The 72,089-nt window shown below is 32.3% G+C and overlaps 7 protein-coding genes across 10 annotated transcripts; 2 read left to right on the top strand and 5 right to left on the bottom strand.

Moving 5' to 3' along the window:
* The first annotated feature begins 5,730 nt into the window (after window positions 1-5,730).
* Window positions 5,731-10,303, top strand: LOC107023487 (methylsterol monooxygenase 2-2-like). Its single transcript, XM_015224200.2, has 7 exons — window positions 5,731-5,877; window positions 7,787-7,924; window positions 8,066-8,211; window positions 8,924-9,043; window positions 9,122-9,334; window positions 9,415-9,495; window positions 10,077-10,303. The coding sequence occupies exons 1-7, from the start codon at window positions 5,848-5,850 to the stop codon at window positions 10,144-10,146; spliced, it is 798 nt and encodes a 265-aa protein (XP_015079686.1). The 5' UTR covers window positions 5,731-5,847; the 3' UTR covers window positions 10,147-10,303.
* Window positions 10,304-23,555: 13,252 nt separating this feature from the next.
* LOC107023765 (tropinone reductase homolog At2g29260, chloroplastic-like) lies at window positions 23,556-30,095 on the bottom strand. Of its 2 annotated transcripts, XR_003578955.1 has the most exons (6): window positions 29,819-30,095; window positions 28,017-28,224; window positions 27,055-27,271; window positions 26,855-26,961; window positions 24,595-25,706; window positions 23,935-24,068 (listed from the first exon to the last, which is right to left on the bottom strand). XR_003578955.1 is itself a non-coding variant. In XM_015224561.2 (5 exons), the coding sequence occupies exons 1-5, from the start codon at window positions 30,001-30,003 to the stop codon at window positions 23,880-23,882; spliced, it is 906 nt and encodes a 301-aa protein (XP_015080047.1). In that variant the 5' UTR covers window positions 30,004-30,094; the 3' UTR covers window positions 23,556-23,879. The 2 variants fall into 2 exon arrangements, 1 of the variants encoding a protein (XP_015080047.1); XM_015224561.2 differs by lacking the exon at window positions 24,595-25,706 and having other exon boundaries at window positions 23,556-24,068; window positions 29,819-30,094.
* Window positions 30,096-34,322: 4,227 nt separating this feature from the next.
* Window positions 34,323-38,112, bottom strand: LOC107023168 (protein PLASTID TRANSCRIPTIONALLY ACTIVE 16, chloroplastic). Its single transcript, XM_015223761.2, has 6 exons — window positions 37,799-38,112; window positions 36,931-37,163; window positions 36,168-36,620; window positions 35,916-35,984; window positions 35,598-35,656; window positions 34,323-35,057 (listed from the first exon to the last, which is right to left on the bottom strand). Exons 1-6 carry the CDS (start codon window positions 37,953-37,955, stop codon window positions 34,538-34,540), a joined length of 1,491 nt encoding a protein of 496 aa, XP_015079247.1. The 5' UTR covers window positions 37,956-38,112; the 3' UTR covers window positions 34,323-34,537.
* Window positions 38,113-39,952: 1,840 nt separating this feature from the next.
* On the bottom strand, window positions 39,953-42,687 carry LOC107021934 (pentatricopeptide repeat-containing protein At1g11290, chloroplastic-like). Its single transcript, XM_015222649.2, has one exon. The coding sequence runs from the start codon at window positions 42,115-42,117 to the stop codon at window positions 40,309-40,311; it is 1,809 nt and encodes a 602-aa protein (XP_015078135.2). The 5' UTR covers window positions 42,118-42,687; the 3' UTR covers window positions 39,953-40,308.
* A 348-nt stretch (window positions 42,688-43,035) lies between these two features.
* LOC107021886 (pentatricopeptide repeat-containing protein At5g59600) lies at window positions 43,036-45,532 on the top strand. The gene has a single exon (XM_015222604.2). The coding sequence runs from the start codon at window positions 43,222-43,224 to the stop codon at window positions 44,812-44,814; it is 1,593 nt and encodes a 530-aa protein (XP_015078090.1). The 5' UTR covers window positions 43,036-43,221; the 3' UTR covers window positions 44,815-45,532.
* Window positions 45,533-48,895: 3,363 nt separating this feature from the next.
* Window positions 48,896-50,476, bottom strand: LOC107021734 (transcription factor PCL1-like). The gene is made up of 2 exons (XM_015222440.2): window positions 49,335-50,476; window positions 48,896-49,248 (listed from the first exon to the last, which is right to left on the bottom strand). Exon 1 carries the CDS (start codon window positions 50,272-50,274, stop codon window positions 49,354-49,356), a length of 921 nt encoding a protein of 306 aa, XP_015077926.1. The 5' UTR covers window positions 50,275-50,476; the 3' UTR covers window positions 48,896-49,248; window positions 49,335-49,353.
* A 5,033-nt stretch (window positions 50,477-55,509) lies between these two features.
* LOC107023157 (pumilio homolog 2-like) lies at window positions 55,510-64,368 on the bottom strand. 3 transcript variants are annotated; one of them, XM_027917384.1, is made up of 12 exons: window positions 63,955-64,368; window positions 63,702-63,789; window positions 63,038-63,597; window positions 60,907-61,342; window positions 59,911-60,835; window positions 59,683-59,824; window positions 59,462-59,569; window positions 59,057-59,269; window positions 58,869-58,979; window positions 57,855-58,049; window positions 56,240-56,414; window positions 55,510-55,994 (listed from the first exon to the last, which is right to left on the bottom strand). In XM_027917384.1, exons 3-12 carry the CDS (start codon window positions 63,584-63,586, stop codon window positions 55,957-55,959), a joined length of 2,892 nt encoding a protein of 963 aa, XP_027773185.1. In that variant the 5' UTR covers window positions 63,587-63,597; window positions 63,702-63,789; window positions 63,955-64,368; the 3' UTR covers window positions 55,510-55,956. The 3 variants fall into 3 exon arrangements, with proteins under 3 accessions (XP_027773185.1, XP_027773186.1, XP_015079231.1); XM_027917385.1 differs by lacking the exon at window positions 63,702-63,789; XM_015223745.2 differs by having other exon boundaries at window positions 55,520-55,994; window positions 63,038-64,368.
* Between the last annotated feature and the right edge of the window lie 7,721 nt (window positions 64,369-72,089).

Here is a 72,089-nt window from a genome sequence, read left to right as displayed (position 1 = left end):
AAATGAATCTTCATCGAATTTCACAAACACTCTTTAAATTAATAAATTTTAATTTATCTATTAAATAATACTTCTACATAATAATATTTTATCGTCCCACCTATATTAATTTCATGAAATTTTACTGTATATGTTAAAAAAGAAGGATCTAATTTGACTTTATACATAAGTTTAAACAAATAAAAATGATTTTTTAATCTTATGATTCTAAATTGAAATTATGTCAAATATTGTCACGACGCAAAAATGAACGTGATGACACTGATCTTTTCCTACCAAAACAAGTTAGCTTCAACCTAACGAAAACGAAAAAAAATGTGAAAATATAAAGAAAGAACAAGACAAAGGCGCAAACTTATTCATTCTAAACAATGCCCCCAAAACATGGTTATCATGTGTCTAAGCCACTAATGAAATTTCACAATCCCACAACTTAGGACCTCAATTTTTCAAAAAACTCAGAATCAGAAATCAACAACTCTCTCCGATCAGATTTCACATTTTAAGACTGATGAAATCAATAAGTTCCACTTCAATGCTTGAAAATTCCAAAAGACAACGAAAATCACTTTCTTAACAGGTTAGTCTTTCAAATTCAAAAATTACAATTTCTCAACTCTTGACTCAAAGTTCAAAATCAAACTTTCAAAACTCAAACAGAGAAGAGTCAGGGTCAATCACGAGAGGGTAAAACGGAAAATTTCATTAAAAAAATATAAAATGACTAATCGGATCATTACAAATATACCAAAATATTATTTAATCTTGTGATCTTAAACATGTCACCTAGAAAACTCAAATAAAAGTGTTGTTAAAAAAGGAAAAGGGTTATATTTAAAAAAAAAAAAAAGCAAAATAAGTCATTCTTTTTAAAACGTAGAGAGTATGATTTAAAATTATTATTTGAATTAGTTTATATAACGTTAAAATTTTATTTGAATATGCAATTTAAATTTCTCATAAACGTGAAACTTCATAGTTTATTAAAGGAAAAATGTCAAATATACCCCCGAACTATCGTAAATGGTATGTAGATATCCTCCAACATATTTTTGTGATATTGGTACCCATGCCTTCTAAAAACTAGAGCATATATACCCTCTATAATAACGGACATACACGTGTCATAATATTATCCACAAAATCGACATTTATCAAGTATCAGATTGACTTTGACAGATAAGCTTGCGTCACATGTCCTTAATTAAACTTCCGTTAGAATGAAGTGCATAGATGATCTAGCTTTTAGACTCAAGATTACCAATGTCTGAAGTATGACGAAGGGTATCTACATGTCATTTACAATAGTTTGTGGGTATATTTATCTTTTTTCTTATATTAAAGCTATTAAAACTTCCTTGGCTGTTATTCAATGCTATCAAATGAACAATATATATATATAAATAATGTATAAAAATATATAATTTACATAAATATCATAGTGTTAAGAGCTAATTACATTTCTATTCTTTTTCAAATTACAATTTGATTGTTATTATTTGAGTTTCTCATTCTTAATTCTTTTTTATTTCATTACTTAGTGTAAATTAAGAGAAATAAAAAGAAAGAAGTGTGAATGAAAAAAAATAAGTTAAAACTATTTTTAGCTATATTTAATTTTGTTTTTATATCTGTAATTTTTTTAGGACTTTAACTATTAAAATAATAAATTCAAATTAATTGTTGAATTAAAAAAGTAAAAAAAAATTAACATATGAGAAGGATGAAATGTATTACATGAATTATTTTTTAAATAAAAATTATTTTAAAATTAATCTTACGCTTTCATTAGAGGAAAATGATATATCTGAGTCATTTGTATATAATAGGACTACAAGAAAAGTGTGAATTTTCTGGGGATTAGTATGAAAATTTGCAGGAAAATAAGTTTTCTACGAATTTTCATACTAAGTCCCAAAAAAATCCTCATATAATACACACTTTTCTGACAGTGAATATAAGCCACTTCTAAAACAATAGATATATAAGTGTATATGACAAAGTTGAGGAATATATTAAATGTTCTCCCTATATTTTATTTTCCTTAAACTCAACTTTACAAAATTACAATGAAATATGCCATCGCTTGTCGAATAAATATCATAGTTTTAATTCCATAATTTCAATATTATATTAAATTTAATATTAAACATTTTAATTTAAATATTATAATAAATTAAATTTTAAAAATCTTAATTTAAGTTCCAAATTTGTTCCTGTTCATACATTTGAGTTAAGCCAATAACTTAAAATAAATATAATACTCTCTCTCTGTCCACTTTTATTACGCAAAGGAACCTTATATTCATTCTCACGGTTGTTACGCTATTTTCTTCGAAAGTTAATTTGACTAATTTTTAAAATTAAATTAAAGTACATTAATTCAAAAATTATTATAAATTATAATTTTTTATATATTAATATGATAAAAGTACATCATATTAAATTAATCAAAATTTTAATTTAAATCTAAAAAAATTATAATAATTAAAAGTGGACGGAACGAGTAATATTTTAAGCCACAAATGATTGGGAAAAGACAAACAAAAAATAGCCATTATAATATTTTTGTTGAAAATGACATGTGAGGTGCTGTTATTTACAAACCAAAAAAAAAACGTGTTCTCTAGGCATGCTGAACCCTCTAATTGAATCTGTTTGTCAAAAAAAAATTAAAAAATAGCAGTGGAATTAAAAATTTATTTTTAAAATATAATAAAAATGAATACTATTATGAAGAAGTAAAATATTTAAATTAACACCCTTCACATTTTTAAACTCGAAACAACGGGAAAGGATTTTTTATTTTTTATGATACATTTGAAAACAAATTAATAGAAACAAAATATTTCTGTGGTTCTTGATACACATTTAAAAAATAATTTTAATTTTATATATTATTAAAATTAACCCAATGAAAAAACAAAGTAAGATTGTTTTTGGAGTAATTTATCTTCCATTTTGTTATTTAATGTAATTTTATAATATCATTTCCTTTTATAACTTAGGATTGACTTCTCTATGCCAATAAGACACAATAATTTCTTCTTAATCCTAATAACATTATAAATTTTTTATTCTTAATTATTACAATTATTATATAATTATCATGAATACAATTTATCATTTTTAATTTACTTCTTTACCCCCACCCCTTCTTCTTTCAAGGTTGGAGAATGAGGATCCAAAATGTCAATTTACCAAGTAGATGTTGTAAAAAGATTAATTAATTGTTTATTTGTGGGGACATAATTCAAAATGTCAATTTACCAATATAATTACATTAATTTTTTTAATTATATTATTCGTGAATTTTTTTTATAAATAATAATTGTAAAATAATGTTTTTTTTTATAAATAGAATAAAATAAAAAATTGATAAAAAAAATTTAAAAATTGATAAAATAAATCAATTTTTCCTTTTTTAAAGTCTATACTAATTTAAAATAGAACAACCAAATTAAAAAATAATATATATATATATATATATATATATATATACACAAAATTTTGACATAACAACCAAAAATACTTTGTTATATTTACTTCATTTAAGTATATAACATAATATTTCACTTAACTCCTAATCTATCAACATTTTTATGCATACTCTAAACTCTATATATCAAACTTTATAGTAAATTCACTATGATAATTATATATTTATATTTCTGAATTAAACTAAGAGGGTGTATATAAGTGAAAAAGACAAAATTAGGAAAAAGTCACCATGATATTTTTCTACGAAATTTCTTCACCACAAATTTAGTTTAATATTAGCATATATAGGTGCATTAAAAATTGTGTATTCACGTGTATGTTTCTGCACCTCACTAGTATCATGTGCATAACAAGTTAATTTTTATAAATAAATAAATAAATAAATTTTTTTTTTCATTTCAATTTACATCTAAAATATTTATCCGACAAATCAATAATTTTTAAAAGCTAAAATGGACATCTTAAAATTGTTATTCAATATAAAAATGTATCATATCTTTTTTTAAGCTGACGGAAACTAATAAGATATATAAATTGAAATAGAAAGAAATATCTTTTTTAGATTAAAAAATCTAAATAAGAATATAGTTAATAAATTTTATAAATATGTTTAATAGAAAATATTAATAAATAATTTTTCTATTTAAAAGGCAAACTCAAATATTATTAAAAAATAATCAATCTAATAATGTTTTTTTTACATAAAAGAAGATGAATGATATGAAAAGAACGAAATAACTAAAAAATTATGCTTTAGGAAAAATATTTTAAAGATCACAAAAAAAAAAAATACTAGAGTTGAAATCGTAAAGACTTCATCGTATAAAAAAAAGTATATAAATTGTAATATTATAATTAATTAATAGCAATCTAACTTATGATTTATAAATATTAATTTGTAAGTATTTTATATTATATTAACTACACAAATAAATTTAAAAATACTTTACAAGCTAATTTTTTACTAACATGAATAATTTAGCCAACCATCCTCTTAATTGCAAATCTATCTTATCTTCTCCGATTGATATTATATAATGTTTATAGATTTAAAATAAATTATTATTCACATATAATTAATATTTTTTTTTTGAAATATTTTTATTTAAATCAGTAAAATTTTAAGTAGTAGAAAAATTATATTAAACCTTTTCATATAAAATTTTAGTAGCTTCGAATTTGTTGCATTTTTTGTCTGGTAGCCGGTCAAATTAAATAATTTAAGTTCAGGAGATCCAAAAGTTAATATAATATATCTTGTTGTGATTTAAACTATATATAAAGTTTTTAGTTTTTTTAAAACTTAATCTTATGAAATAATAAATATTTCATTTAAAATAAAATAAAATTTGAACTGATTAAAAAAAATAATGATATAAATTATCAAAGAGAATATATACTCTATTATGTTTCTGCACCTAACTCGTATGACGTGTTACATGCATAGCATATTTATATTAATATATCTAATATCAGTATGACAATATCATTTCAATTTAAATTTTTATAAATTAGATTTTGGGAAGATCTCAAAATAATAATAATAATAATAATTTATAATTGAATATTTTTATAATATTTAATAAAAATCACGTAAATTGGTAAGTCAAAAAGTAGAAGTAATTACTGCTTAATTATGCTTTGCTGCATGAAGGAAGCAGCACTAAAATCGATAAATTTTGAAGCAGATCTATCTTATCAAATTGACTTTTAATAATGTGATACAGTTAGAAGAATTAATTTTATATATTTAGTGTATAGAGACATTAATTATTTTTGTTTTATAAAAACCTATTATTTCAAAATCATTAGGTAAAAATATGTTACATACACAATTAATAAAAACAATTTTTATTACCATGTTTTTATTTAATGTCATACAGACTTTTTAATTAATTTGAATGTGTGTATATATATATATATATATATATATATAAGAAAAAAGTGTTTCGTAATAGATTTTTTAAAAAAATCATATTTCAAATTCCAATCACAGTTTTTTAATTAAAAGTTTAATGAATTTTATCCTATCACAATCCATATTACTAAAATCAGAGTTATGGCAAGTAATTTCTTTTAACTGTGTTTAATATCATAATTAAATAATAGAATATCTAGAGACCATGATCACTATGCATATATTTATATAATTAGATATAATTTATTGAAATGTCATATATTTTCCTTTTTAGTCTTAAAATTTGTAAATATATATGAAATCTAATAATAAAATAATTTTAATGATGAGTTTTTAGACACCTACCACTAAAAACACTATGTATTAATTAGTTCCTATTTTACCCTTATATATACGACTAAATCGATGATTCCCTCACAGTTTCAGCCATGGCTTCCATGATCGAATCTGCTTGGGCGGTAACTATTCTCTTCTCTCTCTACTCATTTTTCAATCTGTTAATTTTTTATTTTTTTTGCATTTTATTCTGAAAATTTCTTATTTCTAACCACAGTATATCCTCTATCTCTGTTTCAAAATGTGATTGTTATGGTTCGTACATTGTGGAATAGTTCGTTTATGTGCAAAAAGAGAGAAATTTTAGCAGCTCAGTTGATTATATGAACTTTTAGTTTGTTGATGAGTGTTCGATTTCTCTATCGGCTATCAGTTTTTCGCCGGAAGGTTATCGGAAAATATTTTTCATCCTCATTTTCTGTTGTCACGGACTGTTATTTTTTCACACACGGGATTATTGTGAATTTTTAGTACAAAAGTTGTTTTTTATTAAAATAATATTTGATAAATTTATATATGTTTATTGAATTTTTTCTAAGATATATATATATAATATATATAATCATACTTTTTGTAATGGATATTTAGAAATATGATTTTTTTTAAAAAAAATCTGAAATATAATTTAAATTTGGAAATGGAAGTGGAAAAAGGATTTTGGGTGTTATTCAAAAGTTGAATTTGCATTTTTTATGACAATAAGAAGTGAAAAAAAAAGTAAAAAATTCTCATCTTTTTTCCGAAATCATTTTTGGGCAACTTTTTCGAATTCTTTTTTCCTTCTTGCATGCATTTGTTGAAGACCGGGGGCGGATCCACCTTGGTCAAAGGGAGTGTCAATCACTATCTCTTCAGAAAATTATATTATAGATAGATGTCATATTTTAATTTAATATATATATATATATTGACACACTTTGATACATGTAAAAAGTCTAATATAGTGATTAAGAGATTGCAAAAATTCTATTCGTCTTCCTTTAACCTTTGACATCCCTTTATGAAGAGTCACACGTCGAATAAAATGAGAGGGATTTTTTTTTGGTACAAGAAATTAGTTATAAGGCTTAACAATCGTCCTCTCTTTCACCTAATTTTTGAAATATAAATTAGATTTAGAACCTAATTTAACCGTATTGGTGGTGCTTATCTCGTGTGAAGCTCGAAATCTGTGTTCTGTGCAAAGAAAAATACTATGAGAAATACGGTGGGTAGAGCTAGGTGTAGGGGTGTGAAGTAATGATACAATCAATGTAGAGTTACTTTCAAATTTCAAAATTTTTTATTTTCCGTGAGAAAAATTTATGAGTTTTAAATTTAAAAAGACGTAACATATTGAGTTCTTCATATAATATTCAGAAATATATTTTTCGAAAATCAAGTTATTTTGTGGTGTATGATTGTTTAAATATGATTTTTTTTGTCTCACTGAAAAGGGGACAATGACAAACTCTTTTTTTTTGGACACAAGTGATTTTCCTTTTTTGACATTATTATGAATCTTCAGAAAATATATCTTTTCCCAAAAACATTTTTCGGTTTACCAAACCCGGTAGTTCTTTTTTCTTGTATGTATTGGTGGTGTTAGCACCAATTTGTGTGAACCTCGATTAATCTGTGGAGGCATAGGCCAGGGGCGTAGCCATGTAGTGGTCGGTTGGATATCCTTCGTCGGAATAAAATACCGTATATACAAGTAAAATAATAGACAAAATATTAAACAACATGTTTTGAATACCCTTAATATAACAAGCTATTGTAACCTAATGGTTTCACCTCCTTGGAAAGCGATAGTGCTTGTGTGTTTGAATTTCACTAGTTCTACTTTTGAAAAGAGCTTTTATTGTGCTATTTCTGAACACCTTTTATGAAATTTCTGGCTCCACCACTGACATAGCGAATACGGTAAACCAATAAAGTATTGGATATGTTTGAGACTTGCATGACAAAAAACACATCCTATAGTGCATTCCTTGTTATTTAGAGAGTAATGAGGTTCTAGTTCTTTTTTTAATGGCCTTTTTTTTTCAGTTTCTTCTTGCAAATTTTAGTGATTTCCAATTGACTTCTCTTGGAGGTTTCATTGTTCATGAGAGCGCCTTCTTCTTGTCTGGAATCCCTTTCATCCTTTTCGAAAAGGCAGGGTGGTTTGGCAAGTACAAAATTCAGGTAATGGAATGATGTTTCTTGATCCCAAACATCAACAACATTCGACTTAAGACTAGTACTAGTACACGAGTACGTAGTTCATTCCTATTATTATTCACATGAATTTTCATTTTGTTGCATTCTCAACCTATTTGTGTGCAGAAAAAGACCAACACCCCGGAAGCTCAGCAGAAATGTATTACTCGTCTGCTGATATTTCATTTTTGTGTTAATCTTCCAATCCTGATTGTTACGTATCCGCTCTTTAAATTCATGGGGATGCGATCTACTCTTCCATTGCCGTCCTGGTATTTTCTGCTTCTCTGTATGCTAAGCTTTAGTTCTGTGATGGCATACCTTTTTCTGATCTTCGTTTCTTTAGTTTTGCTTTCTACTTCTTTAACGATTCTCTTTTTAGAATCCAATGCCTGATAACAAGATGATAAAACCATTTTGTTAGCCTGATGCATTGCATGTTTAGGCTATGGTTATCAAAATACGATAACTGAATGGGAGAAGTAGTACAACAATGTTGAGGTATACGTACGATGTGAAATACAAGTTATATGTACAGTTGTTAGACTGACAACGTTATACAGAAGTGAATGTTGTGTACCTCTATGGTCCAACATATTCGATAGAAGGTGCACGTAGCCTCACATAGAGAATAAGTTTTCTTCGACTCATGTCCTTACATGGACATCGAGATCAGATCACTGGTATATAGATGGGCGAAATCATGGTGGTTGAACAGGACAAGGTAGATCTAAAATCATACGGAAGGAAGTTGTCTTGAAAGACCTATCATCCCTTTAGATTTCATGCAAACTTTGAGAAACATATGAAACAAACAACGGAAAAGAAAATACCTGTACTGGTGATACCAATTAATTGATAAATGAGGATTCATGCAATCGACTCCAACTAACTTGGAATTGAGGCGTAGTAGTTGTATAATTTCGCAAGTATCTTTTCTGCTTATTGATCAGAGTCAATTGCAAATACTTCTTTTCTCTGCAGGAAAGTGGTTTCAACCCAAGTTTTATTCTATTTCATCTTGGAGGATTTCGTATTTTACTGGGGACACAGAGTTTTACATACGAAATGGCTCTACAAGCACGTCCACAGTGTCCATCATGAGTATGTGAACTACTTAAATTCTTCGAGTTTCACTTTTTCTCCCATGAAATTCACAACTTTCTGCTTTTGTTACACTAGGTACGCGACACCATTTGGTTTGACATCTGAGTATGCTCACCCTGCTGAAATTCTCTTCCTTGGATTTGCTACGGTCATTGGTCCTGCAATCACCGGGCCACATTTGATAACATTATATCTATGGATCTCTCTTAGGATCCTCGAGACAGTCGAGGCACATTCTGGATACCATTTCCCCTGGAGCCCATCAAACTTCTTGCCATTATATGGAGGGTCTGTACATAGCTTTACGTATTCATCTGTTTTACACGTCGTGAATGATGTTCTTATAGTTGCTAGTGTTTTGTTCCCAGGTCTGATTTTCATGATTACCATCATCGACTGCTCTACACAAAGTCTGGAAACTACTCATCGACTTTCGTTTACATGGACTGGTAAGGCTTCCATACATTGCCTTTTACATTAGTACTCTAGTGTACAGAAAACTCTCTACATATTCAAAGCTACTAGGTTCGGCTGATCCTGTGGCTAACACTCTAGCTCCGCCCCTAGTTCCAAAAACTATACATCTCCCTGCTTATGCTCAAGACAACTTGGTCTTTTGCAGGATTTCTCTAAGCAATTCTTGATCGTTGTTGTTGTTGTTGTTCTGCTTCCCAACTAATATTGACTATGGGAGTTCAAAAGTTTTAGTATATATTTATCTTCAGAAGATTCTTTTTACCTTCACTACTAGAAAATATAGAATTAGTGACGGAAATTGTCGATAATCCCTAATTAATCTGTAGCTAAAAAGCTCGATAACTAATCATAGCTTAATAGGATTAGCATACAGTTTGCTGTTTAGCTATGAAATTTTGTCCATCACTAATTCCTTATATTCTAGCAATGCTGTATACGTACTATTACTTTCTGTATACACTATATAATTTTTTGACAAAATGTGTTCGAGTGACCACTCTTGGATCGATGTGTCGCTACGCCGCTAAGACCTTTATCTCTCTTTTTTATTTAGGTTATTTGGTACTGATAAGGGTTACAGAAAGTTGAAGATGCTGAAGGAGCAAGAGGGCAAAGCAATGTAAACAAGATGGGAAAGTAGAGGGGGAATAAAATTACATGTTTGTTTGAGTGTATAAGAAATAGTACTGAACAGATTTTATTAGTAATGATTGAGATTAATAATGTAAGGATTAGTTATGTTGGCATTATTAATGCAAGAATTAATTATAACATGCACTACATAATTCTACAAAAAATATTTGTTTACAAAAACTACTTTAATATTATTTAATCAGAAAATACATCAAATCACCTTTAAAAACTTTGACAGTCAAAAATTTACTTTAGCAATTTGAATACCACAATATTCTAACTTTATTTAATCTCTTAATTTTCTTCAAAGTAAATTATATATGGAAAAAAGTCAAGTATATCCTTGATTTAAGGGGTCGTTTGGTACGACGGCTAAAATCAATATAACTTATCTCAACATAACTTATCCCAACATAACTTATCTCAATATAACTTATTCGAACATAACATATTTCAGGACTAATTGTCAATTCTGAGATATGTTATCTCTCCCCGAAGGTGGAATAGAAATTCTAGGATAACTTATCTTTAGATAAAGTATGTGAAATAATAAAAATACCCCCTCCCTCTTAAACTCTCTTTTTATACACCACTTTACATCCATGTATATTAACATAATTTTTAACGACATTTATCATACCATTCACAACCTTAATTATTCGTTGTTTAATGATAATATCTTTTTCTATTAAAAAATTACATTTCATAAATACAATTATTACTCATGAATATATATCATAAGTTAAAAATGTTAACTTTACTATCAAATTACATATTTTTAAATAAATAGTTTACTACTCACTTAAAAAAATTATATTTTATATTAACTATAAAAATGTAGATAATTTTAAAATGTCGATAACTTGAATGATAAAATTTCTTTTAGTTTAATAAACTTAAAACCGAGTTCTAATTTTTTAAGCTAAATAAGATGGAATATTTATTTTAAAACTAAACAAGATGAAAATTTTATTTAAAGTTAAACAAGATGAAAATTTTATTTAAAGTTAAATAAGATGAAAATTTTACCTTAAAACTAAATAAGATGAAAATTTTATATTTAAGTTAAATAAGATGAAAGTTTTTTTTAAAAAAAAAAACCCAGCACAATCATTTAAATGCACAAAAAAAAAATTAAGTTAAATAAGATGGTTTTAAAAAAAGGAAATGAATAAATAATTAAAGCTTGCAAAGAAAATATTTAAAAAGAAAATAAATAAGGTGGAGGGTATTATTATAAACAAACAACTTATTTTTAGAAATTATGCCATGAATATAAGTTCTAATATGACAAACCAAGCCAACAATAAAAATTGATCTCAGCATAACTAATCTCAATATAACTTATCCCAACATAACTTATCTCAATATAACTTATTCGAACATAACATATTCCATTTTCACTTGTATTCAAACCAAATGACCCCTAAGTTTGTATATACCTTTACTGTCATATTTTTGGGTCATATATATCCTTAACCCAAATGGAGGTGTCTTGCTATTGCATGATAATATCGTTGTGTACCTCAATTTTAAATTGGCAACACATTCAGTAGAATTTTGGAATTCCGCACTAGCCATTGAATAACGAAGGTTCAGGTCGTTACAACTTAAGACGCCAAATCTTGAGCGGTGTTTTAACTTTTCTGCATTTCATTTTAAAAGACTTGTTCATGGGATATTTTGCTTGATATTTACCTTTTCACTTTATATTCATTAAGTTGAATTGTTAAACCTATTGAGTTGACTTACCTGTTGGTTGTGAACCTATATAGGTGTCATCACAATTTGTATTTTTGCATCGTGACATATAATATATCTTCATATATTTAATTAGCATGGTACATTACAATTGTACGAATAGAACAAAATAAGTGTTTTATATTGATGACTAATAAATTACTAGGCAAGAGTGAGGTCTATGTACACCTATCCTTTTCAAATCCACTTTCTGTAATAACGTTGGGTATGTTGTTATACATTAGAGTAATTTATGGTGTAACTATCCATAAATTAAAACTACGCCTCAGTCCTAAAATAATTGGAATAACTATGTGAATTCTTATTACTTTATTTAAGCTCAGATCCCATGGATATAAAGATATATAACGACAATAACGACAATAACAACAACACCTCAAACTTAAACAAATTAAAATCGGCTACATGAATTCTCATTTCTTCATTTAGGTTCATATCCCAAGGATATATAATGACAATAACAACATTCCTAAAAAAAATGGAATCAGCCATGTGAATCATCGTTTCTTCATTTAAGCTCAAATTCCATGGATATAAAATATACAACGACAACAAGAACTACGCCTCAGTCTCAAACAAGTTGAAATTGACTATATGAATCATCATATATTCATTTAAGCTCAAATACCGTGGATATAAAGATATACCACGACAAAATAACAATAACTACACCCCAGGCCCAAAAAATTTGGAATCGGCAATATTAAATCTCCATTTCTTCATTTAAGCTCATATCCCATGGAGATAAAGAAATACAATAATAACAACTATTAAACCTCAGTTCCAAACAATTTTGAATCGGCTATATGAATCTATCATTTATTCATTTAAACTTATATCACATGGCTACAAAGATATAGTATCCTTAAAAAAGTAAAGTAACTGCCTCTACTGCCACCATTGACAAGACCAACAATTGACTTTTCAGGCACAACGAATTGAGTTGTACTTTCTGTCTGGGGTTCTGGAATTTAAAATTTGAACTTCACAGAAACAGTGGGTAGAAAATAGTGTTTGACTAGGTCTAATATGTTTTTAGTTATCCTTTTTAAATGATTAATAAATTATGTTTGAAAATTATTAAATTATATAGTTTGATGTTATTCAAATATAATAATTTTAAAAAATATTTAGAGAAAAGGCTTAAATATGTCATTGAACTTTCAGAAAAGACTCATTTATGTTATCTGTTAAAAGTTTGGCTCATTTATACCATTACTGTTTAAGAAAAAGCTCATTCATGTCATTATTTTTCAATAGTGGTTTTACAAAACCATTTTTGACATGTGACCAATTATAATTCGGCCACATCATTAATTTTTTTAATAAAAAAATCAAAATTCTATAATAAAAATTAAATTAAAAATAACACATCCAAATAAAGACCCACTCTAATAAAGTTAGGGATATTTTAAAATTTTGATAGATTTTTACTTGGGTGAGTTATTTGAATTCAATTTTTGTTCAGAATTTTGATTTTAAATGTAAAATGGTCTGATATACCCCTCAACTTTGTCATTTAGAACTGATACACCCCTTGTTATGAAAATGATTCATATATACCTGTACTTATAAAAATATGACTTAGATATACCCTTTTTCTCTAACGAAAATGAAAAAAGTAATAATTTTAATCTAATTTTTTATTATTTTTTTCTAAAAAATATAATCCCATATGAGTAAATTTAATCCTCATCAAACATATTTTTTTTTTACTTTTTTTTGTTTCAATGACTAATTTAGAATTATTATTTTGATTATCAAATTTATTTATGTTTCACTAATATTCTGGTAAAACTTATTGTAGATGACCAAATTTTTTTCTTCGAATACAAAAATTAAATTACAATATGATATAAAAAATAGTTTTAAATATTTTGACTTTACACTAAGGAATGAAAAAAAAAATAAGAATAAGAAACTCAAATAATTATAATAAAAGAAGTCAAAAATAATTTATGTATGAAAAAAACTAAAATATATCTTGAACTTAATTTGATAGTAGAATCATATATACCCCTAATAATTTTTTTAAAAAAGTAAAAATTCAAAGTTAATTTTTTCACTTCCGCTAAATGAAGAGCATGTCTGAGCTCATATTATAATGGTAGGGGTGTATGTGAGCCGTTTGTACAACGGGAAGAGTATATATGAGTCACTTTCATAACGACGGTATATTGCTCCAAATGACAAAGTTGAGGAGTATATCAGACCATTTTTTCCCTTTTCTAAAATATGGTATTTGACATAAATAGATATCTCAACCAATTGTTTTCTTTTTTATTAGTTGAAGCTAAAACAATTAGTTCATCCCTCAAGATTCAAACTCCTTTCTCGATTATTATGGATTAGGAAGCTGGATTTCATGCCCAACTATGCAAATTCTTTTCAAAAATTAATTCTTGTGATTGCTACTCCATTCTATAGTTATTTAAATGTGTTTGCATCTGAAGATTTGAAAGAAAAAAAACTTAGCCTGTGATTGTAGTATTTTCACATGAATTAGCTCTTCACCAAAATTTTGTTGGGAATTAAACACACAACACACACAAATAATCTAGAGAAAAGAGAAACGGAACACAAACGGGACACACAAGAATTTAACGTGGTTCGGTTTCCCTACTCCACGACTGTAACAGGAGGATTTTTATTTCACTTGTGCTACTATTTTGAATTACAAATACAAGGATCATATTTATAGGAAAACCAAATAGTTAACCTAGGGTTTCAGTAATGGGTCGGGCCGGCTCACAAGCCTCCACAAAGCCCAACAATCTCCCACTTGGAGGCTTGAAGAATTTCAACTGCCATCCACTTAGAACACTTGTATGTCTAGTAATCTTTTTCAACTCTCTCCTGCTACAGCGGCCTTCTCATCAGTCAACTGAAAGGCCCGTTGAAGCTCCCCGAAGCTTCAACACATCAGTCACGGCTGAAACTGCCCTTGACTCGTCCTCGGTCCCTACCGGCTCCCACTTGAGACACGAACTGCCGGATCCTAGAACTCCCTGAGAACAAACACTCTCCATACTCAGCAAGAAATTTTCTGGAGACGTATCAACAGCTGGAATACTGGTTCTCTTGACCCACTGTCTTCTAGGAGCCTTGGCTGAAGCACGGCCGGTGCTCCCACTGCCACAAACGCCTCTGACTGGTCTTCCTGAACCTTTCCTTGCTCGTTCATCCTGAATCTGACCTGTGGCTCTGGGTTTCTTTCTTGCAAAGACAACCTTCTTCTGCCCACGAGATTCTGTGAACCGGACTTTGTTTTTCTTCTGAACTGGGACGGTCACTCCCTCAGACGGTAATCCGACAATATACAACGATCCTCTTTTTGTTCCACGAGCCATGACAAGATTGCCCCTCACGACCTTCCACTGCCCATTTCCGAACTTCACATGATGTCCCTGTTCATCCAACTGCCTAACAGAAATCAAACTTTTCGTCAAGCTTGGAACAACTCTGACATCCTTCAAGGTCCAGAAACCGACTGGCGTCTTCAGCACCATGTCACCCATGCCCGTAACATCAAGAGCTCTATCGTCTGCAAGCCTTACCTTTCCAAAGTCTCCAATAACCAGATTCTGCAATGCTTCACTGCTGTGGGTAGCGTGAAAAGAAGCACCAGAATCCATGACCCAGGAATCCACATTGCTCTCCGCGCAACAGATAAACAAATCCTCGTTGACGCTGTCTTCTGCAATGTTGACTTGTTTGTCTTTCTGGCATTGATTCCTGAAATGCCCCACCTCCTTGCAGTTCCAACATGTTACACCTGAGCCATCCCGAGCCTTTGACTGACTCCTTCTTCGGTTCCTGCTCCCACTACCTCTGTTATTTCCTCTGCCTCTGACGACGTTTAGCATATCACCTGATGATTCTCCAGAACTCCTTCTTCTGACATCCTCGCCAAGAACGAGATCACGAATCTTCTCAAAGGTGAATCCATTAGGTCCCACTGAACTGGCAACTGCTGTAACCGTTCCGGACCAACTGTCAGGCAATGATGATAACAGTAGTAAAGCTTGAACTTCATCATCGAACTTAATGCCAACTGACAAAAGTCTGGCTAAGATCGAATTCAATGAGTTGATGTGCTCGGTAACTGAACTGCCTTCCTTCATCTTTGTGTTCACCAACTCTCTAATCAGAAAAATTTTGTTTGCTGCAGATGGCTTCTCGTACATGTTAGACAAGGCTTCCAAGATGCCTTTCGCTGTCTTCTCCTTAAGAATGTTGAACGCAACATTCTTGGTCAACGAGAGTCGGATAACTGACATAGCTTTCCGATCCAAAACTGCCCACTCTGCATCAGACAATTTTCCTTGCTTGTCACCCAACACTACGTCCAAATCTTTCTGAACCAGCAAATCTTCAATCTGCATCTTCCACCAACTGAAATCTGTACCATCGAACTTCTCAATTCGGAACTTCCCATCTTCTGCCATCTCAAAGGACTTCGGCAATTCCCTTAACGGCGTCTACAGACAGCGGGCGGCGATTTGGACGATGCTCACGATCTGGACGCTCGCGGCTGGATCTGAGGCTCCTCGACGCGGCGGCCAACGGAACGGCGCGACGGACAGCACACGGACGACGGCTGTTCGCACCCTGCGCGGTTCTCCTAGCCGGCTGCTGCTTGAGGTTACCCACACGGTAACGGCGGCTACTCCTCCCTGCACACAGTTCTTCACACAAGAACCCTAGGTGACAATTTCTCACAGTTTGTGTTACAATGTTGTTGAAACCTCGCTCTGATACCAATTGTTGGGAATTAAACACACAACACACACAAATAATCTAGAGAAAAGAGAAACGGAACACAAACGGGACACACAAGAATTTAACGTGGTTCGGTTTCCCTACTCCACGACTGTAACAGGAGGATTTTTATTTCACTTGTGCTACTATTTTGAATTACAAATACAAGGATCATATTTATAGGAAAACCAAATAGTTAACCTAGGGTTTCAGTAATGGGTCGGGCCGGCTCACAAGCCTCCACAAAGCCCAACAATTAGCACAGGGTGTTGCATTTAGTATCAAACAAAATTCAGTCAGTTTTCTGTCTACAATTTTTCCCAGAAATTGTTTTCATACCCATTTAGTTTTATCTCATGAATTCAGGACCACATTTTAAAATGAGCTACTAGTGTTTAGCTTTGGAGTAATGTTTAGCATCAAGTTGGACTAGGGTTTAGTGAAACCTCAAGTCACAAAACTACGTGACATTGTGGGTTTATAATTACACTATTGGGCATCAGTTTTAGTGATCACGTCACAGTCATACCTTTATACCCTGACAAGGTAAATTAAGTCCTCTAAACATGGCTTATACATCGAACACCATGTTTAACTCACGTGATATATGTCGATTAATACACTCTACCACAGTTTTAGCTTCAGTAAGGTACTCCATGCCTGTAGTTGTATTTATTCTTAGTTTTTCAGGATGCATCTAGTTAACTCTTGCATTCTAGTTTTTATGCATTATGGTATCTTGGGCCTACACACTTTAGTTCAGTTCAACTTACATACTTGACCAATATTTTTAACATGTATATATATTCAGTCAGCTTTGCATATGCTTTATGCACAGGACATTCGAAGTATTGAAGCATGCTCTATGTTGCATCCTATTATGGTACAGGCTCAGGTTCTCATGTTCAGCCACGTGATTAGTTCATATCAGTGCAACATCAACTATAGTCAGGGGTAAGTCCTTATCATCCGAGGAGATTTCTTTATGCTTTTTGGTTTAGGTAGATCCTTGTTAGTTTCAACTTTTTAGAGTTAGTTGGGGATTTGTCCCAGCAGCTCATCAGTAGTAGAGGCTTTCTGACGTAGAGTCAAACTCAGTTGATTCGGATTTTTCTACTTTGAGCTCAGTTATTTCTTTCAAATATTCACAAGTCGAATTCCTTTAGATTATATTCATTATTCAGTTATGTTTCCGCTTCATTGGACTTATTTCAATATGCTTGTGATATGTCAGATTCATGGTTAACTTGAGGTTACTTGTGATGCTATCACTTCTAATTCTTTTTATTTTTCTTTCAAAATAATTTGTAGCCTCATGGAGATAAATTTATAAATTTTCAAACGCATCACCTTTATTTTTATTAAGCAAAACATATGTAAACTTGGAAAAATCATCAACGGAAATAAAAAATATATATATTTTATTTTTCTTCACAAGTTAAAATTTCTCCAAGTTCACAAATATTACTATGAATTGATTCTAATAGATCAGTTTTTCTTTCTAATTGAAAATGAGACTTTTTAGTTGTCAAGCCTTACATGTTTCAAAATTCTTTTTAATCATTGAGATTGATCCTAAACTAATCATGATTTCAAAATAACGATTATTAATATGACACAGACAAGCATGACAAAAATTAGCAGAAAAAAGCATATAAACAAAAGTAGAAACTTTATTCATTTCAACATTCAGTCCGAAATATAATACCGACACTTGTAGGAATCCTGGTTATACTTTTCCACTTTGTCTAGATGAGAATTTATGTTGTTCATCATCAATCATAAAGGTGTTGTCAATTTTATTAGGATTTTTCTCAATTGACACATACAAAACATTAAGAAGACTTAAGTAGAAAAATAGTTTACTCTTCCATCTCTTGAAATAGTTACCATTGAATCGAAATGGCTTGTTTAGATCTTATATCTTGACATCTGCAATCTTTTCAATTGTAGTCATTATGATTCTGTTTAGAAATTGTCGGTGCAAATTACAAAATTACAAATTTCAATTGAAAAATAAAATGAAAAAATAGATGTCTTCAGGCTGAGGCGCAGATATCTCTCTTTTAAGGAGATTCAAACTCATTGTAACAAATGTGTTTTACCTGTCCAACAATAGTCTTCTTGACTTGTCCATCTCAAATACAACAGCCTAATCGCAAAATATAACTCAACAAAATATGGACAAAAGTTGTATCATATACTTTTTTTAATGAAGGGTTAATTGTTAATTTCACCAATAATTATTATAGTTATTAAGAGTATTGAAAAGAAGTGTGCAAACCTAATTTTATTTTATTTTTGTTTCTCACATCAGTTATGGAAAGAATTGAATAGTTGGGCACAATTTTGGTTCTTTCTTTTTGGAAGAAAATAAGCGATCTCTTTGAGAAGTTCATAAACGAACCACAACAAATAGTCTACAAGTGATAAGGTATTGAGATTCTTCCTTGGCTCTTGGGGTAGAAAATTAATATGTGGGTTGTTGTAATGCTTTTGATATAGAGGTGATAATAGATGGAGATTTATGACTAACCATTAATGTAAGTAACGATTTGATAATCATGGTGAAGCAAGTAATCATTATGTGATCTTGGGTCTAAGAACTAAAGAAAAAAGTGGAATACGAAGCCATTATAGGCAGTTGCTGCAAGAAATTCCTATTTTCTTCATCTTTGATTATTCAAGCATGGTCTGTTTATTTGGGAAATAGAAAACAAACCCATGTAAATTTCTAAGGCCCACTAATTATATTTTGGTTAATAATTAATATAAGTTAAATCCATAATATGCGTGGAGAACTGAGAAAGTTACTTATATATGTGGAGAAGTAAGGAAATTACTTAGTAACTTCCAACTACCTATTGAGTCTTTCACTACGCATTACCTCTTCCAACTACCCATTAAGTGATCAGCATATACTGAATTATTTGACATGTATGACCCGACATCCATTTGGATGGGAGGACAATGTCACAACTTGATCATAAAACGTGGAAACAATGAACTGGATAGCATCCTGTGGAATGCATTTGATGCACTTCTGGATTACATGATTCCCATTTTGATCTCTAACACAGCGCATAACATGACCATTAAGCTCTGCGACCATTTTAGTCTGTTGATCCAAATCAACCATCTCTATGGCCTGAAAATTCAAAGAAATGTGAAACCTTTGCCATTCAGCAATTATAGCCATCGGAAGAATTATAAATACCAGCTGCCCGTCAACTGTGAAATCTCATCATCAAGCAGGGGCCACTAAGTGGAATCTGGTGACATTAGGTAGACTAAGGATACTCAAACATTTTAATTAGAGGCATGCAAGATTGAGATACGGATCACATGAATTCATTTTAAAGTTGGAGTGAAGTTCAGTATTTCACATTCCAAGACAAGAACACCTTATATATTTAAAGGGGAATCTTTTATATCAGGATACATTTGATGGGGAAGTTATGAATACTATCGTACTCCAATATAAAGTAGCAGTTAGAGAGTTGTCAAAAGCTCTAGCAGAAAGAATCCATTACACAATAATAATTCTCAATCTCACAAAGACCAGTAAAAAGGCATGTGAATAAAGAAAGAAATAAGACGAAATCACATGGCGGTGTACACCTAGATCCATAGCTAGGCTAGTCACTAGCTAGAGGGTGACCCACCTACCGGACCAGCCCCGGGCATCTACAACGTTCTCCTTTGATATTCTAATCTGAGAGAACCAAAAGACTGACCCATTCGGTGACTTACAAAAACTAGCAAGATGATATGTACGTATTATAATTATTCCACAAATAACAATGGAATAGTACCAGTTCACAGTTTCAAATAACAGAAACTCAGTGAACTTCCCTAGTTTAATACAGAGAAAACAAGCTTTCAAACCAAAAATAGCAAGAGAAGAGTGACACTAAAAATATATTATTGTGAATCAGATAACTTAAAAAATAGAAGGATTAGAGAAGATTACATGATAGTAACATCACTATAGCTCCAATAAAAGAAACTAATATACCAGCAACCATAAATTTGAAGGCTAAGGGTGAGTACATGCCCATTGAGTTGGTCAGCCAATTCTCGAGGTGAACTTCCATGCTCGAATAGCTGAGAAATGTGAACAGGAGAAGGCAATGGGCATGTAGTCACCCTTACCCTTCAGATATATGGTTGCCGAGCAATCCAGAAGGTATATTAGTTTCTTTTATTGGAGCTATAGTGATGTTGTTATCATGTTATTTGCTCTAATCCTTCTGATTTTTTAAGTTATCTGATTTACAATAATATATTTTTAGTGTCTTCAAATCTCACTCTTGTCTTGCTATTTTTGGTTTGAAAGCTTGTTTTCTCAGTATTAAACTAGGGAAGTGCACCGAGTTTTTGTTATTTGAAATTGTGAACTGGTACTATTCCACTGTCATTTGTCGAATAATTATACTACGTGAATTTCACCATGCTAGTTTTTGTAAGTCACCGAATGGGTCAATCTTTTGGTTCTCTCAGATTAGAATATCAAAGGAGGACGTTGAAGATGCACGAGGCTGGTCTGGTAGGTGGGTCACCCTCTAGCTAGTGACTAGCCTACTAGCTATGGAGCTAGGTGTACACCGCCATGTGATATTGTCTTATTTCTTTCTTTCTTTACATGCCTTTTGACTGGTCTTTCTGAGATTGAGAATATTTTGTGTAATGGATTCTGTCTGCTAGAAATTTAGTCAACTCTCTAACTATTGCTTTATATTGTAATATTGGAGTGCAATAGTACTCATAACTTCCCCATCAAATGTATCCTGATATAAAAGATTCTCCTTTAAATATATAAGATGTTCTTGTCTTGGAATGTAAAATACTGAACTCTGCTCCAGCTTTAAAATGAATTCATGTGATCCGTCTCTCTTTCCTGCATGCCTCTAATTAAAAGGTTTGAGCATCATTAGTCTACCTAGTGTCACCATATTCCACTTAGTGGCCCCTGCTTGATGATGAGTTAGCACAGTTGATGGGCTGGTACTAATAATTCTTCTGATGGCTATAATTGTTGAATGGCAAAGGTTTCACATTTCTATGAATTTTCAGGCCATAGAGATGATTGATCTGGATCAGCAGACTAAAATGGTCGTCGAGCTTGATGGTCATGTTATGTGCCGTGTTAGAGATCAAAATGGGTATCAAGTAATCCAGAAATGCATCGAATGCATTCCACAGGATGCTATCCAGTTCATTGTTTTCACATTTTATGATCAAGTTGTGACATTATCCACCCATCCATATGGATGTCGGGTCATACAGGTCAAATAACTCAGTATATGCTAATCCCTTTAGTGAATGAAGTTTACACGAGTCAAAAATTGACTTGTCAAGGTGCTTGGACTTGTTGAGGTGCTTAGTTGATCTCCTTCGTTGTCATTTATGACAAACTTTAGGTGTGGATTGAGTTTGAGACATTTAATGTCCTCTCCTAGCACTTGTTCTAGGCGTAATTAAGTAGCGGATCGACGATCGAACTAGGTTATATTTACATATAGCTCACTCCTTACATGTATGTCTATGCAGATACCATTGTAGATGATGAGACTAGTGGCTGACAAGTTCATTCACGTGGATTTTGTTACTGAGGTGAGCCTTCGCATTGTTCTGGAGGCTAGTGTGTCAGCTCTATCTAATTATAGCTTATGACTTCTTTCCTTGGGGCTTGCATGCCCGACAGTTGAACTCATATAACTCTAATAGATGCTCCATGGTCTTATGTGATTTGAGCTAGAGATATATTATTTAAATATTTTTCCCTTTTATTAATCGATAGATGATTTTCGTTGGATCATTATTTTCTTTTAAGGAGTATTGATGAGTTTTGGAGTTGCACATATTTTATTTTGTACTTAAATATTAGGTAAGTGTATGGATACTTGGTACACACGACGGCTGGAGTCAGTAGGTGTCAGTCGCGTCTAGGTAATGGTTTGATGGTGAGGATGTCTTCCTTGCCATGAATTGGAAGATAATGTAGTGAGTAAAAAAGAAATAAATGGTCTAGAGAATACTTATGTTACAAGGTATAGTGGAGGAATAAAGACTGACATAAAGTGAAATTTCGCTGGAGAAGTAATGGCCTTTTGAAGACCAGCATGTGCTTGATAGAATACTAATTATTCTCTTATAAGTTATATGTGGTGTGCTATGGGATATCCTTATTCATTATCGTGATATAATTACTAGGATCATACATAGTTGCCAGGCAACAACAAAACGTCCAGGCAGTAACCAAACGCAATTAAGCCTAAAGAACATTTACACCAAAATGAGCAATTAGGGACACATGCCTCCAACATTCTAATGCAGCAATGAATAGAGGCAGCTCCAATGGACATTAAAATTGTTAATGTGACGATGCAAATATGCATAATTTTATAATATTAAAGTACTCACACTAACATATTGTTATTAAAAGTTTCCCTTACAAGAATAAAAGCCTTGGGGATATTATAATTATTAGGAAAAGGTAGAAGTACCTCCTTAGACTAAGATTCAATTTTCAGATACACACATTAACTAAACTAAGGTCCTATTATCCCTGAACTTATTTTTTTTTGTAATATTGTACACCTTTTTGACTTACATAGCATTCAAATATCTCCTGCGCACCTCAACTGCGTGGAGTCACAGGGTTTGCCACATAAGCCAAAAAGTGTACAATATTATATATAAAATGAGTTCAAGGGTAATAAGGTCTTTAGTTTAATTAAGGTGTCTTTGAGATTCCGGTCATAGTCTAGGAGTACTTCTGTGTTTCCCCTAATTATTATATTAATGTTAATGATAATATTATCAACATTATTAAGCTCAAATTATTCATATGAGAAACTTTTAGGGGAGTAACTGAAGGTAAAAATTAATGAGTGGCATCATATTTGCCGAAATTCTGACAAGAGAACAAATTTAAGTCTCTTAGCATGCCCATAAAGTTAGTTTGGAGACTCATATTTGCAAAAATAGAAGAGCATTAAGGTATCATCAGATATGAGCCAGCACTGATCATCAAGCAAGTCATGTGAAAAACAGATCCAGTTTTCAAAACAAAATAACAAACCTGCCAACTTTTCCACTACTCATGGAATGTCCAGCCAATGATGCATTTGAGATGCACACGATACAAACTTTTCTCCAGCAAATCTGTAGCATTACTCTACGAGCAGTTATTCCTCTAGTCATGGTGAGGGTAGAAGCCATTTACAGACATTCCACCATCAACACAGATTATCTGACCAGTGATGTAGGAAGATGCAGGCAAACAAAGGAATCCCACAAGAGATGAAACCTCAGATGGTTCTCCCAGGCGCCCCAGTGGAGTGCGGTCATATACTTCTTGTAAATAATCTTTATTACTCAGTACCTGAACATGAAAAAGGATACTTAATGCAGCTACAAATTAGAAACTAAAACATGAAGGGTTAGATGCAGAAACTGTTATTTTTTAATAAGAAAATGGAAAATAAGACAATGAAGACAATGTCTAGTTTGATCAGACTAGAAAGCTGGAAAATATAAGGAACTAAAAATGAAGCAGATGACGTAGAGAAAAACTTATGTAGAGTGTATTTAACTCTATAGAAAAATAGATACATAAACATACAAGAAATAAACTGATATAGATCATGGTCCTTTTTTAGGTCATGATGCTAACCATGGTAACTACCTCCTGAAATAATTGAAAAGAGAAATATAGGGAACTTAAAAATAGATAGTAGAGTCCTAAAGTAACTAACTAATACTCCTCCTTGCATTAGGAGCTGCAAATTCCAAGTTTTTGCCAAAGGAACTCGAACTTGTTGATAGGGAGGGATTTCGTAATTACATATGCTAGTTGATCTTCAAATTTGCAACAAACAAGAATCACTTCTCCGTTTTTCTACACATACCTCAAGAAAAATAGCTTGATGTTGATGTGTTTAGTCTTCCCATTGAACACTGGATTATGTAAAATAGCTAGTGCATTAACCTTTTGTTCCATATGCAAATCAGGAAAAAAAAATCTCAGCCATAAGGTTTGATTTGTTGATGTCGTTGAAAAAAAAAATCTCAGCCAAGGTCTGTCATCTCAAAGACTTGCACTCCTTAAACTCTTCAACCAGCCACACAATCTTTCCCATCGCCAAGAGATCATCAACATAAATGGAACAATGAAAAGATCAATTCATTTATGTTTGAAATAAAGATTAACATCAGATACACTTCCTACAGACCCCGAACTCAACAAGTGATCATCAATCCTGCTAGACCACACTCTTGGAGCTTGTTTTAAGCTTAAAGAGTCTTTCTAACCAAACATACTTTTTCTTCTTTTACTTGCTCAATGAAACCCTCGGGCTGCTCTACATAAATTTCTTCCTGCAGTACACCATTTAAAAAAGCATATTTCACATCTAGCTGGAACACTTTCAAGCCCTTTTGTGCTACTATTACTAGCAACAGTCTAATCGTATCCAATCGGGCTACTGGAGAAAGGTTTTTGAGTAATCAACACCAAATATTTGGGCATATTTCTTGAAAACAAGCCTAGCCTTGTATTTATTGATAGAACTATCAAAACTAAGCTTGGTTCTAAACACTCATTTTAGTCCAATGACCATCCTATCTTTCGGTATGTCAACTAACTCCCTAGTATTGTTTTTCTTGTTCATTAGCATCCCATGCTCCATAGAGTTTCTCCATTGTTTATCTTGAAGCGCTTCCTCATGCCCCGTAGGCTCACAAATTGCCACATTACTAGGTAATAGAGAGTAGTCTTGTACCTCTAATCGGAGGATCATCCACTAACTCATTTTGCCATTGATCGGATGCTTGCTCCTCTGACACTTTGACTGAAAGTTGATTGTCCTTCCAGTCCCATTTCTCTTTGTCAAAAAAGTGCACATCTCTACTGACAATCGTCTTCCTTGTTTGTGAGTTAATACTTCGTAAGCCTTGGAGGATAAGCTATAAACCACAGAGATTTCACGAACTGCCTTTTCATCAAGTTTGTCTCTTTTAACTGGCGGCAAATGAAAGAAACAAACAAAAACAAATATTTTACTGAAGTTTAGGGATGGTTTGAATCCATTCCAAGCCTTGAATGCAATTTCATTCTGCAATGCTTTAGTGGGAAGCAGGTTTTGAAGAAATAATGTTATATTATGCCTCAACCCAAAAACTTTTTGACAACTCTTTTTCATGCAATATGCACCGCATCATCTCCATTATATATCGGTTCCTTCTTTCACTAATTTTATTTTGTTGTGGAGTATATGGAACAACGAACTGATGAGTAATACTTGCTTCCTCACAAAATTTGTTAAATTTTTTAGAATTATACACTTTTCCATTGTCAGACCGCAAGGGATTGGGTTCTGCAACCACTTTGATTTTCCATCATCTTCTTCAACATCCAGAAAATCCCAACGACTTTGCTATACAATTACTATAAGTATAAAAAGGAAGAGTGATAAGAGTTGAAAATAAAAGATTTGGTGGTTGGCAAATTGGTAAGATTTGCAACCTTTTGAACTTTGTTACATTTGCCTATGTCATTAGTAACATAGGCATGGTTTTCTCCTTCTATAAATAGAGCATTTTCGCTCATTTCTAGCACACACCAAGTTAAAGAGAAAAAAAATATATTTTGAGAGCAAAGTGAAGTTTTTCATAGACTATATAAGAAAAATAGTCTATGAAGAAAAATAGAGTGTGAGCGATATTTTTGTAAGGTGGAAATCAAAAGACTTTTATTCCTTTTGAGTGTGTAGTAGTAACGTTGACAATTGTATTCGTGACTAAACAATGTAAAATTCCTTACTATAGTGATATTAGTTTCTCCTCTTGGCCCGTGGTTTTTCCCTTATTTAGAAGGGTTTCCATGTAAAATTTTTGGTGTCATTATATTCCCATTTATTTCTATCATTTGACCATATGTATTTTTGTGTTAGTCCATGTTTTCCCAACAATAAAAGCATATAAATACTCTTAAATATGAACCTCAACAAAAAGGAAAATAACAAACATACGACACTCTAATGATGCTGGTCCCTTAGACAAAATACGATGCATGTACTAGAGACCAAAGCCAACCACAGAGAATACCTAAAATACGCAGTTTATCAAAGATAACCATGGAGTACTGAAGAGAAGAAAGTATGGAATTACTTGCTCCACCATGGATGTTTTGATGTACCAAGGAGCAACAGCATTACTCCTGATGTTGTCTTTAGCCCACTCGCATGCCAAATATTTTGTAAGTTGATTAATTGCTCCTGTGGACAACATTCAAGTGGAAAAGATGATATTTCATCATCGTTTCTCTCTATCAACCATAAAGACTTGAAAGGAAAAAGGGAAGATTATACCTTTTGTTGCTCCTTGTAAAGACATAGATTTCAATGAGACAAAACCTGAGACAGAGGAAGTGAACACAACACTTCCAGCCCCGGATGCTTTCAGAAGGGGATAGGCTAGCTGACACAGATGGAAAACAGATTCAAAATTTGTTGCCATGACGCTGGAAAACTCTTCAGCAGTAAAATCCACCATAGCTTTGCGAATATTGGTCCCCGCGTTGTTTATCTACTGAGCAATGAAAGAAAGCCAATTAGTTCATCTATTAGTGCATGCAATCCATCCAATGAAGCTAGATGCATCATACGTCAAAGATATTTATTTTAACACTGAAGTGCCAGGTCCAACATTATGAATGATTAGTTGATCCGACATCATGTATAACTTGAGGAGAAAAGAGATATATGATGCAATGTATTATCCAACAATGATCCCTATACCACAAAACCTCTTACTCAATTAGCTTTTTCTTACAGGCTGCTGGAGAAATGCCAGTTTGCCAAATTATTTCTAGGTTCGACACTGAAAAATAATTCAGCTGCATCTCTTGCAAATTAACCCAATTATCAATCTAATTTTGGTATATGAGTTCTATATGCACCGGCAACAGTCATACATACTCTGGTGCTAATCTGGAACAATTATCCAAAGAAATTTGAACCGCACACCATTGAGCCTCTAGGATTTCTTGGTGGTAAAGGATAGTTATCTGTAAGCTTTCTAGAAACATCTTATGAGACAATCATCTTGTGGAAGATAAAAAAACTTTCCATAAATCATCTATTTGTTCCAACTGGTTGAGGTCGATTAAATGATATCCATTAGGCTCAAGACAGTCACAATTTTAAAAGAAAAACTTTTCCTTAGCCTCCAAGTCCTCCACAGAGATATCATTGAAATATAAAGCTTCTAAGAAGTGCTTAAGCTCATCAAATACCTACGAGAATAAACAATCAAAAAGAAAGATACCTACAAGAATGTCGAGCTTCCCATTGAATGTAGACGAAACAACCTCCATTAAGTTTTGGCGATCAACTTGAGAAGACACATCACATAAGGAACCAGAAACTGTAAAGCCCTCATCTTTCCAGCTCCTCAAACATGTTCCAAGCTCATCTTCATTCCGGGCACACGTATGCACAGTGGCTCCCAGTCCACACAATTCCTCCACTATTGCATGCCTAATTATACAACAATTCACATTATCAAATACAAATGCGTAGTTATACTCAGATTTTCAAGAAACTAGATTTTAAAAAAAAAAAGCACTGGGCTTGTGGCTATATTGGTTATTACTTCTGTCTCAAAACAAATGATGATTTGGAGTACAAGATCAAAGCATATAACTTCATCATGTGAAATGTACATGAAATCCTTGGTTGTCTTGAAATAAAATGTATATTATAGAAACTACACAAAAGCCACTCCACCTCAAAAAAATTTACAATAGAATCGAACATGTATCCTCAATCTGAAATGTGAATACTACTTACAAGATCATTCAAAAAAAACTACTCTGTCACATTTTCTACAATAGAAGTCATAACTGAAAAAAAAAATGAGTTTAAAAGGATATTACAAGTCACATTTAAGTATTTAAATTACTAGGTAACGGTAAGGTCTATGTACACCTACCTCTTCATACCCACTTTCTGAGATAACACTGTGTATGTTGTTATTGTACATTAAAGTAATGGTGTAACTACCCATAGTAAATGAAATTATAAGGCTCAAAACAAAGCAAGCAACATTCTACAGTAATTATGTAAAAACTCAATTAATATGTGAATGGATATAAGATTATATACAAGGATAATAACAACAATTATGCATCAGTCTCAAACAAGTTGGAATAGCCACTATATGAATCTCCATTTTTTCATTTAGGCCCCATGGATATAAAGATATACAACGACAACAACTACATCTCAGTCCCAAACAAGTTGTTATCAGCTATACTGAATCCTCATTTCTTCATTTAATATCATATCCCATGAATATCAAGATATACAACGACAATAAAAACAACTACATCTCAATCTTAAACAAATTGAAATTGGCCATATGAATCCACATTTCTTCATTTAAATTCATATCTGATGGATATACAATGACAATAACAAAAACTACACCTAAGTCCTAAAAGTTTTGGAATCAGCTATGTGAATCCTCATTTCTTTATTTAAGCTCAAATCCCATGGATATAAAGATATACAATGACAATAACAACAACTAAGCCTCAATTTCAAACAAGTTGAAATTGCCTATATGAATCCTCATATCTTCATTTAAGCTCAAATATCGTGGATATGAAGATATACCACGACAATAATAACGACCAACTACACCTCAGTCCCAAACAATTTGGAATCAGCTACGTGCATCCTCATTTCTTTATTTAAGCTCAAATTCCATGGATATAAAGATATACAATGACAATAACAACAACTACGCCTCAATCTCAAACAAGTTGAAATTGAGTATATGAATCCTCAGATCTTCATTTAAGCTCAAATACAGTGGATATAAAGATAGTCCCAAACAATTTGGATCCAGCTGTATTAAATCTCCATTTTTTCATTTAAGCTCATATCGAATGGATATTAAGAAATACAACAACAATAATAACAATATCTACACCTCAATCCCAAACAATTTTGAATCGGCTATATGAACCGTCATTTCTTCAATTAAGCTTTATATCACATGGCTATAAAGATATAGCATCCTATAAAAAAAGCACAAGTAAATGAAAAGGGAGAAGTGAAAACGGACCCAATGCCTCTAGTACCACCAGTGACAAGGGCATTCATGCCATCAAGGGACCATCGATTGACTTTCCCGGCACATCGAATTGAGCTGTACTTGTTCATCCATGCCCAATTTCTAGGTTTTGGAATTTGAAATTTGAACTTCAGAGAAGGCGAAGGGACCTGTAAAACCAAGACGGATCCCCACATTTTTCTTTTTCGATTTCCCTTTGTTTTCCAGTTATGACTTAAATACTTTGGAGGAAAATGGCAAAAATGGTCACTTAACACTGATATTTGTTAGTCCAAATATAAATTGTGAGACAAGAAATATCATTTGATACAATCTTCTTTTTTTTCTAACTTTATCAAAAGTATGTATTACATTTATTATTATTTCCGCTCATTATTATTGTCATTTTTTAGAATTAAATTATAAAAAGTTTGACTAGTATTTTACGGTTTTTTCATGAGATTGATATACAAAAAGTTACAATTTGTAATACTTTTCGTATAGTTTTTAATTTCTAAATATTTTTTAACATATTTAATAAATATAATTTAATTTAACTTTAAAAATTAATCAAATTAACTTTTAAAAAATATAATATTTACAAATACAAGTGAACGGAGAAAATACATTCTAATTGTTTTAGTTGTAAATTTGTAATGGTTAAAGGGGGAAAACTTGCTTTTGAAGTATCATTTGTAATTTATATTACTTTTTGCTCTACTACATGAGTATATATGATCGTAATTTCTTGTGCGAATCACAATTCTTTTGCTTGTGTTACCTTTATAGGAGTACGGAGTCTAAAGGGTACAAAATATTAACAAAAATTTCAAAACGGTATATAAAATTTTATATTAATCAAAACGGTAAAATCGCTGCATCAACAGCGATTTACTTCCCCGGAAAAAGAAAAATCGCTGCAGAGGCAGCGATTTTGCAAAATTGTGAATTTTTTTTTTAAATCGCTGCCTAGGCAGCGATTTATAATTTTTTAAAATAAGATTTAAAAAAAAAAAAAAAATTGAAATGTGCAAGTCGCTGTATGGAATTTTTTTTTAAAAAAAAAATTTAAAGCAGCGATTTTATAAAATAAAAAAAATTAAAATATTTTTTTATAAAATCGTTGCTTTGAATTTTTTTTAAAAAAAAATATTTTAGGAAAATCGCAGCGATTTCCATATTTAAAAAAAAATTATAAATTCGCTGAGCGATTTATATATTTAAAAAATTTATAAATTTATAAAATCGCTGCGAAGGCAGTGATTTAAAAAATTTATAAATTTTTTTAAAAAAAAAAAACCGCTGCCTAGGCAGCGATTTAAAAATTTTATAATTTTTTTTTAAAAAAAAATAATTATAAAAGTCGCTGCCTGGATTTTTTTTTTTTAAAAAAAATGAAATCGCTACCTAGGCAGCGATTTATAATTTTTAAATTTTTTTTTTAAAATAAGGAAAATTTTTTATAATTATTTTTTTTAAAAAAAAATTTATAAAATTTTTAAATCGCTGCCTAGGCAGCGGTTTTTTTAAAAAAAAAATTATAAATTTTTTAAATCACTGCCTACGCAGCGATTTTATAAATTCATAAATTTTGTAAATATATAAATCGCTCAGCGAATTTATAATTTTTTTTTTAAATATGGAAATCGCTGCGATTTTTCAAAAATAATTTTTTTTAAAAAAAAAAATTTAAAGCAGCGATTTTATAAAAAATATTATAAATTTTTTTTATTTTATAAAATCGCTGCTTTAAATTTTTTTTTAAAAAAAAATTCCATATTTTTTTAAAATTAAAAATTAAAAATTAAAAAAAAAATTATAAAAGTCGCTGCCTGGGCAGCGACTTGCACATTTCAAATTTTTTTTTGTATAAAAGTCGTTGCCTGGGCAGCGACTTGCACATTTCAAAAAAAAAAAAAATTTAAAAATTCGCTGCCTAGGCAGCGACTTTCCTTATTTAAAAAAATTATAAATTATCAATTGCTGCCTAGGCAGCGATTTTAAAAAAAAATTCACATTTTGCAAAATAGCTGCCTCTGCAGCGATTTTGCTTTTTCCGGAGAAGTATATCGCTGTTGATGCAGCGATTTTGCCGTTTTGGTTAATATAAAATTTTATATACCGTTTTGAATTTTTTGTTAATATTTTGTACCCTTTAGGCTCCGTACTCACCTTTATAGTGGGTGGAGTTCTCTTAAGGTGCAATTTTTTTTCAAAGGTGTATATGTTGGGTTGATTTGAATTTATTAAAAATTAAATTAAATTATTTGTGTAAAACTTTTAAATTTATAAATCAAACTAAACTAATAAAACTTGGATTTTTTTCTTGATTTTTCAATCTTGAGTTTTTTTGGGTTGGATCAGATTTTTCAAAGGACAAAGGACAGAAATCACACACTTTTAAGGTAAAATTACCATTTGTTCCTTATAAGTTTATAATTACAGAAATTCTTCAAACTGATACAATAATATACAAGTGTTGATATATTAATCTGATGCGTGAGATACAATAATCGTTAAATAAGATACATTACATTTTATACATGATACACTAATTTGATGTACATTTTATGCATGATACATTAATCTGATGCGCGAGATACAATTGATACATTAATCTGATGCGCGAAAATGAGGAATTTTGGGAATTTGTAAAACTAAAAGGTGATAATGGTAATAAGAACTTAAAGGTGGAATTTTTGTCATTTTTTCTTTTTCAAATACCAAATCAAACTATTTGTGTTGAATTTTTAGGGGAAACTTACATAAATATACTACAAATAAAAAATATTTATCAGTTATAGCAATAACATTTTTTTTTCTTTATATAACTTTTAATATATTTATAATACACTTTTATTTCATATTACAAAAAATAATTTATTATTCAAATGTAATACAAGTTTTATTGATGGATAATATATTTATCTCATATTTTAATACACTTATAATTCAACGTGTGAACTTCTTACCAAACAAGCATAATATATTTTATAAAATAGTTATAATACATATATATTGCATACTTAATTTACTTTTAATAAATATTGCAGATTTAACATAGTGTTGTTATAAATGGTAATAAATTAAAAGTATCGTTAAAATCGGTAATTATTTATTAGAAGGTATCAATCCAAGTAATTTTTCCAATGATTTAAATCTTAAATAAAACCAAACTAATAAATCTCGATTTTTTTGGTTTTTTATATTTTTCTGCTAAAGTATTCATACAAACAGGTAATTAGTTTTTGCTCCAAATATTTCATTAGTACAACTATCTAAGGTGCTTCTTAAGAAAATAACACAGTTATGAGATGAGTGGTAACAATAAAATATTCAATAAAAGATAATAATAAAATAGCATAATAAAATAAATGTTGCAAAATTGATAAGTTATAATGAAATGATCATAATTTAAAAGTACTTAATCATGCTAAAATAAGTTTGAAAAATATTTTAAAAGATAAAATTTATGAAAAAAATATTTTAAAAGATAAAAATTATGAAAGTGTATATTAATAGATATTTTTATGTATAAAATAAGTTTTTAAAATTATATATATAATGTCGGGTTATCGGGTTGGTTTGATCTCGATTTGAGTTTTTTAGTTAACATCAAACCAACCTGAGTATAGTCGGTTTTTTTTCTCAATATCAAATCAAGTCAAACTAAATCATAAGTCTGATCTTTTTTTCAATTTGACTCAATTTGTACGCCCCTCTTTTTTTCTTTGACAATTTTGTGTTTACTTATATTTTTTAGGCATAATACATATATTAGATCCTAAACTTGGTTTCAAATTTTAACTTTGACCTCCAATTTTAATAATGCACAAACAGATCCAACTTTTTAATAAAATAAACACATGAGTCCTACATGGCACAATACTCGTAGGACACCACATAGGACAAAAAACGACATATAGGATGACATGTAGGACATGTGTGCTATTTGTTCAACTTTATACAAGCTTAAGTGTCTACTTGTACACACCCAAAATTGAATGACATAAATGTGATTCGAAGCAAAATTAAAGAGTATATTTATATATTATGCCTTTAGAAATTATAGAGAAAAGAACTGATATACCCTCAACTTTGCGATTTAGAAGTGTTATACCACTTATTATAGAAGTGGTTACATATAGTCCTTCTGTTGCACAAATGGTTCAGATATACCCTTTTTGTCTAACGAAAGTGAAAAAGTAGATTTGAAAATTATTTTCTTGATTATTTTTTAAAAAAAATATACATGTAGGGGTATATTGGACTCATTGCAGGATGTATAATTTGATATTTGTTAAAAAAAATTTGACTTCTTTGATTCAACGGCTAATTTTCATTCAAGAGTAGTCATGTGCCTAATTTAGAGTTGCGACTAATCAAGTTTGTGATTAGTTCACTAATATTACACCCTATGTAGCTTCTCCATTTATTAGCGATAATTTAACTAGTCATAGCAGGTTACTTACTACTTACACTTGCACGTATAATGAGTTTAAGTTCTGTGCATCGATAGACAAAGTAAATATTATTTGGAAGTGATAACAAAAATGAACAAGTGCCTTAAATGTTGCATTTGAGGCAAATATACACTAAGATCCACAGAAAATGTGCAGGGATTTACATGCTTTCTTACTCAGCCTCAGTTAAACCATTGTTTTAACCTCATAATTAGGCTAAAATGATATATAGAAAATTAATATTTTGGCTTTCTCTTATTCATTCATCTTAGTCATCAACATAGATGGTTTCTTGTTGAAACAGTCCACCAAAAATCTTCCTCTTCTCTGTTGAAGCAACCTCTGTTTGTTTAGCTGGTTTCGGAGCCTCCTTCTTCGTTTTCGAAGCAAATGGTTTCCTTGGAGGAGTTTTCACCACTGCTTTCTGAGCAGGCAAATTTTTAGCCTTGGCCTGTCCCCTAACGGTAGCAACTTGAGCGTCTGATTCCTCGTTAGCCTTTTCAACAGCTGATTTGAGCTGTGAGCTGAGTTTTTCAAATGAAAATCCTGTACTAAAGTCTTTTGCTTTGTCTAGTAGACTTTCAACAGAAGGAACGGAAAGTGATGACGCCTTCTCTTCAGGTTCCTTTGCGATGGTAGCAGCAGCCTTTGCTTCTTTCTTTTCAAGCTTCTTTGCTTCTTGTTCCTGCCTCTTGGATGCTTCAGCAACTCCTCGAGCTTCTTCCTCAGCTTTCGATTTTTCAAGGGCTTCTGCATAGGCCTTTCTCCGACCATCCTCAGGAATGACGCTGTGTATATAATGTTTCACTCATTTAGATTATATGGCATCCAGAACTTGTAGAAAGAGGATAAATCTCTGTATATAATTATAATATTGTTTTGTTGTAGTTTTTGCTATGTTACTATCTGTTGTTTTTGTTATTATTTGTTGCTTCTTGTACTTCCGTTATTTCTTTCTTTGAACTTTTTTTTTTCTTGAGCTAATGGTTTATCGGAAATGGCCTCTCTACCTATAAGGTAGGGGTAAGTTCTGCGTACACTCTACCTTCCCTAGACGACACTATGTTGGGACCATGTTGTTGTTTTGCTGACAGAGTGAAAAGAAATAGTTTAACCTGTTTCATAGCAGGAACTCTTATCTTATTTTCCCCGTTACTGATCCCACTTTTTATGGACGCTTACTTGTAGCTATCTTTCAGATGATCTGATGATTCGTTTATTCCTTTCAGATTTAGTACATAGAAGTTAAACACGTAGAGAAATCATTCTTACGAGCACTAGTATCACCGAAATTTGGAAATGCAGCAACTGAGGAAAGAGGTATTTACCTAAAAAGTTCATCCACAGTCTTTGGCGGTGCTGATGGATCAGCAAAGACTTCGACAACCTGTACAAAAAAATAATTCCAGTTGTTGAACATCCACATTACACCAAAGAAGACCAGTAAAGGTTCATTTGCATAAATTCATTTCATTTGAACTCTTTCTTATCTTAGTAAACTTGTCAATTTAGATCCAGTAATCAACGTTTATTGTACTGTAACGGGCTTAAATGGAGCAATATGAGAGTGAGACTTCATATAATCGACCCCAACGTGTAGTTGTTGTTGTAATGTTGCTTTACTTAAAAGGAGGAGCAGTCACTACCTTATTTTCTGCCACCGCTGTGTTGGAGAAAACATCTACAACGAGCTTAGCTATCTGAGACTTCCCCACCTGATAATTCACATAAAAAAAAGAGATGATTTAGTTTATTTCGATCTATTTAACATGCTTCATAAAGGGGGGTAGAAAGCAGAAAAAGGAAACAATAAACCGAAGAGTATGTCATGTGACTAAATCCACAATAGAATATATGAACATGTTCAACATTAAAAGAAATTGCATACATTACATTACTTTATAGGCGTCAGCATCAGCACTTCCTTCAGCTGAAACGACGATTTTGTATGAGCTCTCAGGGGAGAAATCGTCAGTTAATCTGGTTTTTATGAGTGTATAGCTTAGGTCTGTCTCTACTATCTTCTGCAGAAACTCTGCTATCGTCAACGGTTGAGATTTTGAGAACAGATTGTTGAAGAATGAGGTAATTCCGTCGAGCACATTGTATGTTGAGCCTACTGGAGAAGATTCATCATAGACTATCGCCACATGTCCAACGCCAGCTAATTGTGCTGCTTCTATAACTTGTACAGCATCTGTTGTGGTGACTTCAGTCGCAGGACCGTCCTCTCCCTTACTAATAGTAACCACAACTTTGCTAGCATTTCCGATTGCCTTTGCAATCGATTCTGCATCTTGAAATGATGACGCAACTGCATTCAGGCGTTTTGACTCATCGTTAGAGATTACCTGCAATGATGTAACATTTATAGTCAGAAAAAAACAACTCATTCCCTCGACCAATGTGAGACGCTCTAACACTCCCTCACGAAGTTGGACATCTAGATCGTGGACGATATAACATCCAGGCTTAATATTGTGAAACACAACAAAGAAAAGATGGCTCTGATAGAGAAAAATGGACCTTGAACCTAATTCAACCAAAACGTTAGCTCATGAGTTAATATTGCCCAAAACCATATACGACAATAGTTCATTCCTACAACCAGTGTTGGGTACTCTAACAAGTTCCGTATTTTGCAAGGACAAAGAGACTGACCTTGTAGCTAACGGCTAGACGAGCTAGCTCTTGGGCAGCACCAAGGTCAGAAACTCCAGCTCTGACACTATAACCTTCACGCAACAGCAACTGTGCAATGCGGATACCAGCTTGCCCAGTTGCACCAGCAACAAACACCGTTCCAGGATCCTTTGCCCTTTGCCTTCCAAAAGACAATCCAGAAGATGTGTTCGTGCTAGCAGGTATCAAAGACGTCACATCAGGTAACTTACCTGTTGAATACACAGTATAATTGAGTAACTAAAAGTGTGCTCGTCTTCTAATCTTTTAGATAATACACTTAACACAATTCAATAAACACCAGAGCACACTTTTACAGACATAATTAAGTAAATTCAAATGAAATGACCGCACAATTCAATATAGTATTCGAGCAAGCAAACGCCTAGTGTTCAATTCTCAATATGACATTAGAGAAAACACAAGTCCTGCATTCAAGTCTCACTGTCACCCAATAATCATAAAGAAACTTTACAGAAATGATAAAGTCAATTGAGATGAGACGGACACGTAATCAAACATGGTACTAGAACAAGCAAATGTCTGGTGTTCAAGTCTCAAATATTGCATTAGAGCAAACATAATGCAATTAAAAAGAAACAAAAAAAACTTCTACAAATATAATTAAGTAAAGTCAGATGAAATGATCGCACAATTCAACATGGTATTAGAACAAGCAGACGCCTAGCAAGGCTTGCATTCAAGTCTCACTCTCACACATTATAAGAAAAACAACTCCACATACATAATTAAGTAAATTGAAGTGAAATGGTCACACAGTTCAACATTACCAAAAATAAAACAGATCAAATATTAGATGAAATGATCACACAATTCCGAACATTACCGAAATCAAAGTTGAAGGGGTTGCCAGAATTGGTTGTAGTTTCTTGATTTTGTCCAGATTTTTTAGCAGAAACAATGAATCTTGGATTTTTGAATGATAATCTTGGATGAGGTGTAGTTGAAAGGAGAAATGAATTTGAAGTAAGAGTTGGAGCCATAGGATATGAATTTTTATTTTATTTTTGGAAAGAAATAGCAGATGAATTGCTAATTCTTTCTATTTAGTTACTATATTTTGCATGAAAATTTTGTGTTTTTTTTTTAAAAAAAATATATGATTTTGTATATCTGTGGCATTTGATTCTGGTCTCAGAAAACAGTTTTTGGATTGAAAAAATTTGTCCATTTGGATGGGGGAATAAAGTGGATTTCCAATGAAATAATGCCACGTCAAATTTTATCTACAAAAGAAAATTTCAAGCCAGTCGTTTCTAATTGGTGCAAAAATAGTGACAAATTTTCCAAAACATTTTGTTACATGCGAATTTATTTAGGTGGCGCCTTTCAAATTTCAAGATTCAAACAAATTATTTTTAACATAACGTTTATCATTTATTATTAGATTATAATATAAGTACCTCTAAATTATAATCGGAATATATATAAAAAACTTTTAAATTCATGCTCAATTTCATTGTTAAAATTAAATTCCTTGACTCTCAAAATTCGAATAATATTTCATGGGGGAGATAGAGTACTTTGTTTTGGTTTTGATTTGATTTTTCGGACGAAGGCTTAGATTTGGTTGTGGTAAAAATTGTTTTTAAATTTACCGTGTAAATGTTCTTTGTTTTTCTCGGGTTGATGAGTAACAATTGTCATGGTGCGCATGGTAGGGGCTCATTCGGGGAGTGACGCTCCGAGACTTCTAGTTAAACGTTAAATAATCACACCACTGCATCTTCAAACTACTCCATCTTTCACTTTTACTTGTTACGTTTTGCTTTTTCGAGAGTTAAATTGGATAAACTTTAATCAACACTTTAAAATGTATTTTTTCCATCCTATCAAATTATCAAATATGAAAAGGATTACAACTTGTAGTGATTTTGGAAGTATTTGAGCATCTAATTAAGAGTTAAAAGTCTTATTTACTTAATCTAATTCAATTTAGTTCTGAATATTAATCAAATTAACTTTTCATAAAGTGAAAAACGGCGACAAGTAAAAATGAAAGAAAAAATAATACACAAGGTTTTCTTGTGCCATTTATTTTGGTAGTTGACCCTTATCTATTTGAAAAAACATGTGATCCAGCTTTTTTCTGGAACAGATAATATCTATAATTAAATATCTGTTCAAAATAATTATACAGAAAGTGATTTAAATTTTGCGCTATAGTGATAAAATAACCAAAAGTATCTTAATTATTTTTCAAAATTCAACAAGATCTTTTAATTAGAGAATGTTAACATCCAAAAGCACAGAAATAGAAGTACAAATTGAGGGGATGATTGTGCTTAAGCCAGTTGAGAAGGAAAAATATAAAATGATTTTAAAAAATAAATGAAAAGGTAGATGGATATAAATAATGATAATAGGCAAGTCTGATTAAATTTAAATAGATAAAAATGAATTAATTTAATAAATAAGCGGATTATTGATCCCTAAAGTTAGATTAGGCTAAAATGGCTAAAAAGGTAGATCAAAACCCAATGCACCCAATTGTTACTAAGTTTTAATTGTTTTTTTCTTTTATAATTTTTTTAGTACATATTTTTTTTTAAATAAAAAAGGGACAAATTACATAAACACACGCCTTTTGTTTCACTTATTATCATTATTTCCTGTTACTATCTCCAAAATCTCTTATATTTTTAATGTATCCGAGTTGCATATTAATGTATCCGAGCTAGTATTAAATGTATTAGAGCTACATATTAATGTATCAAAGACAGTATTTAATGTATCCGACCTACATATTAATGTATCTGAGCTTCAATTATTGTATCCTGGTTTTTTTAATTTATAAGGGATTAATATAATTAGAAACTTAATTTATTTGTAATTTCATGTTAAAACTAATTTATGTAATTTCTACAAAAAAATTTAGTATCAATTTATTTATTTTTTAAGAAAAGAGGAGTTTTTGAAAATATTTTGACAAATTTTCATGGATCAATTTGAGTTAGAGAGTCCAAACGGATTGAGCTAATAAATGAACAGGTGAATAATCAATTCAAACTTGAACGGATTGAGCGGATTATGATTTCATGAGCTACTTTTGTCACCTCTAGATCTAAAGAATGAAAAACTCACCTTTCTCTCATTGTAAGCCCAATCAGCATGTACCTACAGGAATCAAATGAGTATAGTATGTACAGATTGGTTCCAATTCTAGTAGCCTACCACAAAGGATAATCGAGAAATCTCCGAGAGCCAGTTATGCACGAAAGGAAACTCAGTGGATAACGGACCTGACCGTTTATCTTTCTTCACTTAAATACCAAGTTTTTGTCTGCGGTAGAATTTGAACTATGTCAATTGGTAATGATACCACCCTGTTGTGAATTATAGCCAGCTATAACCAGGTTTCTTACTCAATCCTCTATCCAACATAAGCTTCCGCTGTCCCTCCGCGTCCTTCCAATTCCCTTCCAATGCTAGCACATTTGCTAGCAATACGTACGTTGCAGGATCGTTGGGACAAAGTTCAACAAGCTTCTTGGCAGAAATCACAGCAAGTCCCTTATTACCGTGTAGTTGGCAAGCATTCAGTAGACTTTTATAAACCGAAGGTCCTGGTTCTATTGGCATATTGTTGATGAAGTCCTCTGCTTCATGTAGATGACCAGCACGGGCATACAGGTCGACTATGCAAGCATAATGCTCTAGCTTTGTTGGTGGTAGAGAATTGTCATTCTTCATCAGATCAAAATATTTAAGCCCTTCGTCGAGCAGGCCAGCATGTCTACATGCCGAAAGAACAATAAGGAATGTGGTTAGATCTGGTTTAATACCACATCTCCTCATTTCTTCAAACATTACAATCACATCACTACCATAACCATGATGTGCACACCCTGTAAGAAGTGAGTTCCACGATATGAGGTCTCGTTCCTCCATTGATGAGAATATATTCTCGGCATCTTCAAGTCTACCACACTTTGTATACATGGATAGAACCCCATTTTGTATGATAACTTCAGAAGCATATCCTGTTTTCAGAGCTAGACAATGGATAAGCATTCCCTCCTCCAGGCCTGAAATGCACCCTATTGCTTTCAAAATGCTCGCAAAAGTGTAATGATCAACAGTAAAACCAGATCGCCTCATTCTTGAAAAGCAGGAGAACGCTTCTCCACCGACTCCTAAATTAGAGAAACCGGAAATAACTGCATTCCAGGAGATCTCATCCCATTTCACAACGTCAGAACACAACTTACGGAAATCCTCTAAGCTACAACTACACCCTGAGTAAGCAGACAACAACGATACCACCAAGTAATGGTTAGTCTTACAACATTGATGTATTACATGACAGTGCACCTGCTCACAATGAACCAAGTAATCTGAACAAGAAAACGAGCTTAACAAACTCGTGTAGGTAACATAATTAGCTCTAATTCCCAACCTCAACATTTCCTTGAACAAAATCAGGGCTTGAAAAGGGCAACTATTTTGCGCATAACCAGTAACCATTGATGTCCAAGTAATAACATTCCTTTCAGTCATTTGATCGAAAACTCTCCTCGAAGTCTCAAGATCAAAACACTTCAAATACATATCAATCAAAACAGTCCCTACAACAAGATTCAAAGCAAAACCAACTTTCCAACTCAAACCATGCAACTGAGCCCCAATTTCACATGCTTCTAACTGAGCAGAACCAACCAACACAGCCGAAACACTCGACGGGGTCGGTCTAATACCCTCTCTCAACATATCAAGAAACAACACAATCGCATTTTCAGGGTAATGGGTGTCCAAATAACCAGAAATCAAAGCATTCCATGTCACAACATTTCTTTCAGGCATTTCATCAAACAGTTGCTCTGCTTCTTTAACATAACCACATTTTCCATACATATCAACAAGAGCGGTGTTGATAAATACATTTGAATCAAACCCCATTTTAATAATCTGGCAATGGGTTTGAATTCCAAGTGAAAAAGAACCCATTTTTGCACAAGTGGAGATGATTTGATTGAGGCCAAATTGGTCATGAAGAAGACCATTTTGATGTAACAAGTCTAAATTAATGTTATTTGATTCATTATATTTGTTTTTGAAACAATGATAAAAGATTTGGTAGGATAATATATTTGCTCCCCTTCTTATGTTGTAGAATAGGTGATTTGCAGGTGTTCTTAAAATCATTATATGTCAAATCATTCCTTGAGGTTGTCCACTTTGACTTGCAAGAAGATACTGAGCTCTCGTTTGGTCCTAGATTTTATAAAGAAAGAAAGTATTAAAAACACATTTGAATTATTGACAAATTTTAAAAATTGATATATATTGTATGGCTTCGACGAATTTTAAAAACACATCTCGTTTGGTATTGATTTGACTCTTGATACATAGCCAATATCATTGTATGGCTTCGACAGAGTTGAAGGAACTAAAACAGGTTGCAAGATTTACTCGATAAAATTTTTATTTGATCGAGGCACATCATCATTATTCGTAAAGAAAGAAAGATAGGTTTCTAAGAATGTGCAATGATTACATACAGTTGAACAAGGTAACAATATGTAAAATCATGACGCACACTAACCATTACGATGAGCATATAATCAAGATAAAACTTAAATGAATCATCAAGAGATTGAAACTCCTTACGGAAGAATATGAGTCTTTTGGATTTCTTCTAATATAACTTCAATTCCTATATTTTGCTTATCTACATTTGATTTTTCCATTAATCCTGTAAAATACAATTATGAAAGTTAGATAGCTTACAATAATGAATCTGCTCATATATTTATTCAACACCTTAATTATAAAAACATATTCAATATTAGTGAAAGTTCAATTAATAAATTCCTTCCCGACATTCTAAATCGGAGAGCATAAGTATTGGGGACAATATGAAGACACTTTAAGATACAATATTCGTGAGTCCGGAACCTAAAGGGTATAAAATGTTAACAAAAACTTGAAAATGGTATATGAAATTTTATATTAAGATACGATATTAGCCTCTCATGAGATATACTTTTCTTTTCTTTTTTATAATTATTGTTACTTTTATTAAAATAAGTTACTGTGATTAAATCTCATTGTACGTGATGATTGTAGAAATTTCATACACAAATGGCGCACAAAACTCAAACTCTCTTTTATTTCAAACCTGTAAACTTATTTATAAGATCAATTTCATTATTTATTTACAATCGACTAATTCAAACGGGCTCCCAAATACTCTTTTCTCTCTCAAAATGTAGTTAATAAACTGAAAAATTTCTAGTTATCCAAAGCATGAGAGAAATGGTCATTGGCACCAAAGCAACAGACATATACACAAAGCTTGTTGAAACCTATGCTCAAAATGGTGCTTTGCAATTAGGCAAAGCATTACATGCACATTTAATCATCAATGGATTGGCTCAAAGAACTCATTTTGCTTCAAAGCTTATTGCTTTTTATACAGAATGTAAACAGTTATCCCATGCACGTAAACTGTTTGATAAAATTCCCCAATCAGATACTCGTCGTTGGATTGTTCTGATCGGGGCGTATGCTCGTCGTGGGTTTTACGAGGAAGCAATGTGTGTTTTTCATGAAATGCAAAAGGGTGGAAAGAAGCCGAATAAGTTTGTTCTTCCTAGTGTACTTAAAGCTTGTGGACGCTTCAATGATTTTCGAACAGGGGAGATATTGCACGGTGTGATTCTGAAGAACAAGTTTGAATTTGACTCATATGTGGTTAGTGCATTGGTAGATATGTATTCAAAATGTGGTAGAGTTGAGAAGGCGAAAAGGGTGTTTAATGGGACGGTGGATAAAGATTTGGTCGCGTTGAATGCTTTGGTTTCGGGTTGTGTACAGCAGGGGATCGTAAATGAAGCATTGGATTTGGTTGAGGAAATGAAAGTTCAAGGTATGAAGCCTAATGTGGTGACATACAATACTCTGATTGCAGGGTTTTCGCAAGAAGATGATCAAGGTATGGTTTGTAAAGTTGTTGAATTGATGCATGATGATGGACTTGAGCTAGATGTAGTTTCTTGGACTAGTATAGTTTCTGGTCTAGTGCAGAATTTTCATAACAAGGAAGCTTTTGACACGTTTAAGCGAATGTTGGATGATGGGACGTCTCCAAGTTCAGCTACGATTAGTAGCATATTGCCTGCTTGTGCAACTGTGGTAGATTTGATTCGTGGGAAAGAGATACATGGTTATGCGGTAGTGATGGGGATCGAGAAGGATGTATACGTGAAAAGTGCTCTCATAGACATGTATGCAAAATGTGGATTTATATCTGAAGCAAAACACTTGTTTTCTAAGATGTGTGAAAGAAATACAGTAACATGGAACTCGATGATTTTTGGCTACGCGAATCATGGGTATTGCAGCGAAGCAATTGAGTTATTCAATCAAATGTTAAGAGAGGAAGATAGGAAACCAGATCACTTGACTTTCACAGCAGCTCTCACTGCTTGTAGTCATGCTGGACTTGTGCAGTATGGAGAAAGTTTGTTCAAACTGATGCAGGAGAAGTACACCATAAAGCCAAGATTGGAGCATTTCGCGTGTATGGTGGATCTATTAGGGAGAGCAGGGAAACTCGATGAGGCTTACGATTTGATTCAGAGGATGTCAATTGAACCTGATTTATTTGTTTGGGGAGCATTATTAGGGGCATGTAAACAGCACGGAAATATGGATTTAGCAGCGGTTGCAGCTGAGAAATTGGCTAAACTTGAACCTGAGAGTGCTGGAAGTAGTGTGTTGCTATCAAGTTTATATGCTGATGCAAGTAAGTGGATAAACGTCGCGAAGGTAAAAAGGGTGATCAAGAAGAAGAAACTGAAAAAGGTTCCTGGATGTAGTTGGGTAGAAGTTGCATAAGTTTTCAGATGGCTAGAGAAGCTGAAGATCAGTTGAGTACGCAATCTTGGATGAAGGCGTAGGGGGGTAGATAATTCAATGGTTGGTTTTTCTCCCTAGTCTCAACTTATACACACAGAGGGAAAATGCACCATTCAACAAAGAGACGAGCAGTTCATATACAGAATCAAAGTGATCAAAACGTAGTGTCTGCGGGATTCAGGACCTGTGTGGAGTCATTACATACCATCTTGAGTACCAACTCGGTTTCTAAGGACGCCACAAAGTGCTTTAAACAAAACAGTTTTTCGAGCGAAATCAACGAAGATACAGAAAGGCAAAGCATTACAGCAATCCCATGCACTTTGGGTCCTCAAAGGTTTGTCCAGACTTCCTATTAAAGGACCCTACGTCTGAAGAGGGGGTTGTATGGTCTGAAAATCAGAATATAAAAAGTGTCTTTCAGATGAATAATAGGCTAGTATTTTCATGCTGCATTCAGCTCGGTGCACTACGCTCCCGCTATACACAGGATTCAAGGATGGGCCTGACCACAAGGGTCTATTCTACGCAACCTTATCCTGCATTTCTACAAGAGGCCGTGTTCACTGCTCAAACTCATGAGCAACCATTTTCTTTATCAGCTACCGCTTGCTCAGCTTTATGCCTAAAGCTTTGTAAATAAATTGCAGCATACATGTACCGGGATTTGAGAAATTAATATTCCATTGAAAGTGAATAGGGATGAGTCTTTTTTTTTCCCAACTACCATCACTTGCTAGTTGCTTCAACTCATACTTGGACATTCTATTAGTAATTAATACTCAAAAATTTCATCAAACACCTTCCTCTAGTCTCATATTATCATTAGTAGCAGCATACTAATCCAGTCACCAACCTAGTCCTAACACCGGAAAGTGGAAACAATTATCCAAGAAAATATTACCAACAGAAGGAACTTCTCATAAGATTGACTTCCATCATATCAAACGCACTTGATTAGAAAAGGGCAGCAAGAGGATCATAACATAAAAGAGTAGAAATTCAATCAAACCAGTGATACCAGTAAGTTGCAAAAAAAAGTACATTTGATCCTTGTGCAGGAGACAAATCCAGCAAGAGACTGCAAAACCCCTCTGTCGTGGGGATGAAATAAACCACCTTTGATCTTGTGACTTCTCTGGATTACAGTTATCTGTGGCTTGATAAACCGAACAGCACAGAAATGATTGCATACCTACAATGAAGTTCAACAGTACAGTTTCTATCTATCCAGAGAATAAGCAAAAGGCAAATGAAAAGCGGTCAAGAAAATAAATGGACACAAGATTCTATAATACTGGTTGTATCCTTCATAATATCTCTATGAAGAATGGCATGTCTAGTAGACTAGCAGAGCAAGCACAAATTGCAGATGTTCGTTGTACAAAGTACACATAATAAGCAAATTTACTATTTGCATGATAAAGAAACAAGCAACTACCCACATAGGATCTTCTACCAAATAAATAACCAGAATACAGAAAACACCTGGATGAGACAGTTACCAAGAACAAGAAACATAGGGACTGTATATTTCACCAAGAGAACTAAAACAATTTCTTCTCCACCACTCTTTGAGCATGCACTTGGAGCACTTGCCTTTGAAACCTATGAGTGATGTTATCCGAAATTGGTATACCCTTTTGGAGTCGCTAACATATGCAGATGTGCATATGTTGGCCCCCTTAAAGAAGAGTCGCTAGCATACAGAGTCATAGTGCCAAAAAACAGATTAAAGGAGTAAGATGATATGTAAGAATAGTGAAACTACACGGCAACACAAAGACAATTAGGAAAGCTAACTAAGCTTAATCTGAAAGAGTATTTACTTCCGCTGTTTAATAATTATTCAGAAGCACTTCTATATAATGTTCATCGAGAACAAGTGCATACCTAACCACGACATTTTTAATAAGCAAAACCTGAACATGGTATGCTAATGAGGTAGTAAAGAACATCAAAATATTCAGACAAGACAAAACAGAATTTGAGTAGTTAATAAAGCCAAGAAAATTGAAGAAAACCATCTCCCCTGGAAATGGAGTTGAGATACTGTAAACAACATTGACACCCGCATCAATCTAAATGACCTACAAGATCGAGATGAAACAATGTCAACTTCCACTCATTTTTTAAGCAGCCACCATCACAAGTGGTTACTTTACAAGAAGAGGTCCATATTGCACAAGTTATCAGAATCACTTCAAATTCCACACCAATTCCACAAGTTGTGATTCATCGCATCCACATGTACATTTTAGACTAATGCAGGAAGACAAACAGCATCTACTTTAGCTGGAGTCAGCTATAGTATTCAGACATTTTTCATAGTTAAATTATTTTACATCGGCCATCAACCCCCTTTTATCTGGGCTTAGGACAGGCTACAGTCTGCAAAGCTCACATGGTCAGGGTTTCAAACCGATATAAATTGCATAAAATATATTCTTCAAATTTTAACACAGAAGTAATATTAAGAGGAGACCACTAAAGAAGGTGCAATACAACATCTTACAACCAACCAAACTTTACCTATTCACCGTTGCTTCGCTGAACTAGCTTAAAGAAAGGAACAGTGCAAGACAAACACATTCATATAGTCCATAGCTAATATAAACATATAAATCACATGGGAGGAAAGGCTACACATTCACAATAAAAGCTTCAAGCTCAAGCAACACTACCAAAGATGTTACTAGAAGTATCTTGATACTGTGAACCAAGTGATGCACAAAAGGTATTCTCATCAAAAGCTCCTCAAATCCACTAGATTTCTGTCACACCTTTGATGGTCAACAATATTTGTAGTATAAACAATACAACGATGACAAAAAATTGACAAATTCATCCAGGCCAAAATAAGATATTCAGTTAATGAGTCCTCCCAAAGAAAATTTTATCATGTTCATTCAATAAGGGGAAACAGGGCAGCAAATTATAATTTCTTCCCATTTGTCCTAGTCTTGATGGACAGAGTAACATAGTACCTGTTGTTGGAGGAAGATGACGGTATTCCATGGAATCAGCCGCAGTGTGCGAAACCTGGCCCGGACACCACGTTATCAACGACAAAAAAATCAGGGCAGCAGATTATTTAGGTGTGTCGGAACACTTTAAGCCGCCTCAGAGAAAATGTAACCACATGAAATGTTTGTCATTTGTACATAAAATTTAATAAAACACAAACTCTTAGGAGCCACAAAGTTGGCCAAGTACAATCAATCACTATGTTAAGAAAGAAAATATGGCTGTCAAGTGGCGAAGTATGGTATCTATGCTTCATATGCCATGTTAGGCAGCAGACAAGTTCCTAACGTATTATTGAGCATTTGATCATAACTGAACAAATACTACATCCAATACTAACAATAAGCAAAATGCGAACACTTGTCATTTAATGCCATCTGTAGTGTAACACTTGAGATCCAATAGAAACAAGTAGCTCTCCATGTATATCTGGTAAAACATTAGATACAGCAGAAACATTTCTAGAATGCAGAAATATGATCGCAAGGAAACCGATATCAACTAATGTGTTACAACAGTTACTGCTACAATATATTGGAGGCTAAAAAAAGAAATTTTTTTTTGCTATACTAGCTTCATTTCAAAATTAGAACAGGTTGATCCCTCTTTGAAGTGCTGGTTGTGGCGCAGAAAAGTCATTATATGTTCTTACTTGACCATCCATCTTAGTTTACATCAATTTCAAGAGATCAACAAAAAAATATTCTTTTAGTATCTTATTCTCTGCAGCTACAGAAATTAGAATAGAACTTTTTATCAGCAACAATACACTTCCAGGACAATGAAGATCAGCGCGTATGACCACCAAATATCCGTTACACGCCAATAATTTATTAAAAAGTGTGACTCATACTATATCGCCAACACTAACTGCCAGATAAAATGTTCTATGGCCTGAAAATTCTTAGAAGTAGTTTGCTTTTTGCCATAGTAAATTTTTTTGCAATTGACCAAAAGGGGAAGTAGTAAACAAGATGTAAGAGTCAGCAGTCACTCCTATATCGTCTACACCCACTTTTAGGAAAAAAACTGATTTTGCCGTCAATTCATCTATTAAAAACACATCGGCGCACCAAAAGATACGTATCAATACTTACCAACACAAAAAGAAAAACAGAATCCGGTTATTCTACTATTTTTCAAGCAAAGTGTGATCGAAACAACAATCTTATCATGTATTATGTCCTCAAGCTCCTTTCTGAATAAGAAGCTACAATCAGAAATGACCTAGCTCTAAGAACTTTAGAGGAATTTATGAAACTTTTTACCTATAAATCTACCAAATCTAAACAAGTAGTAAGAAAAAAGGCCTAAAGGGTCTAACTGGAATTCCTAGTTTGCATTCCACCGAATGAGATTTCTGATGCCACAATCCAGTAATCAACCCTGTACAAACAATTGACTATTATTAGCATACAAAAAGCTATCAAACAGTAGAGTTGCCGCAACTTGTATAGAATCAAGAATCTAACCTCCTTTTTGTGTCTACACCTATTTTTCACCAGGAGCAACATGATGATAAGAACCAAATTTATTTCCAGACCAGTCTCGCGGTTGCCCCATATTATACTGATGATGAAACCCGTGCCCATGTCCATGTCCTGACATTCCCATCATAGGCATTGGCACCATTTGTGGCGGATACATCATTGGCATAGGCATAGGCATTGGCATATGACCATTACTACTATGACCATTACCACTGTGTCCATTACCACCGGACTGCTGCAAACTCTGTGGCACAGGCGTAGAAGCGAACAAATGATCAGACGAAGAAGGTCCCTCATTCGACAACCCTTGCATTCTCTTCAAATACAACCTATACTTCTGTAAATGACTAGCAACATTTTCCCTCGTCAGTCCTTCCACATTCATCAGCTGCATAATCGTCTTCGGCACAGCATTTTTAATCCCTAAATGCGCCACAACATCCACAAATCGCTTATGCAGCTGTGGCGTCCAGACTAACCGCGGCCGTTTCAGCGTCTTAGCTGAATTATCATCTCCACAATTCTCATTCCTCAATGCCGAATCAGCCTCTTCAGTAACCATCTCCGGGTCAATCCTCCGTGTCTTCCTCGACTCGGATCCATCTCTTGTCAGATCCATCTCATCATTCTCATGATTTCTATCTCCATTCCTTCCTTCATTAAAATTATACTTCTCCGACAACATATGTAACTGTCCAGCACGTAGAGACGAAAACGTACTCTCCGAAGCACGATTCACATCCGTCATCGTCTTCGCCGGCTCCGGCGTAATTCTAAACGCCGATGCTAACTCCGGCGGGATTAAAACCTGAGATAACGGCGTCAGATCGTCAAAACTCGGAAGTCCGTCTTCCCACTCGACAACACGATTATCATCTCCGGCGTAACCATCACCGTCGGTAATTTTCACTTCTTCACCCATAGAGAACCTTCTCAAATCCCAACAGTTTTCCTCTTAAAAAAAAAATTTCTCGTAATTATTTTTTTTCGAAGTTAAATCCAATCTTCCGTGATATCAGTAGAGGATTGGATCAGAGTAACAGGATTTTCCGGTAAGTTCACCGGCGGGAAGAAATTGGGGTATGTGGCGGTGGAAAATAAGGAATATAGTATTAAATAAAGGGGGAAAAGTGTGAGAAAAAGTGCAATATCTGATTCTAAATTGGCCCAGCAATTGCCAACGTGGATGATTTTGCTAGATATTTTTCAATCTTTTTTTACTTAGAATCTTATAAATATCTATATCTTTTTCTCACTTTTACTTTTTTTTTTTTGGTATATGTTGAAAAGATGCTTTATGTTAAATTAAATGTGTTTTTATTTGAAATGTAATTTTAATATTCAAAAATTGAAATCATGATTTCATTTCTATGATTAAAAAATTATTATAAAAATGTGTTATTGTTTTTAAAATGAATAAATTATTTGATCAAATGTATCTTTAGGCCAAATCTAGAAAAATATTATTTATACTACATTATTTTACTTGATTTAAATAAAGTTAGATAAATATATTAAAATTGTGTGAACAGTAATACTAATTAATGTCAATTACGTGAGATATTAATATTTTTTATCAATCTTTCTAACTAGAATCTTATAAATATCTATATCTTTTTCTCACTTTTTTTTTCTTTTTTCGTTGAAAGATGCTTGTACTAAATATTATGTGTTTTTTTGAAAAATTATAATTTCAATTATAATTTGAATTAGGAGTTCAAATTTGAAGTTTTAACTTTGAAATAAGTATTTAATTATAAAATTTAATGATTTTTCTAATTTTAATTTCAAATTATGATTTTAAATCTTAATTTCTTCAAAAAGTAGGTTCTAATTTATTTTTTTTAAAATCCATTTTTATTTTTTAAAAAAAATGTTAAATTTGGTCCATAAATTTATATTTGCGTAAAGAAACTCAATTTTTTAAAAGAAAAGTCGCATGGTTGATGTGAAGAAATCGTTTGTACCAAATGGGAGGATTATAATTTTTAAAAAATAGCTAGTTACTGCTGCTAATTTATTGGATCAGTAGATCTTTGTAAAAGTAAATGTACTTGAAATTTTATAATAACGTGTTTTTGCAAGTATTTGTTTATAAAAGAAACATGAAATTTGTGATTTATTAATGTAGTGTGGTAGAATATTTTAGTATTTTGTTTATGATATAAGTTTTGCTGATCCAAGTAAAATTACATACGAGTTTGAAAATTAAACATAACTAAATAAAAAATAAACATTTGAAACTTACAATTTTAAAAATATTATGAGACTTTTATAATGTTGTCAATCAATATCTTTAAATAACAAGAAAATAATAAAGTTATTCAGCATAAAAAACGACAATAGTCAATTGGATTATTGCGCCATAAGTAACTAGTTAACAATAATAGCTTAATTATTACTAAAAATATATTTTAAACGGTAATTAGTATTTTTATAAGTGTTTTAAAGCCTATAGACACATTGGCTTAACTCATAATTAACTTATGTCGATAAAGACTAAAGTTGATAATTGGATGGATTGGAATTAAATCTGGGCATGTCAAAATGGGTCAGGAAAATAAATGGTCAAGACCGAATCTAACCCAATTTGTTTGGGCCAAAATGAATTGGGTCAAACTGGGTTAGTAATGGATCATAATCCAACCCGACCAATTTTTAAAAAGTTTTAGTAGCACATTTTATAAGCTTTTTGGTACCTAATAAAAAAAATTCTTTGTTATAACTATATACAACATAAAAATAAATAAAAAATAAGTTTTTTAAAAACATTTTGACAAGATTTCACAAAAGAAAGTTTGGGTTACATATCAATCCAAGTTTTAATGGGTTGAAATGCATTAAACTAACAAATGTGGATTAATAACCAATCCAAACTTAAATAGTTTGGTCGAATTGAATTTAACTTCACCACCTTTAATAAAGATTTTATCACTCTTTATTAATATGTAATTTTACGATTGAATATCACTAGCATAGCGTTGATTCTCAAAGTTACTCTAGAGAACATTGATATGATTCACCCCATAGAAATCAAACTAGACCGATAAAGTTTAAACAATACGTAAACCTAATTACCTATATTGAGTAACGGATTAAGGGGTATTGGTTATTCAAATTAGGATTGTCTAAAATCGAATTGAAATTGATAATTTGAATGGAAGAAAAATATATTGGTTTATCGATAACATGTTATTGGTTAGCGATGTTGGTGACGGTTTTGGTTTCCTTATTTATCGAGTTATTGATTCTTAATGATTTGAGGGTTTTTTTAATCGGTTAACCAATAATTCGGTAATAAATTAATTTATTATATTTATAACATTTGATACATAAAGTCTTTCGCTTGGGATTTAGTTTTATACTTTTATTTTTGGTTGTTTAAAACTTTTTTTTTCAAGAATATGTTAACATTTTCTTTTGAACAAGATGTAATTTGTCAAGACATGTGCATGGTTCATTTGGTTTGTCACCTTGTTTCTAAGTGATTGTCAATCATTATTTTTCGTATTAAATTTTAATGGTTAAACCGATAACCAAACTAATATGATCAATAACTGAAAAATCGATAATCAAATAGTCAATATCTTAATGGTTATGTAATGATTTAGCATGTCTATAATTCGATAACTAATTAGGCAAATTGATAAACCTCAAAATCAAATTGAACCGATCAATATTGTCACGATCCCGAGTCTCGACCGAGTGAGTGACACCCACACTAACCTCCGTGGGAGAACCAACTCGTAATTAAACAGATAACAAAATTAACAGCTTTAAAACAACCCAAGCCTTTATAGACAAAAAAAACCATTAACGTAAATCAACTGCGGAAATAACCCCTAGAAACTGAAAGTCGTGTACCAATCAACATGTGTATTCGCCATAATTTTTGGGGAAAGTATTTTACTTTTTTAAAAAAAGAAATGGTAAAAAACAAGATTAATACCCATAAATTCTGAAAAGTATTAAAATATAGGAAAAATAACATAAATACACACAATATTTTTTGTCATAGTTTCTAAAATTTCCATCTACTAAAAATACAAAAATCTCCTCCTGGATAGATCCTTATCCTCTCTCAATATATCCATATCCCTTCGCAAATACACTCTTTCCCTCTCTAATACATTTCTCCCGTTAAGTATGTATCGTTCGTAATTCATGAGTTATGTATTCAAGATCCTATAAATTTAAGGAATTTTTGTAATTTGAAAAGAATAGTAACATTATGTAATTAGCTCTTAACACTAATAAAAATTTATGTAATTTTTATCATTAAAATATAGGAATACATTTATAATACTAGAAACGGATCCTTTTATGGAGTCCGGAGCCTAAAGGGTACAAAATATTAACAAAAATTTCAAAACGGTATATAAAATTTGATATTAACCAAAACGGCGAAATCGCTGCATCAACAACGATTTACTCCACCGGAAAAAGCAAAATCGCTGCCTCTGCAGCGATTTTGCAAAATGTGAATTTTTTTTACAAAAAAATGAAATCGAGGAGCACCTGAATCTATTCTTTCTGTGTCCCACATCCGCCTATGTTAAAGCATCCGCCCATTCCTCAGTGAAAGGAAATGCTACTCAGAGATCAAAAAAGAAAGCGGGTGCCTCGTCAGAAAGACTTGGTTTGTAGAGTAGAGGCCTTTCCCCAAGATATTGCTTTCTTGCTTTAGAGTCAAGTGGCTTTTTGCTGCTCTCCGAGACAACGCTATCTAGGCAGCGATTTTAATTCCTTTTTTTTTTTGTAAAAATCTTTAAAATCATAAAAAAAAATTTAAATAAGGAAAATCGCTGCCTAAGCAAAATAATAATAATAATAATAGTAATAATAATAATAAAATTACTTTTCTTTGTTGTTGCTTACTCTTGAGTTAATGATTGGAAAAAGAAAAATTAATTAATGGAGATTTTTTAAAAAAAGAAAATGGGCTCAATTTGTTAGATATATTTTAAATAAGTCTATTAAAGAATTATTAATTTGTCTTTAAAATGCATTAATTGCTGATAATATAATTTTTACACTACATATTCATTGATAACACTTCAACAATGGCAATGGTAGAAGAGGTATAGACGTATAGTTGTATACATAAATAACACCGATCAGAATTATGATGCAGTGATAAATATTTTTCGTGTTCAATCAAAAGTCTTGAATTTGAATCCTCTTGGGTACAAATTCATTTTTGTTTAAGAGTGTTTTACCAGAAATATAGAACTTTCTCACACAAACACGAATTTAACCAAACTTCAATCTAAATATCAAATACTAGATGAGAAAAAAAGGAGAAGAAAGCAGAATAAAAAGAGAAAAAAAAGGCAACTTACTGTGTCAATGATGGTGAAAATATACTTCCATAAAAACTTCACACTCAATGGTAATTTATTTTATTTTAAAGTAGTTCGCGATAATAAAACTTTTATGGAACACAAGTGTGAGGATCGTTTAGCTATTTTTAAAAACATTTATATATTTTAAGAAATTTAAATTAAATATGCAATAAAATTTCAATTTCAAATCAATTTAAATTTCATATCATCACTTCAAATCATAATTTGAGATAATATCTAAATTAGCACTAAATACTTTTGCATTTCCTCCGATATAAAATGTTAATAACATAATGTAAAAAATGTTATTTTACCATTCTAATCAAATTCTGACTAAAAGGATTTAAAAATTCCATGCACAATTATTTTCTGATCGAATTATCTTGAAAAAAAGAAAAAGTCACATAAATTAATCGACGAAATAATAGTTATGATAACCAAGGTATAATTAACGATAATGGGTAAGAGACATGGTGAAGATTCTCATACAACAATATTTCTTATTGATATTAAGATTTTATTCAAAGATTAATAATAAATAAGTGAATAAATCATAATATAAACCAGATGCAACTAATGACCCAAGAGCAAATATATAACATGAAGTTTAAATCAATCAACAAACAACGTACACAAGCGCGATACGTCCCTTCCATACTTAACCAGAAGTCTCAAATTCAAGTCCCGAGTATGAAAAAAAATCTTATTAATATCCCCTTCTAGAAATCATATGCTAACGAATCCAGATTAGTCGGGGCTCCAATGAGACATGCATAGGAAAACAAATAAAAACGTAATTCCACATCACCAAATGAACAAACATAAGCAAATCCAATTGCAGATTAAAGAGTATCAAATAAATCCACAAAAAGAGTAGAAAACTGAGGATTTGAGATGCAAGTAAAATATACTTGGCCATAAAAGAAAAAAAATTGTCAAATACCATACAATAAAATTCTGACCTTCCCCTAAAACATCAACTCTCCAACAAAAGGCAACATTTGTACAGTCGCGTCGATGTAAAACTACCTCGCCTTTTTTATCTTCCTTTTTTACACCTCAACTTCCATCTGCACAGCCATCTCGAATATTTGACATCTGAGCTTCAGCATACCTGATATTTATGTTTTTAACTACACAATGTACATCTCCTCTAGTACATGCAACAACTTTTATTTGCAAATAACAAAACACAGATGTGGAAGATAGGTAGCTCAAACTAGCCTCAGTTAGCTGTACAACTTTCTTTTCCTACATGACTAAGCAGTACTTAGGGACTGCGCAGCAATCCTCCTTTCTGCAAAACAACAGCATACAAAAATCATTTAGCAGACGTTCGGACAATATTCAGTTGAAACCTGAAAACAAAACAAGTTATTGAAGTCGAAGTTGGAGAACGAGTCTTTGTAAGTTGGAATTGTATCACTTGGAAAAAAGGATGGAAGATTTATAAGTGAAACAAATTTTTCAATAGTGCTGTATTTGCATGTAAAGTTATGGCCAAACACCATCTAGACAAGTACAAACAGAAAAACAGCTCACCCCCAGCAGCAACTAGCTTTTCAACACGGGCGACAATATGCTTTCCGTAAGTATATTTCTTCAGAGCATTCAAGTGAACTTTAATTCTCGACATGATCAGCTCGCGTTGCTGATCACTACAAGTTTCCAGAACCTTCTGTACTACATAATTTGCAAACTGATCTTTCATCATAGCCTGGACAAAAAGAAGAAAGATGTAAAAACACAATGCACAACTGATTTCAAGTAGAGAAGAGAGAGGAGAAACAAGACTATTTAAGAGTTTATATGTTACAACTGCTACCAAAATCAAAACCATAGGTACATGTGGTAGTACTTCTTAGATAAACTCTATACCCAAAGATGCAAAAAGTTATAGCATGGTACTGTTGAGGTCCAATAATTATATAGAAAACTCGGGGTATCTTGACATAGAGAAAACACTCCGGGCGAACACCCACCCCATACCACACCACTTGCTCCATCTTTTTTTGAGAAGAGTTCCAACACGTCAGTCTAAGCATCCAAAGTCGAGTATTAATTGGTCAGAAGACGTGTAAAAATTTCTTTAAAGGGGACCACCAAACATGTCAAGATGTCAAAAAGCACGAGCAAAATACTAAGGTCAGAAGAGCCAGCTACCTCGGCCTGCCAACCATGATATGTTTGGAACGGTGAACAAATTAACACCCAAAAACTTATGCAACATCACCATTTGCCTCAGTTTCAAATGCCTTTTAGCAACATGTCAAGGGTAAGTAAATGCTGGTCACAATGCAACTAGATTTAAGAAGTTTAGAAATTATAGCTAACACATATCACTTTTGTGCTTATTTTGAATTCAACATAATCCATATCTCAGTTTGAAATAAAGCAAGAGAGTTCAATATCTTATCTTCAATTCGGCTACAGTTGGTTTTGAGGTTTTTCTGGGTTAATTTTTGGAGCTAGGAAACTGAACAATAGAAGAATTGGGATTGATGAATGATTGTTTGGTAACTTCATCTTCAACCACTTCTTCCCTTTCAAAAACAAGTGCCACAAAATATCGGTTATACCTATTTTTTCTTCCATGTTCAACCTTTCTTAGAGACTGATGTCCCATTCAAGCTACATCCTAAAAACAGAACAGCTGGGAATCTTAGCGATTAATCTGAGACTGCAATGCCGTGCATCTCAACAGGAACAGGAACATAAACAGAGGTAAAGAACTTGATAGGGTTGTATCTCAATAGAGGCCCACCAAAAGACAACAATCATTAGTTCAGCAATCTCTAGGCTCAAACATCCTATCCAGAAGCTCCAACATATCCTCAACCAAGCTTGCTACCCCGGAATTTGGAAATTCAGGCAGGTGCATACAAGTGTTTAAAAGTTCAACAAATGCTCAACATAGGTGGATTATACTCCACCCTGATGCCAGCAACATCATACCTAGTGTAACGGGGTCTGCCCAAGGTGATGTGTAAGCAATCTTACCCCTATCTTGTGAAGGTAGAGAAGTTGCTTACAATAAAAAAATTGAAGTTCCCATATACGTTATCTTGAAGCACTACTGAATATTATGAACCCAGTAGCCATATGCAAATCAAAATCCTGCTTAAATGGTAAAGTGTTGAATAAAATTTAGACAAACCTGAAGAGGCTCATTTTCATCAGTTGTGCCAAGCATCTCATTCACCAATAGCTGTCGTTCACTGGAATTACAGAAAGTTAAACACTTCTCAACAACGTTAGAAGCAAACTTCTGCTGGCTCATTTGTACAATCTTCCCAGCTAGTTCCTGAATTATAGTAGAGCGTTCATCCGGCTTCCCGTGCTCTAATACATGCTGGAAGTATTGCATTTAAAACAACAGAGGGATGAATAAGTACAAGGAAAAAAGGTCGAATTGTACCTCAGTATAGGGATGCAAGTCATCTTTGCTAAATTTTTACAAGCAAACTTTTAACCAACTAAAAGAGCGCTTTCACTCACTAATACTCTATTAAAACAAAATCAAAGGAAGCAAATAAGAACTCAAGAAGGGCTTCTGTCTTATAATAGAGGGGAATACCATTACTTAATAACCTTTTCTTCTAGCCAGAACAGGTACTAGGTTCCCCATTAAGCATCATGTTAAGGGTGACGGCATACATTGGCAACGCTAGAGAACCACGTGAATGTGGACGTGCGTGCATATGGTTGAATTTTTTTGTGAATAGTTTTTCAATTTTCTAACTTCTAGTTTTCAAAGAAGTAAAAAAAAAAATGTAACGACGTGGCAAACAACTAAAAACTGACAGAGCCATCAATCAATGGAATGAAATGTGTGATATTCCATATTTAAAAATAAGCAAAGTATATGCTCATAACAGAACTTCTTGTGTCTGCTGTGAGGGTTAGCTGTTCAGGGAGTTCTATATTTCCCTGTAATGTCTTTGTACATCTTGGTACTTCATTACAGTAATCAACTTTTACCTAATCAAAATAAAATCAGGAATTGCCAACTCAGGTACATTTTATGCATTGCTCCATACTAGTCAAGAAGTGAAGATATTGTGTACAAAGAACAACTAATTCAAGAAAAAGAACCAAAAAATAGTTACTTCAAAATCCGATAGTCCACACGCCAGCTGCAGCAAATTGCTGAGTAGTGAATATTACATACCTGAACAACATAATTGCCATATTGATCTTGTGCCAACATGCTTACAGATCCAAGGATTTCTTCCATCACTTTACTTTGAGTTTCTGGATTGTCACAGTGTTCCAATACTCTCTGAAAGATCAAGGAATATTTGTAATATATCAAAGTAAATTACTATGACAAATGGATAAGAAACATCACTGCTCTACCTGTATAACTCGACAGCCATATGGATGGGTTGAGAGAGTAATAACTTGTCCAAAAAATGTTGAGACGATAAATTGGATATGAAGTTCTGGTACGCATTCAATACATTTCTGAATGACATGATTACCATTCTGATCTCGTACACAGCGCATAACATGACCATCAAGCTCCTCAACCATTTTAATCTTCTGGTCCACGTCAACTACTTCTATTGCCTGCACAGTCAACCATACCACAATTTTCATCTCAATATAACTCGAGTTATTGAGAAGAAGATGATAATCAGACAAGAGAGCCCACTGGTTGGTGCTACATTTAGTGTATCAGGATAAAAACCAAAACAAAAGATTAATCTAGCAGATAACACTTGAGCATGTATGAGCATTCCTAGATTCACTTTGGCATACCTTTTGTATCACACGACAACCATACATTTGAAGGCTCAGCGTTAGAACATGCCCAAAGAGTATGCTAGCCAATTCTCTCCTCTGAGATGCCATTCCATGTTCAAAAAACTGCACGAGAAATAGATGCATTATAATCTATTTAAAGAGAAACAAAGCAGACTTGGAGATCATGCACCTCAACATCAATATATACTCCATAGAACAACCAAAGTTAGAAATACCTTCTGGATTACGTAATTCCCAAAGACATCAGTCATCAAAGTAAGAGCTTGGGGAAAAATTTCCTGGAAAACCATGTTCTTTTCCTCAGTGGTTGCAGTTTCGAGTTTTTGTTGAATGAATCGGCTCCCATACTGGTCAGCACTGATCACAGGTGATATATATAGTTTTAGAAGTGAGGCTAGTTTAAATAGGTAAAGACCAAGTAGAATAAAATTAATGATACATACCTGAACTCAACAACGTGACCTGCAATTTCTGAAAGTTCAAAACACTTGGCCTTGTTGCTTTTGAACTCTTCCAGTAGGGAGGATGCGACGCTGTTCTCCATGTTATCCAAGTGATATGGTCCCATGACACCTCCAGCTATGTTTCTTATTCTACCAGGAAATCTCATATTATAATCACTATGCCTCATAGGACTACCAGGTCCTACTGGAGAGACTGGACTTGCTAAAGGACTCCCAGGATATGATAGACCAACTCCAAATGCAGAATTTCCATAATAGCCATGATGACCTGAACTGCTAGTCTTGCTATTTAATGGGACCCCATATTGAGATTTCTGAGGTAGCACACTACTGAGATAAGCTTTCTGAACCAAGTCCACATATGAATTACCCATATAGTTCCTGTCCAAGGAAGGATCATTAAGAACAGCAACCTGCGCAGCATATTCAGCTGACAAGTACTGAAGATACATAGGATCCATGAATGATGCTGGCAGAGCATTTCCTCCCATTTGATTTCCCATTCTGCTGAGAGTCTGTTCTGAGGTTGCAGCGCTTAAATTAGATCCCCCCAACATTCGAGAGTCCAAACCAGGTACAGCCATCGCCGATGCAGCAGCAGCATTTCCAAATAAAGGTGGCAAATTATAGTTGCCAAGATGGCTTGACATTGGACTGACAGCATGACCACTTAATCCATAATTAGAAAAGGATGAATTTGGACTATCCACATGGGGATACTGAGACAGTACGCCACCTCCACCATTCAATCCCGACATTGGGGATCCTTTGAGGTATGAACTACTGGAGCCAGTAATAGCAACAGAATATGGTACTTTCGCAGACTGAGCAGTAGAAGCCACATTATACTGGGGGGATTCGGATTGCTTCAAGAAATCATGCTGCTTCGTACTATTCTGCCCACCTGCAAGATTGTGAGGATAGTATTAAAACCAGTATCATGTTCAATCCAAGAGATGATCTCAACTAACGTACCATTAGATATATTCATGCCAGATAAAGCAGCAACAAGCTCTGAAGACTCGGTTCTGTGAGACGACACACCATTAAACGGATTTGGACTACTAACACTTCTCTTCTCTGAATTGACTACCCTGCCCCCACCAATAGGTGTGAGGGAAGGGCTAGGAGCTCTCGCAATATGTTGGGGATCAGGAGTGGTACTTCTTGATAAGGAAGCCCCCAAAGCAGCAGCATATGAATAGGAAGTAGGAACCTCATCATGTTGAGCAGCAGATGGGATTTGTGTGCTTGATGCAGACCTTATTGGCTTTGAAGAAGAAACCTCGTGACGAAGATGAGAAAGCTCACCTTCTGCTGAACCTATTGTATCAGCACTTCCGTCAAAAGCATTTCGGCTAGCCGGACGTGAAGGATGACCAGGAGCAGGAGATACACGGCTAAAGTCATCCTGGAGGAAACATGGTTTAAAACCCATCAGATGATTGTGTAAAATTCTATTTCTCGAGATTAAACATAAGGGAAATTTCTCATTAGTTGAAATAATAACAAACATCGTCACTCAACTTTTAAATGGAAGGAAAAAGAATTTCTCTAAAAAAACAAATGTATGTTGATTGAAACTCAAAAATTCTGTAACCCAAAAAATAGAAAATGGTAAAAAGGAAAGAGATTGGCAACACAACAACACATATATAAATCAGATGCCAGACAGCAGACAGATACATTTCATTTAAGAAGAATAAAAAATTTGCAAGGTTCAGAAAATCATCCAAAACAACACTTTATACAGTACAGCAATTCCATTCAGCTGGAAACCGTCATAATATAAAGAGAAACTATACATCACAGGAGAAGGGAGAAGGATGGAGCACAACATCCACCAACCAGAAAAGCAGATTTGAAATGTCGGAACAGAGATTAAGCATGGCTTAGTGTACTCAATGGCGTAAGAAGTGAACGACATGCATTTTCATACAGTTAATGATTAAACAAAGAAATGCAACAACATTTCTACAATATTATTAATTGTTACATAATTTTGCACTCACCATGCGAATGCCAAAAACCGATATCATCTAGGAACCATATATACACACAACCAATATCACTATCTTGTATCGCTTAATTAAAAAATGGGCATTTTCAAACCCAGTAAACAAAAAAGGCAACATTCTTCCAGTTGAGAAGAGATGCTTGCTTTAATTGGAGCACAAGCGCACCATTACTAGGGTCTTAATTGTTTATGAGCTAAAGGATGTTCTGACACAGTGAACAAGAAACACAACATTGTAAGAGATGTTTGCTCTTATTGGAGTATGCATTAAAGCTCACGTTTCCTCAGAGCCAATTCCACACTTGATACGAGTAATTGTTACACTCAAAACAACAACAAAAACATATCCAATGTAATCCTACAAGTAGGGGCTGAGGAGGGTGGAATGTACGAGACCTTACCCCCACATCCTAGAGATAATTGTTACACTATTTTGCTCTTATCATGTGAATGCAAAACAAGTCTCTTATCTGGAACAAAAAGTATTCATTCTTCCAGATGGTCAGTTGATTTTAACTTCGAAGGACCCTCCTTTAATCATAAATGTTGGCCAAAGATGTAGAACTGCCTCCAACCTAATCAACTTAAGAAAGATGATTGACAGAAGAGTATCATGTCTACCAAGACATCTTGCAAACAAAGTGGTATAACAAAGAGTATCACAGACGAAAAGAATGATTAGGAAACACACAAATTTTAAGCAACTTTAACGATAGGAGACCTTCCACGAATGATTCAAAATATTATCATGAAAGATTTGTGCTGCCAATTGTTACCATTCAATAGAACCAGTTTACATGAATCCAATATCATGCCGAATTCATGCCACACAATAACAAAAAATTCCACAAACTGAAAATACCAAGTCCAGCCAAAACAGCTCAAAGAAACTTGCAGGGTATTTCATTCTAAAAGTAGAAACATACTGGTTGAGAAGTAACACAAATGAGAGAAATTTCATAAAGCATTAATACCAAATGTTAATTGTTGCACTTTCAAAGCATTTTAATAGTTGAATTTGGGATCCAACAACCATAAGCCAAAGTTGAAATTGTAAAAGATGCACTAGACAAAATTTCAAGTATGCACCTGGAACATTTCAGCAATGCTCTTCTTTTTACTACCTAGTCCTAGTCCTGGCAAACCAATCAGCCCATCACCACCCCATTCCACTGAACCCTGCAATTTATCCGTCTCATTCTCGCTCTCTGCTTTTTTCGAGTTAAATCCGGGAGGCATCGGAAAAGGTGACCTCCCACCATTACCATTATCATTCTTGTTTACCTTCCTCCTATCACCAATAGCAGAGCTCCCTCCTTGCAACCTCTGTGAAAAACGCCAATCTTCTTTGGACAACAGTGGTGGAGGCAACCTAGGATTAAGATTTACATTCGAGTAATAGTATGATAAGTAAGCAGGATCAGACCTTAGCTCCTCCTCAGACATGAAACCACTATTATTAAACAATCCACCCACTGCATTCAACGAACCCTCAACAGTAGGTGGAGCTGACCCACTTCTATACATATTCAGCTCCTTTTCACGATCATCAGCTTCTTGTCGTCGCTGGTCACGAAGCAACATCCCAATCTCTGTCTCAAACTCATCTCCAAACGAATTTTCATTGTTTCCCATCATTGGTCTCCTACCTAATTCAGATACCATATTCACAAACTTAATACAACCAATAACACACGCATTCCAAAAACCTTAACAGCCCAATGAAGTTATCAAAATCAAGATTATAATAAACCTTTATAATCTAAGAAAACCCAAGAAGACAAGCTCAAAATCCTCTTTGATCAACTAAAATTCCAAGAAACCTCTTTTTTCAACATCCCCTAATCAAACACCAATTACACAGTCAGTCCACAACAAATATAATCACTACCCACAATCCTTAACAATCCAAGAAATCTATCAAAAATCAAAACTTTATCATATAAACCTACAAACCCCACGTATAAAACCTCAAAATAAAATCTTTCAGCTCATAAAAACCAAACCTTTGATCAAATTAAATTCCAAGAAACCTCTTTCCTCAACATCCAGCCTCCAAGACCTCCATGATCAAACACCAAATACACAGTCAGTCCAGAACAAAAATATAATCAACACCCACAAACCCTACCAACACAAGAAAAAAAAAACCCAAAAACTTTTTTTCACATATAAACCTCAAAACTACAAAACCCACATGAAAACATAAGATTTAAGCTCATAAAAACCCAATCTTTGATTACAAAACTTCAAGAAAGTGTCTTTTTCTGAACAAAGAGTGAGCAAATGTTAGATATGATGAAACTTTATATGGGAGAAAAGAGAGAAAAAAAAAATCTGGCGGCGAATCAATCCTGTTTTAGGGTTTTGTTTTTGAAGTACTGTTAGGGAAGAGCTGATTAAATGCAAAAAAAAAAAAAAAAACAGATACTTTTTATTCAATATAGATGTTTTATAGGAAGCATATAGAAGAAAATATTCTTTTTTTTTTCCTTGTTTTTAGAAAAGTAAGTTAAAACAAACCTAATCATAAATCATCTTATTATTTTTATTTTTATATATAAGAAACAACAAAAATGATTTTCCCTTTCATAAATCAAAAAAAAAAGGGGTTTAATCTTTCTTTTTCTTTTCTATTTTTCTTGTTGTTAGAAGGAAAGGATAAGTTTGAACATAACAAGTCAAGAAGCTATTTTAATCAAAATAAACTTATATATTAATCTCATGATCATGATCATTGTATTATTCATTTTTTTTATTATTGTATTTTATTTTTATATTTATATTTTAATTAAATAAAAATTTATTTAAAATAGTTCATTATGATTACAAGATAGAAATAACACTCTATATATATATATATATATATTTTCAGACTTATGAAGTTATACGAATTATTTTATTTTTATTATGATTATTAAATTAATTAGTAAGATATTACCAACGATAATAATGTACCAGGTGTACATCAACAAAAATAATAAACAATATAATTTTATAAGTAATTAGGAAAAAAAGAAGTTGTAATAATTATTTAGCCATAAATAATTTTAAAAAAAAAAAATTAGATGTATGTAGAAAAATAAAGTGACGTTTGTTTTGTATGCCTAGTCTTCACAAAGAAGAATCTGAAAATTGCCACGTCTCCTATTAATTATATTGGGGACTGCCAATCTTTAAATTCTCTCTCCTTTCTCGAAAGAAAGTTTCATATTTTTGGTAAATATCTCATCTTTATTCTCTTTTATATTTGGAAAAAAAAAGGAAAAAAAAACTTGACAAATGATTTTTAGAGAGAAAAAAAATTAAAAGATTTGACAAATGAATTTGTTTTTTTTTTTTGACAAGGGAGTATTTTACCTTTTCTTTTTTACTTTTTTTTTGTTTTAGTTTATGTAATGATTTTTAAGGAACTTTCACATATAGTCACTTAAAATAGTGTAATTACATTTTGTTATTAAATTTGATAATTACTATTCATAGTAGCGAGCGAGATTAGGGAGAGGAAGGTGAGAAGCGAGCGAGAGAGGACAGAAAGCGGGAAAAGATGAATTGTATATGTATATCGGGTAGATGATTATATATTATATATATGCATTTGTATATTATGACAAGCGAGATTTAAAAATGAAGGAGAGAGGCGAACGAGATTGAAAGAAGGAAGAGAGAAGTGAGCTAGACTGAGAGAAGGAGAAGAGAAACGAACGAGAGAGAACAATAATTTATATAATTCGTCAAAAAGTTTTGAACATAATACTAACTCGTGAGAATGTGATGAAGATCACGAGGATGTGGGAGATCAGTGAGGAGGTGAGGGTATTTTTTACTATCAAAAAGGTGAAAACTACTCGTATGAGTTAAAAGCATCTATTATAATTAATCTATTATAATTGTAATAATAATACATAAAACACTCTTTTTTGGAATATCATTGATAGATAGAAATCAATAAAATCTTACTAAAAATAATTTGGTGAAATAAGAGACTATACATATCTTATAATGTACGTTATTTGTTGACACGTTAAATATTTTTAAAAAAAACTCTATTTTTATAAAAGTTTCAGTTAAAGACACCGTAGATTCTAATTCAATCTTACGCAAACATCATTTAATTTCTCGAAGATGATGTATTTCAATACTGTACGTCAACCTCTCACGTGTTGTGGTTGGTATACTTTAGTGAAAAGATTCGTCAAATTATCAACGGAGTGAATTTGTTGAACATTTGTTTCACTATTCTATTGAAATTGTATATGGGAAAAAATGGTGAAATATACTTTTATTTTGTTTTTAATTTTAGCAAATAGAAATCCACATAATAAATAACAAAAATAAATTTATGTTAGCTTTAAAGGTAAAAATGGATTAAAAAAAAGATTTAGTGAATGGTATTTTTTGACAAAGAGGTGGATAAGGGGTATATTTAAATCTTTACGGATAATTTCATACCTTTTTCTGTATTATAAAAGATATATTGAAAAAACATCAATATGTTTAGGAGAAAATCTCATAAACAAGACTCTCTAAACAGCTACGTTGTCGATGATATTGTGTATTGATATGAGACAAGGGATCTTCAATTTGTAGTCTTTGAATTTTTTTCTCTAAGGAAAAAATAAATCAAATATGAAAAAAATTATGTTTTTCTTTAGCGGAAAAATTCAACCATTTGTGATAATACTTTGACCTTCCTTTGAGTAAAAAATAAAATTTAAATATGATAAGAAAATCAAGAAAAATCACTAACAAATTCAGGTGTATTTATAAGCTTCTTTACAATGCATGTTACTAATGTGAACTTGTAATAGATTGTTGATCATAGAGGTGAAATCTAACTTTCGAGGTTGACCAACAATATCTTACTCTCAAGGTTTGTACTTAAAACGCCTAATTTAGTACTCTTGCTAAGTTTCTCGAAAACAAAACATAGACATAAATCGTCAGGAAGTTAATGTGATTGATGACAACTGAGCGAGAAATTGAAAGATCCAAAGAATCTATTAAACAATGGGAAAACAATGATATACGTGAATAGTTCAAGAAGGAAAATGCAGAACATTGCAACACCTGAACTATTCTGAAAGTTAGCTAACAAACTAAGAACACTATATGATAAATATGTCAAAAATAAGCCCAATTATAGGTAATTCGTCTAACCCATCCATAATTTTAAACGTTGGCTCAAGAAAATTTGAATTGGGTTATCTTAACTCATTTAGGCCTTGACCAATTTTAAGAGAATTCTCAATTAAGCTAAATTTAATCTCCAATTTCACCCCGTTTATGACTCTTTATTTGCATTGATATAATGTATGTTCCCATACTGAATGTATGAATTACTATCTATGTTCTATTGAAATTCAAGTTATGATTATAAAGCTTAAATAAAAATATATTAAAATTAGTAAAAATTAAAGGAATCTCATAGTGTAAGATAAGAATTACAACCTATCCCAACTAATTTACATTTTACAGAAAATCCCTTAAAAAGATCAGTGTATGGCTACCATCTAATACATAGTAAATGATATACAGTAAATAAATAATTGTTGAGCTAAAAAGGGGAAAAAACATAATAATTAATTATGTTGTGTCAGTTAGCTTAAGTTACGACTAACTGATCCTAAATACTCCATATCTTAATAGGTAATTGATTAACACGTTACAAATTTTAAATTTCAAAATTATATCATCTACATTGACGAAAAGGTTATGAACATCATTGAAAAAGCGAGAAATTCGAAGAAATTTCTATATTTTCTGCTACATGATGAATATATCAATTTTACTGAGGCATTCAGAAATTTGGGTCAGCGAAGTACAATATGAAAGTTACAAAAGCGATGAAATTGTTGTTGGACAATAAATTTCATTTTTGAATCATAAAGCAGCAATTGCAACCGAGTTGGATATCGATGTATCAAGGAAAAACACTGAAAACAGTAAATGTGATGGCGAAATATAAGATAAAGCAACACTTGTTGATGTGATGCGAAATATACGATAAAGAACAACTTCAATTGCAAAGTAAAGAGATCTGATAGACAAAGGTCTGAGATTGTTTGAAATTTTTAGATCTTTAAATGGTAATACAATTTTTTTTGTTTGAATGTCTAATACATTATGAATTAAAAAGTATGTGATTAAGATTTTTGTGTAGATGTTGAACATGATTTTTGGTATATAGAGTATTTATTGATACATTAAGTGATACTTTAATATACTACTGCTGCAACAGTAATCATAAAGCTGATACATTACAAAATATTTTGATATATTTAGAATTCTTTTTGGTTCTTGCATTGCAAAAACAAAGAAATAGCCTCTCATACAAGGGACACTTTAGGGAAAGATTTGAGGAGGTATTGATTATAAACGCGTCTAAAAGTTCAAATATAGAGGTAAAGATTTGAGGAGGTATTGATTATAAATGCGTCTAAAAGTTCAAAAAATGGAGGTATGTATCATGATATATTATTTTTTATTATATGTATCTAAATCATTGATTCATACTGCAGTTTGAACACGATTTCTCTGAAATAATTGTATATTTTAATTTTTTAATGTACGCAGGTTGTTCCATCATCTGAATTTATTTTCTCAGTTTATGAAGTTGGAAGGAAGATACATTGTTTGTCTTAAGCAAAAGTATGTTGTTGTGGAAGATTTCAACTAGATGAGATATCTTGTGCATATGCAATCACTATTTTAAAAGAAAAGAATGTCAAAGATTTGCATCCATATTACTCTGATTACTACAAGCTTGATGCATTAGCAAAAACATATGAAATTACAATTGTACCAATGCCATATAAGGAAGATTGGCCAGCTCCTGCGGTGTGGTAGTTGAAACTGTGTATCCACCTAGATATAGACGATTATCTAGACGACCAAGAAAAAGAAGAAAAAAGAATGCAGATGAAAAGATTATTATGAACATAAATTCTTGTGGACAAGAAGGATACAACAGAAGAACTTGTACTTTCTTCCCAAAACAAAAGTGAGATAATTGAAATTTTTGTAAAACATTAATATTTTTGTTGAATAATTTTTCACGTAAACATTTATCATTTTAAGTACTGTTTACATTTGTTATTAATTAGTATTGGTGTTAAAAAAACTTGGTTATGATTGTGTTAAATAAATTTTAAGTTGCACTTATAATTATAAATATATTGTTATGACTTGTGTTGAAAAATACTTATATATCAATATTACTTTTGTTTAATAAACTATGTTATGCACTTATAAATAAATTGTTGGGCGACGTATATGGTAATGTATCATGTGCATTAGATAATGTATCATGTACATTTAATTTGATAACATTTGTTAAGGTTACTGTATCATTTACAATGACTATATATCATGTATCATGCAATGTATATTAAGTATCATGTGTGATAATTTATTTGATACATACATTAAACAACTATTTTTAACACAACTATTGAATTTGTGTTGAAAAATAATTTTGTATTGATATTACTTTTGTTAGATAAATTTTGTTATACACTTATAATTATAAACAAATTGTTGGGTAACATATATGCGAATGTATCACGTGCAATAACTAATGTATCATGTACATTTAATTTGATAACATTTGTTTAATTATGAAATTTGTAAATGAAAACAAATATACATTCTAAGATTAAGGAACAAAATATATGACATTAAAGCCAGACAAAATAAGTTTTTAGAGAAACACTCCAACATTTAAGTTAATGTACATTGAAATAGTTTAACTAAAAAAACACTGTCTATCCATCAATACACAGAAACTATTCCAGATTAACAAACACATCATGATTTGGTGGTGTGAAATGACGCCTAGGGTTTGATGGATCGTCATATTCACTAATATACCCTTCTGCGGCCTTTTGACTGCCATATTTTCATAGCTAAGTTGCATATCTTGAGCAGAGATAATCAGATCAGAAAGCATAAGATTGGATTGAATTTTTCCGCTAAGAAATTCAGAAAACGCGGCCACAAACAATCCACAATCCATACAAATGCAGAAGATACATCAAAAAAGAATTGAAAATATACTTCAAAATAAAATTTTATAAAATTTACAGTGTGTCGCTTCATTGATGAATAGTGTCTTGTGCATATTCAACAAGAAAAGGGTGGTTTGGTTTGAATAAACTTTGAATTCTTTGTCCTTATAAGTATCAAGAGATAACCAGTTAGTTCGCTTCGATTGATAAAAAAAATTCACTGTTCTAGAGGTAAGTAGGCAACATTAGAGATAATTTTTTAATGTCACTCGAATAAATTTTTCTCCTTGATCCAGATGTTGAGTCGTAAATACGTATTAGTCTCTTTTTCAAAACAACAACAACCAATATCTAATGAAATTATCCATCACAATTCACCGGAATGTAAACATCATCTACTAAATGCTATGGTAACCTAGCCGGAATCTCAAATCCATTAATTATGTATAAACATCATACATGTCGAATATATTTATAACTTGAGACATCAAAAAGAAAAATTGACAAATGAACAAAAATTAAAGACATAAAATAGTATAAATATGACACATGTTGAATATATTTATAACTTGATGCATTGAGAAGAAAAATTGATAAAAATTTTTGTGAATGGACAACATGATACATAAAATAGATATACACATATTTGCTGAATATATTTATAACTTGATACATTGAGAAGAGAAATTGACAAATTTTTGTATGTTGAAGAAAAACTTAAGAAAAATATTCATGAACTTTATAGATTTGTATCAAGTATATGCTATGTTAGTACTGATACATTGTGAAGTTTATTAAACATATCATTCATGTTCTGATTAATTGAGAACATAATGAAAAAAATTGGGGTTTTAAGAATCAAAAATTAAATTACATGATTATATATTACAATATGAAAACATTAATCTATCAGTAATGTATCATAAATTCAAATTAACAACCGATTCAAAGTTTGAGCAACAAAAAAACACAAAAACAGATTAAAACTCATTACCTCGAGTAGATTCGAACGAGAAATTAGGGATGATACATTTTTTTACTCCTTTTTTAGGGGTTTTCCTAATCTTTGCTTTTGAAGAAGAAAACACATCCTTCTTCACCTTCTCGATACTCACCATTGGCCATAACTAGAGAATCAGACAATTTTTTCGATCTATTCTCAATCCAACCTATGTCTTCATGTTCATAAACACGATTAGTGTCGGATGACATTATTTGAATAATACCTAAGATGAATGAAGGGGGATCCTTTTTTAAAAAAGTATGAGCAAAAGTAATGAAATACGAACAATACCTAGAAGGAATGGGAAATTCTTTGACTGGAGAGAGAAATAAAATTCAAATTCGAAGTTAGAATGATAAGATCGTGGGAGAAAAAATATGGCGTGATTTCAGGAGTGAAATATTGGAGAGAGAAACGTGGGTTAGGAGATGGGAGGGGTTATGTATCTGGGAGTTGGGTTTAAGGAGTTAAAAGGGAATTTTAGTAATATTTTAAAAAAGAAGGGAATAATACAAAAAAAAATAAACTAATGATGTGTATATAAGTAATTTTTCCTTAAATGTAAATTATTGAGATTAAGTGAGTCAAATTGAACGGGTCAAGACCCAATCCATTTTAAAGCTGATTTGAACCTAAAATAAACTCGTGCACGTCAAGACCCAATTCAATTTGTATTCCAACCCATTTTAATGTCTTCAATTTCAACTCAACCATCCGTTTGACACCCCTATTCTATGAGTAACAAATTGGTAAACTTCTCTACATAGGAGGAGGAGGAGAAAACAAGGTCTAAAAATGAGGGTGTTTGACGGTGTTGTACTTGAAAGAGGGTGGTAGAAAGATTAACATGTGAACGCTAAAATGTTCGAAATACTCCTCACATGTTTTGATAGATAAAATGTATTTTTAGGAAAACACACATGTTGACGGAGAGGTGTGTGCTTATTCCCTCTTCGTAAGTAGTATAAATTAAATACTTGTTATACATTAATGTAGAACATTGTATACACTTAAAATACATAAAAATAAAACATTTGAGATACACTAATACACTAATGATACATTAGGAATATACTTGAAAACAGAAGATACATTGTAAATATAATTCTCATACACTATAGTATATATT

Source organism: Solanum pennellii, chromosome 6 (genome assembly GCF_001406875.1).
Source record: "Solanum pennellii chromosome 6, SPENNV200".
Lineage (NCBI taxonomy): Eukaryota > Viridiplantae > Streptophyta > Magnoliopsida > Solanales > Solanaceae > Solanum > Solanum pennellii.
This window is presented reverse-complemented; position numbering and strand designations above follow the sequence as displayed.

What these genes read in the sequence shown, in the direction of transcription:
- LOC107023168 (XM_015223761.2), bottom strand. Translation starts at nt 37,955, where the DNA reads ATGGCTCCAACTCTTACTTCAAATTCATTTCTCCTTTCAACTACACCT. An exon ending in CCCCTTCAACTTTGATTTCG is followed by an intron (nt 37,164 to 37,798) that starts GTAATGTTCGGA and finishes TGTATTCAACAG; the next exon opens with GTAAGTTACCTGATGTGACG. An exon ending in GTCTAGCCGTTAGCTACAAG is followed by an intron (nt 36,621 to 36,930) that starts GTCAGTCTCTTT and finishes ACATCATTGCAG; the next exon opens with GTAATCTCTAACGATGAGTC.
- LOC107023157 (XM_015223745.2), bottom strand. Translation starts at nt 63,613, where the DNA reads ATGGTATCTGAATTAGGTAGGAGACCAATGATGGGAAACAATGAAAAT. An exon ending in GGAATTACGTAATCCAGAAG is followed by an intron (nt 59,570 to 59,682) that starts GTATTTCTAACT and finishes TTTCTCGTGCAG; the next exon opens with TTTTTTGAACATGGAATGGC. An exon ending in ATGGCTGTCGAGTTATACAG is followed by an intron (nt 58,980 to 59,056) that starts GTAGAGCAGTGA and finishes TTGATCTTTCAG; the next exon opens with AGAGTATTGGAACACTGTGA.
- LOC107021734 (XM_015222440.2), bottom strand. Translation starts at nt 50,274, where the DNA reads ATGGGTGAAGAAGTGAAAATTACCGACGGTGATGGTTACGCCGGAGAT.
- LOC107021886 (XM_015222604.2), top strand. Translation starts at nt 43,222, where the DNA reads ATGAGAGAAATGGTCATTGGCACCAAAGCAACAGACATATACACAAAG.
- LOC107023487 (XM_015224200.2), top strand. Translation starts at nt 5,848, where the DNA reads ATGGCTTCCATGATCGAATCTGCTTGGGCG. An exon ending in TGATCGAATCTGCTTGGGCG is followed by an intron (nt 5,878 to 7,786) that starts GTAACTATTCTC and finishes TTTTTTTTTCAG; the next exon opens with TTTCTTCTTGCAAATTTTAG. An exon ending in GTCCACAGTGTCCATCATGA is followed by an intron (nt 9,044 to 9,121) that starts GTATGTGAACTA and finishes TTGTTACACTAG; the next exon opens with GTACGCGACACCATTTGGTT.
- LOC107023765 (XM_015224561.2), bottom strand. Translation starts at nt 30,003, where the DNA reads ATGTGGGGATCCGTCTTGGTTTTACAGGTCCCTTCGCCTTCTCTGAAG. An exon ending in TTTACAAGGAGCAACAAAAG is followed by an intron (nt 26,962 to 27,054) that starts GTATAATCTTCC and finishes TGTTGTCCACAG; the next exon opens with GAGCAATTAATCAACTTACA. An exon ending in AAACATCCATGGTGGAGCAA is followed by an intron (nt 24,069 to 26,854) that starts GTAATTCCATAC and finishes TTTCATGTTCAG; the next exon opens with GTACTGAGTAATAAAGATTA.
- LOC107021934 (XM_015222649.2), bottom strand. Translation starts at nt 42,117, where the DNA reads ATGATTTTAAGAACACCTGCAAATCACCTATTCTACAACATAAGAAGG.